Genomic DNA, 72,089 nt, shown 5'->3' with positions numbered 1-72,089 from the left:
CCTGAAGGGTTACAGGCTCTGTGACAAGCAAGATGGTCTCCGGAAGAAGCCTCTCATCCACGGATGCAACCGCCAACGGTTCAGCCAGACGTACGGTAGGAATCTGATACCGCTCCACAACAGCCTCTCGAATGAGATTCCCAGTGGCTCCGGAATCCAGATGGGCAGTCTCGAATAAGCGGGTCTCACAACTGGAAATAGAAACAGACAGAGTCAAGGACGGAGAGGATTTACTCTTGCCTAGGACGACCTCTCCGAGCGGTCCTAGACACTGGAGTTTCCCGACCTCACCGGCTCTACTGTGGCTCTTTACTGCCACAGTAGAAGCAACTCCCCTCGACTCGGCAAGTCTCCAGGCGAGTCTTGACCATCTTGGTTTGGTCAATTTGCATAGGCTCAGGTGAGCATGCCTGGGGAATTGCTGGTTGCGAGGCTGGCTTTTGGAATACAGGAACGAGACGCAGAAATCCTCTCTCCCGGGTAGTCTCCTTAGCACGTTCCAGAAAACAGATGTCAATGCGGGTAGCTAATGACACCAGGTCTTCCAGTGTGGAAGGGATGTCACGACCGGCTAGCTCATCCTTGATCCATCCGGAAAGACCCTCCCAGAAGGTGGACACCAGGGCCTCATTGTTCCAGGCAAGCTCAGATGCGAGGGTTCGGAAACATATGGCATACTGGCCCACGGTGAGACTCTCTTGGCGGAGACGGAGAAGTGAGGAGGCAGTAGAAGATTTTCGTCCGGGCTCATCGAAGACCTTCCAGAAGGCAGCGAGGAAAGCCAGAAGATCGGACACCAGGGGTTCCCCTCTTTGCCACAGAGGGTTTAGCCATGCCAATGCCTCCCCGGTGAGGTGAGACATGATAAACGCCACCTTGGCCTGGTCGGAGGAGAACTGATGTGCCAGGAGTTCAAAGTGCAGCGTGCACTGATTTAAGAAGCCCCGACATAAGAAGGGGTCACCACCAAAACATGGAGGTGCAGAGAGCCGGGGTCCAAAGCCGGGTGCCACAGCGTCAGTAGGTTGAGGTGCCGCCGGAGCGGGTGCCACTCGGCTAGAGACGGACACAGACGGGGTGGATAGCGTGTCCAGGCGGGAGTTGACAGTCCGCAGATAAGACAGGATAGTTTCCTGTTGGGATCTCTGACGTAAGACCTCCTGGTACAGGTCAGAGAGCGAAGTAGCCTGGGGGCCACCGGGTTCCATGGCCTGTGCAAACTGTTACGGGTACGGGTGGTGGAACCTCTGTGCTTCGGCTTCGGTGCAAGGAGGGACCAGAGGGGCGTGACTAAGTGCCAACTCGGCCTGACCGAGGTCACACGGCGGCTTAGTCGACTCCGTGAACCAGGGAGGGACCAGGCCAGGTGCCACTCTGGGACCGATCTTGTGTGAGAGCAGGTGACACCCATGGGTCAGATGGCAGGAACTGACCGGTTCAGCGGATGAGCACGGCAGGAAAGCTGACGGGTGGTCTGGGTAGATAAGCAGGCTGGTTTGGCAGATAGCCAGACCGGTGCTCCGGGTAGGCAAGCAGGCGGGCACGGCAGGTAACTGGCAGGTGCTCAGGGTAGGCTGGCTGGCAGGCACGACAGGTAGCAGGCAGGTGCTCCAGGTAAGCAGGTTGGCGGGCACGGCAGGTAACTGGCAGGTGCTCCAGGCAGGCTGGCTGGTGGGCATGACAGGAAACAGGCTGGTGCTCCAGGTAGGCAGGCTGGCGGGCACGGCAGGTTACAGGCAGGTGCTCCAGGTAGGCTGGCTGGCAGGCACAACAGGTAACAGACAGGTGCTCCAGGTAGGCAGGCTGGCGGGCACGACTGTAAACAGACTGGAGGACAGAACTGTTAGACAGGCTGGTGGGCTGGACTGACAGACAGACTGGAAGGCAGGACTGACAGGCAGCGGCACCTGAGGGCTGGAGCAAGTGTTAGCACACGGAACAACAACCTTGCACAGGCACCTCCATTTTGGAGGTGGTGCCTTATATAGGAGAAGTCCTCCGGTCATTGGCCGGGGACTCTATAGGACGGTGCGTGGCCCCTTTAAGAAGGAGGGAGCTCGCGCATGCCCTAAGCACAGTGCCCGGGAAGCTGCGCGCGGTGCGTGCCACATCAACAGGGAAGCAGGAAGATGCCGAACCTGGACCGCGGCGGTGAGGGGAACGGCGTCTCTGCCCGGCAGGAGGCAGAGACGCCGATGCTACACTTGACATGTACTGTGTTGATGAAAATGGAACCGGAGGGTGCTGTGCCCAATACTGCGTTTTAAAGACTGATGTACTTGAACTGTCCAGTAAAGTTGAATTTGTTATAATGAACCAGGTGTCCCCAGATGTGTGTGGCTGATCCTGGACCTAAGGGCCTGGATGCAGCGGAGGCCTCCAGCCTGCAAGTGAGTATGATGCACTGTAAACATGATACTAATGGACTGGGACACTGTTTATGGGGTGTCAGGGTGTGGAGAAGCAGCAGCTCTCCCACATCTACCACCGTTGGCACCTTACAACTTTGCACTTGATTTTTCTCAAATTTTTGGAAGTTAATGTGCATCTTTTCTTCTCAACATATTTTTTGCGACCCTGTTGACCATTTGAAATAAAATTTTTGATGGTTTTGTGATCACGCCCCAATATCTTAGCAATTTCAAGTATGTTGCATGCCTCTGTAAGACTTTTAACATTTTTTGACTCCGTCAAAGACAGTCAGTCACAGTCAGAGTCAGTTATATCTCTTTTTGGCCCAATTTGCCTGAGAAAAACAAGATGCTAATAAATAAATTCAAGTTTTCACAACTTGAAGTTGGAAAATATGAATAAAAATGAGAATATGGTCAAAATACTCACTTGTCTAATAATTGTGCAAACAGTGTGTATTAGGGACTACAGAATAGGATAAGGACTTGGGTATTCTGGTCAGGCAGAAGCTGTGAAAGCAAACAAGATTTTAGGGTGTATAAAAAAAAGAGAAAATCCTGTAATCCAACTGTATTATTACCCCTCTATAAATCACTTATAAGGCCACATCTTGAATATGAAATCCAGTTTTGGGCTCCACATTTTAAAATGGTAATTGTGAAGATGGAATCAGTTCAAAGGTGGGCAATTGGATTACCTGGGATAGCAGGCCTCTCATATAATCAGAGTTTAGAAAAGTTGGACTAGAAAAAAGACAACTCAAAGGCAATCTATTTAATATTTATAAATTCATGCGTGTATATTCATAATGTGAGGTAGTAATGGCAGACACTACAACAAGATTTATAAAAAGGGTTAGGTGCTTTTCTCACAAGCAATGGCATTGTGCCTTGAAAAAGTATTCATACCTTATGAAATTTTCCACGTACCGTATTTACACAAGAAAATCGCATGACTGAAAACATGATTAGTGATGACAAAAATTCTCCATTAAATGTCACTTGCTTAACCCAGCAGGAAGTACGGCAGTGTCTGAAAAAAAATCACTAAAGTTGACTAATCCCCAGATGGGATACACCCGCGATTACTGCAGGAATTAAGTAACGTCATAGATAGACCATTATTTTTAATCTTTAAAGATTCCATAATAACAGGGTCTGTACCACAGGACTGGCGTATAGCAAATGTGGTGCCAATATTCAAAAAGGGGACAAAAACTGAACTTGGAAATTATAGGCCGGTAAGCTTAACCTCTACTGTGGGTAAAATCCTGGAGGGTTTCCTAAGAGATGCTATAATAGAGTATCTGAAGAAGAATAACCTCATGACCCAATATCAACATGGGTTTACGAGGGACCGTTCCTGTCAAACTAATCTGATCAGTTTTTATAAGGAGGCAAGTTCCGGACTGGACCAAGGAAATGCAGTGGATCTTGTGTATATGGACTTTTCAAAAGCTTTTGATACAGTTCCACACAAAAGGTTGATACCTAAAATGAGAACAATGGGGATAGGGGAAAATATATGTAAGTGGGTTAAGAACTGACTCAGTGATAGGAAACAAAGGGTGGTTATTAATGGAACACACTCAGACTGGGTCTCAGTTAACAGTGGTGTACCACAGGGGTCAGTATTGGACCCCCTTCTTTTTAACATATTTATTAATGACCTTGTAGGGGGCATGCAGAGTAGTATTTCAATATTTGCAGATGACACTAAACTCTGCAGGGTAATCAATACAGAGGAGGACAATTTTATATTACAGGAGGATCTATGTAAACTAGAAGCTTGGGCTGATAAATGGCAAATGAGCTTTAATGGGGATAAATGTAAGGTAATGCACTTGGGCAGAGGAAATAAAATGTATAATTATATGCTTAATTGTAAAACACTGGGCAAAGCTGTAACTGAAAAAGACCTGGGTGTATTGGTGGACGACAAGCTCACGTTTGGTGGCCAGTGTCAGGCAGCTGCTACAAAGGCAAATAAAATAATGGGATGCATTAAAAGAGGCATAGATGCTCATGAGGAAAACATAATTTTACCTCTATACAAGTCGCTAGTGCGACCACACTTAGAATACTGTGTACAGTTCTGGTCTCCGGTGTATAAGAAAGACATAGCTGAACTAGAGAGGGTGCAGAGAAGAGCGACCAAGGTTATTAGAGGACTGGGGGGTCTGCAATACCAAGACAGGTTATTACACTTGGGGTTATTTACTTTGAAAAAACGAAGGCTTAGGGGTGATCTTATTACTATGTACAAGTATATGAGGGGACAGTACAAAGACCTTTCTACTGATCTTTTTACTCTGAGCCCTGAGACGGGGACAAGGGGGCATCTTCTACATCTGGAGGAAAGAAGGTTTAATCATAATCACAGACGGGGATTCTTTACTGTAAGAGCAGTGAGACTATGGAACTCTCTGCCGCATGTTGTTGTAATGAGTGATTCACTATTAAAATTTAAGAAGGGCATGGATGCCTTTCTTGAAAAGTATAATATTACAGGTTATATATACTAGATTTCTTGATAGGGCGTTGATCCAGGGAACTAGTCTGATTGTCGTATGGAGTCAGGAAGGAATTTTTTTCCCCAATGTGAAGCTTAGTGTTTGCCACATGTTTTTTTTTGCCTTCCTCTGGATCAACATGTTAAGCTATGGGTTGAACTAGATGGACTTAGTCTTCCTTCAACCTTAAAAACTATGTTACTATGTTACTATGTTACGTTACAGCCACAAACGTAAATGTATTTTATTGGGATTTATGTGATATACCAACACTAAGTAGCAAGTATTTGTGAAGTGCATAGCAAATGATACATGATTTTCTAATTATTTTAAAAATACAAATCTGAAAAGTATGACGTGTATTTCTATTCAGTTCCCTGTGGTCTTACACCCATAAATAAAATCTTGAGTAAGCAATTTCCTCCAGAAGACACATAATTATTGAACTGAGTCCACCTGTGTGTAATTCTTTCTCAGTAAAACTACAGTTGCTCTCTGAAACCTTTAGAGGTTTGTTTGAGAACATTAGGGATCAACAGCATCATGAAAACCAAGGAACACACCAAACAGGAAAATGATAAAGTTATGGAGAAGAGTAAAGCAGCGTTAGGTTATAAAAAAATAGCCCAAGCTCTGGACATCTCACGGAGCACTGTTCAATCTGTCATCCAAAAATGGAAGGAGAAAGTTACAACTGCAAACCTACCAAGACATGACTGTCTATCTAAGCGGACATTCAAAGCAAGAAGAGCACTAATTAGATAAGCAATTAAGAGGACTGCAAATAATATTTTGTGTGTTTCTTACTACCTCCCAAAATAAAAATTGATTTACGGATTATTACTACCATATAGTTTGCCATGCGATTTTATTAATTAACACTGCATAAAATCTATAAAATCTAGTCTAAGTTTGCTGCAATGTACAGTATAGTACAAGTGGCTATAGACTATTTCACAAGACATAAGTTATAGTGCTTAAGACCTGTATTCTGGAGATGAGCAGATTGATCTGACGCACCCCTGGGCCTGTGTCGCGCAGCGTTGCGCACGCGGGAGCTTACCCGGAGCCGGATCTGTTGAGGGTTGTAGTCTCGTGGCGGTGACCCGGTCCGTGCCCAGGGAGTCAGACTAAGTGGCGCTGTATTAGCGGTAGATGTTGTACGACTACGCCACCCGTTGAATGCAGCTATGGAGCTGCCGCTGCAGGGCAGACCGCTGAGGCCGGTGGTAGGATTGTGCAGCGTGATAGTATCACCCCCAACGGGAGGGGTATGGCCTCAGGGCAGCCGACGTGGATGATGGGGGTAGCAGGAACCACTCGGAGACGGTACGGTGTAGTTCAGGGTCTTTACTGGTGACAAAGATAGACCCTCCCGGAGTACTGCTAGCGATTGGGGCCTGGTCAGTCCTTGAGCAGATGGGATCTCCCCTGGCCAGGCGGAGTTGTAGGCCTCCCAAACTAACTGTACTCTTCTGGCTACCTTGCTAGAGGCGGGTATAAGTAGCCCACGTCCCTGAGTGTACCGTGTGGTGCTCACCCGTATGGCCGGTGACTCGGGGCCTTCTAGTTGCGTCCGCTCCACGACGGCGGTGCTGGTCCCACGTGTGTGACCGTGCCTTCGGGTTTCTTGGCCAGAGGACCTGAAATCCCCTGCCGGTCGGTTTCTGCTGCTGGATAGGAGTTAGTCCCCACAGCCTCGGACTCCGGGTCCGGTGATAGCTTCTCAGTCAGGGCGAGCTCTGCAGCTGCCAGCCCCTGACTCCTTGTAGCACTGCGCCCACAGAGCTCCTGATGTTCTTTTCCTATATCTGCTTCTCTTCTCTGTCTCTACTTCTTCTCTACTCACTAACCCTGCCTCAGCCCTAGGTTTATATAGGGGAAGTTCTTCCCCTCCCAGGACTGGGCAGGTGGTGTGGCATGCACAGGATCCCTGACCAAGAGACCTCCCACCTGCTCTCAGACATAACATTGCTGTTACTGTGGAAACCAGACCCCTGGGGTGCCACATTCCCCCCTAGTGAAATTTAGTACTCCGGGACTAAACATATTTTTAGAAAAACATAACAAGGTATAAACAATAATAATACAATAAGAAAAACACATAAAGATGGTCACGGCGTGTCCGCAACCGGGTGCAGTTTTTGAAGAAAAGCAAGGTGTCCATTTCACCAAAACAGGGAGACGTAACCAGGTAGGGGTCTGTCCTGCCCCGAGTCCTTAACAGTCTTTAGTCCATTCCTAGGTTACGCTCCAACCATGTACAAGGATTCCCGGTAAATCCACCAAGGACTCCTATAAATAACTAGAAACACATAATTATACACAAGCAACAAGAAAAACAGGTAACCACAAATAAAACAATTTATACACTTCAAATCCTCCAACGTGCGGGTAACTGGCCTCTAGTGGCCCTAGTGGACCTACGGAGCTGACTGTCTAGCCCTGAACTACAGGGTGTAGGAGCTGTCAAGGGTAAACTGGGCAGCTGTCTACCGGCTCTTTGGCTCACTAGGGGTACGGCAGGCTCACTATAAGCAGAGGGTTGATCCTCCTGTTCTGCTTGTGTGGAGTCTTCTGCCTCCTGGACCGGCTGCTCTTCCAGCTCTACCTGTTGCTCCATAGGCACTTGGGATGCTGGTTGGAGGAACGTGAGGATGGGTACCACAACTGCACCATTGACTTGAGTCCAGGACCGAGGGAAGTCTCCGAGCACAGTACTAACCATATCTTCCCTTTCCTCTACGGGTCGATGGTCTTCTTGTTCCTCTTCAGGGTTCCGTAGCTGTTCAGGACACTTCTTCAGGTGATCCCGGGATACAATGGCTATGGTCTCCCCTCCGTCTTTACTGATGGTACAGACTTTCGGGTTCTCGTGGCTTGAGGGCAGTACGGTGTACGGGTCCTTCTCCCACTGGTCGTCTAACTTGTGGAGCCGTCTTTTCCTCTTCAAGACCTGCTCTCCGGGTACCAGGGGAACAGCGGGAGCATACTGGTTGTAAGTTTTCTCTTGTCTTTCCCTAGCCTGACAGAGACTTCGCTCCACGCTCTCCTGTACTTTCCGGTACTGCTGCTGCCTCTCTGTGTCCCAGTCTGCTTCTGGTGAAGTGTCCTCGGGTGTCAGGACTCCCATTTCCAGGTCAACAGGTAACTTACCAGGTCTCGGCTTCATTAGGTAAGCCGGGGTACAGTTGGTGGAACCTACCGGGATGTGGTTGTATAGGTCCACTAGATCGGGCAGCTTCTCAGGCCACAGACTGCGTTCTTCCAGGGGCAACGTTTTCAGGAGATCCATTACCACCTGGTTCATTTTCTCACAAAGTCCATTAGTTTGCGGATGATAGGGTGTCGTCCTTATCTTCCGGCAGCCATACAGATTGCAGAATTCCTGGAAGACCTCCGCTTCAAAGGCAGCTCCCTGGTCCGTCAGCACTTGGTCCGGGTACCCGTGTGGACGGCAGAAGTGCTGCTGGAAGGCTCTAGCTGCTGTTTGAGCCGTTAAGTCCTTAACGGGGACGACAACCAAGAACCGGGAGTAATGATCCACAATGGTTAACGCGTAGACGTAGCCACTTCTGCTTGGGGTCAGTTTTACATGATCCAAGGCTACCAGTTCCAACGGCTGCCGGGTGACGATGGACTGCAGGGGAGTCTTCTGGCTGGCACGGTCCTTCCTTCTTAGGTTGCACGGGCCACAGTCTCTGCACCACCTCTCGATGGTTCCCCTCATGCCTACCCAGTGGAACCGCCCACGCAGCAGGAACTCCAGCTTCTTCCATCCGAAGTGTCCAGCCCCGTCGTGGTATGCCTCCATCACCATGGCTGCGTCTCTCCGTGGCACCACTACTTGCCAGATTAGTTCATGCGTCCGGGAGTTAACCATTCTGCGGCACAACTTCCCCTTGTAAAGGAACAGTCGACTCTTCTCAGCCCACAGTTGCTTGGCTTCCTCCGGAGCGTCTGGGTCAAGGCGAGCCTCTGGCCGAGTCAGCATCTCCTTTACCAGCCGGACGGCAGGGTCACTGTCTTGCGTTTCCTCCCAGTTGTAGTGAGGCAAGGGGTTAAACGTAGCGGCTTGCTTACTCCTTACCCGATGGGAATACTGGATAGTCCCATGACGGTGGAACGCGGGGAGTTCGACTTCTTCCAGTCCCTCTGGATCTTCTCCTACGTCCGGTAGGTTTGGCATCCTGGACAGGGCGTCCGCGTTGGTATTGGAGCGTCCTGCCCGGTATTTGATTGTGAACTCCTAGTTGGACAGACGGGCCATCCATCTCTGCTCTAGGGCACCGAGTCTTGCCGTGTCCAGGTGTGTCAACGGGTTGTTATCCGTGTACACGGTGAACCGGGAAGAAGCGAGGTAGTGCTTAAAGCGTTCGGTGACTGCCCACACCACTGCCAGGAACTCTAGCTTAAATGAGCTGTAATTCTCAGGGTTTCTTTCGGTGGGTCGCAGTTTTCGGCTAGCGTAAGCGATTGCTCGTTCTTTCCCCTGCTGGATCTGGGACAGTACGGCTCCTAGCCCGATGTTACTTGCGTCGGTGTAGAGGATAAAGGGCTGGCTGTAATCAGGGTACGCCAGGATTTCATCCCCCGTGAGGGCCATCTTCAGCTGGCGGAAGGACTCTTCTTCTAACTTCTCCCATTTGAAGGGCGGCTTCTGGTTCTTGGCCTTCCGGGACTGGCCTATCAGGAGGTCCTGCATAGGAGCTGCCTTTTTGGTGAAACCGGGGATGAATCTGCGGTAATAGCCTACCAACCCGAGGAACTGACGCACTTCCTTTACACTGGAGGGACTTGGCCATTCCTTAATTGCGGTGATCTTATCAGGGTCGGCAGCCACTCCGTCAGCGCTCACCACGTGTCCCAGGTACTGCACCTTTGGTTTTAGGAGGTGACACTTGGAGGGTTTTACCTTTAGGCCGTAGTTTGCCAGAGCTTCGAACACTTCCGCCAGGTGTTTCAGGTGGTCCTCATAAGTCTTGGAATATACGATGACATCGTCCAGGTACAACAGGACCGTCTCGAAGTTTCTGTGGCCCAGACAGCACTCCATTAATCGTTGAAAGGTTCCCGGTGCGTTGCAGAGTCCGAACGGCATGCAGGTAAACTCGCTAAGTCCCATCGGGGTGGTGAATGCGGTCTTCTCCCGGTCCGCCTCTGCTACAGGAACCTGCCAGTACCCGCTAGTGAGATCCAAGGTAGAGAAGAAGTTAGCAGATCTTAAAGCAGCCAAAGACTCCTCTATCCTTGGTAAGGGGTACGCATCCTTGTGTGTGATACGGTTAATTTTCCGGTAATCTACACACATCCTCATGGTGTTGTCTTTCTTTTTGACTAAGACTAGTGGAGCTGCCTAGGGGCTACAGCTATCCCTGATCACCCCAGCCTCCTTCATGTCCCTAAGCATCCCCTTGGCATGTTGGTAGTGTGCAGGGGGTACGGGTCGATACCTCTCTTTTATGGGAAGATGGTCTCCCGTGGGGATGTGGTGTTCTACCCCTTTGACTCGCCCGAAGTCTAACGGGTGTTTACTAAACACTCTCTCGTACTCTTGAACCACCCGATAGACTCCCTGTTTCTGGTGTGAGGGAGTGGAGTCAGTACCCAAATGTAGTTGCTGACACCAGTCCTCCATTGTTTCCTTAGAGCCGTTACCTTCCTCCGGGGAAGATGGAGGCAAGGGTTCTACGGACTGTATGGAATTTTGATTGATGGTATACAATTTGGCTAGCGTGGCATACCGGGGCAGGTACACTTCCCTCTTCCCGATATTTATTATGCGAACGGGCATCCTCCCATGGCGTACATTGACCACCCCCCGTGCTGTCAAAATGGTGGGCCTACTGTCTGAGTAAACTGGTTCTACCATTGCCTGGTAATCTCTACCTCTCAGACCAATAGCTGCCCGGCACCAAATCATCATTTCACTTTTTGGGGGCATGGCAATAGGGAAAGGGTCACACATTCTTACGCTACCAATCTCACCACCGGAGAGTTCTATCTGTTGCCGTCGCATCAGTGCCCGGATCTCTTTCTGGAGCACTCGCTGCTGGCCGGAGCTGGCGTTCTTGGCAACCTGTTGTAAAAGGAAAATCACCTCTGCAAGACAATTTTCAATTACATTAGTTCCTAGAGTTATCTTTGGGTGACTCTCGTGTTTGTCAATGTCTACAATGATCAGTCCCTGTGCTGCCAGTTCGACTCTACCGATTTTAATGGTCACCTCTTTAAATCCAATCTGTGGCACGGGCTGACCATTGCTGGCGATGATACTCAAGTCGTCGTCAGGGTAGCGGGTGATATCCGAGTCATTCCAGTACTGCTTGAAGAGCACGTACGGGATAGTGGTGACCTGTGACCCGGTGTCCAATAGGGCACTCATAGGGATGCCATCCAGTACCACAGGCAAGGCTGGACGTCCTCCCACATATCTGTCGCGCCAGTTCGATGGGCCTGATGATCTTTTTCCTGGGGGTTGGCCCTCTACCCCAGGTTGTGCCAGTTTAAAGGACAGTACCTTGCCATATGTCCGGGTTGATTGCAGCGGCGGCAGATGGGTTGTCCGTCCTCGTTGTATCGGTCGCTGGGTCTTCCTCTGGCCGGTGGGGTCCTCCTTGGTCGACGCCACGGGATGTCCTCCGGTCCGGATGCCAGCTGGATCTTCCCTGGAGTGGAAACCTGTAAAGACTGCACAGTTCGGGTTAGCGCAGCAACGCTTTTAGCTAGCTCTTGGACCTGATGGTGCAGGTCTGGAGCCGGGTCATTGTTCAAAGCCTGCGCATCAGCTCCCACAGGCCCTGCCGACAAGGGCGCCGCCTCCTGGTGGTAAGTGGTAGTGGGGCGTCTGTGGGTCACAACGCCACCTGGTGCTGGTTCTCGGAGCACCCGGATGGCTCTGTCCTTGAACTGTGCAAATCCCAGATGAGGGTCCTGTAAGGCCATTGCCCGCAACTGGGTTCGGTGGGCATTGCAATATAAACCCTCTATAAATTGTTCAGTCAACAGCCTGTCCTCGTCTCCCACGCCGTCAGGGTCGGTCTGCTTAATGGCTCTCAGGGCCTCTTGTAGGTTCAGGGCATAGTCCCTTATACTCTCATGTGCCCGCTGTTTGCACCCGTAGAATCTAAGCTTGATCTCGGCTGAGGTGCGGGTATCAAAGGTGTCCCTCAGCCGGGTTAGTATCTCTGCGACAGTCCTCCTCCCAGGTGGCCAGGACTTTACCTCCCTTTGGGCTGCCCCGGTTAATTGGGCCACCAGGATGCTCACTTTTTGCTCCTCTGTGAGGGGATACACCTGGAAGAGGCTATCCAGCTTTTCTCTAAAGTCATGCAGGGTATGTGACTCCCCTGAGTACTGGGGTAGCCAGGCTGCCCCCAGGATATAGGGCATGGTGAAAGGCATGACCGCAACAGCGGTGGCGCTGGCGGGGGTTGAAGCGGTGAAGCTCTCCTCCGTATCCGACATCCTTCTCCCCCCTAGTGGACCGTGGCCTACCTTGCGATGATCCTCTTCCGTAGGCCGCGGCTCCGCAGTGGATCGTCAGGGTTGAGGACCTTCCGTCGCGCTCCTGTGACGTCGGCGTCTGCTGGGCTCCTTCCAGGACCTTACGCAACGTCCGGACGTGAGGCGGGGCTTCAGTTCTCGCGCGCTTTCGGAGTCCACGCCCCTCTTCTTCCCGCGCGGCGTCCTCAAGATGGCGTCCAATGGAGGGAAAACTCCACGGCTGGCGGGAAGAAGGCCGAAGATGGCACCGAATGGCGGGAAAACTCCACCGATGGCGGGAAGGAAGCGGAAGATGGCGCCGGATGGCGGGAATCTTCACCACAGGTAAGTTTGAACAGTCTTTTTCAGGCACGCAGTACCCGGTGGTTGCGGGCACGAGATCCTGCCGACTACGCCAAAAGTTGACGCACCCCTGGGCCTGTGTCGCGCAGCGTTGCGCACGCGGGAGCTTACCCGGAGCCGGATCTGTTGAGGGTTGTAGTCTCGTGGCGGTGACCCGGTCCGTGCCCAGGGAGTCAGACTAAGTGGCGCTGTATTAGCGGTAGATGTTGTACGACTACGCCACCCGTTGAATGCAGCGAAGGAGCTGCCACTGCAGGGCAGGCCGCTGAGGCCGGTGGTAGGATTGTGCAGCGTGATAGTATCACCCCCAACGGGAGGGGTATGGCCTCAGGGCAGCCGACGTGGATGATGGGGGTAGCAGGAACCACTCGGAGACGGTACGGTGTAGTTCAGGGTCTTTACTGGTGACAAAGATAGACCCTCCCGGAGTACTGCTAGCGATTGGGGCCTGGTCAGTCCTTGAGCAGATGGGATCTCCCCTGGCCAGGCGGAGTTGTAGGCCTCCCAAACTAACTGTACTCTTCTGGCTACCTTGCTAGAGGCGGGTATAAGTAGCCCACGTCCCTGAGTGTACCGTGTGGTGCTCACCCGTATGGCCGGTGACTCGGGGCCTTCTAGTTGCGTCCGCTCCACGACGGCGGTGCTGGTCCCACGCGTGTGACCGTGCCTTCGGGTTTCTTGGCCAGAGGACCTGAAATCCCCTGCCGGTCGGTTTCTGCTGCTGGATACGAGTTAGTCCCCACAGCCTCGGACTCCGGGTCCGGTGATAGCTTCTCAGTCAGGGCGAGCTCTGCAGCTGCCAGCCCCTGACTCCTTGTAGCACTGCGCCCACAGAGCTCCTGATGTTCTTTTCCTATATCTGCTTCTCTTCTCTGTCTCTACTTCTTCTCTACTCACTAACCCTGCCTCAGCCCTAGGTTTATATAGGGGAAGTTCTTCCCCTCCCAGGACTGGGCAGGAGGTGTGGCATGCACAGGATCCCTGACCAAGAGACCTCCCACCTGCTCTCAGACATAACATTGCTGTTACTGTGGAAACCAGACCCCTGGGGTGCCACAGATCCATGGGAGATCAAGTTCAAGTTGAATTTCCTGAAATTTGCAGTTTTCACTTTGAAATTCGATTGGCGGAAAAAAAACAAATTGCCTGCCACTGTTTCAAACACTGTTGAAGCATCAGAGAGATGCTAATGTCTTTTTGCATTGCTGCATATGCCTCCCCATAATGCCTTGAAACTATGACATGCAGCAAAGTAAGCGCTTATGCTCAGTGGGGTCATCTCTTTCTCTCTCTCTTATAGAGTGTTACCTCTTATGGTCAGCAGGTTCCTCTCTCTCCTGTAGAGTGTAAGCTCTTTGGGTTAGCAGGGTCCTCTCTCTCCTGTAGAGTGTAAGCTCTTTGGGTTAGCAGGGTCCTCTCTCTCCTGTAGAGTGTAAGCTCTTTGGGTTAGCAGGTTCCTCTCTCTCCTGTAGAGTGTAAGCTCTTATGGTCAGCAGGGTCCTCTTTCTCTCTCTCTCTCCTATAGATTTTAAGCTTTTGTGGTCAGCAGGTTCCCCTCTCTCCTGTAGAGTGTAAGCTCTATGGGTCAGCAGGGTTCTCTCTATCGTAGAGTGCAAGCTCTTATGGTCAGCAGGGTCCTCTCTCTCCTGTAGAGTGTAAGCTCTTATGGTCAGCAGGGTCCTCTCTCTCTCTCTCCTATAGATTTTAAGCTTTTGTGGTCAGCAGGGACCTCTCTCTTTCCTGTAAAGTGTAAGCTCTTATGATAAGCGTCGTCCTATTTCTCTTGTAGAGGGTGAGCTCTAGTGGTAGGCAGGGTCCTCTCTCTCTCTCTCCTGTAGAGTTTAAGCTCTTACAGTAAGCAGAGTCCTCTCTTTCTCCTCTCCCCATGTGTATTTTCAAAGGAATTACAAGTTTTTCAGTTATGAGCTTAATGCAAATTTATTTGATGCAAATCAACTTGAGGGGGGGGGGGGATTCAACAAATTTGACTTTCCAAAGATCTACTCATCTCTGCAATATCTCCAAGCGGGACTGCATCAAAGGAATTGAATCTGCATTTTGCATGTACAACACATGCCCATTGGTAGTTAGTCGGTTAAAATCTATTTCTGATTGCTGTGAATACTATGTAATTTTTAGTTAAAAAAGGAAGAACTCAGCTTGAATCACAGATTTGAACTGAAAGGGAAAAGTCATCAAAAGAGCAATATCCACCACTGCTGTGCTTTGTTATTTTTGAAGTTCTCAAAAAAAATGTCCAAAAGCTCAGACGTAGTTTAATGCTTTCAGAATTTTAATGTGATCATCACAAGCTATTCATGGAATATGTTTGTCTCAAAATGACAGCAGTGTTCTAGGACTGATATTTTTATTGGCTAACCAGAGAAATTTTATTGGTAAGCTTACTGAGCACATATACCCCTTCGTCAGGTACGTTAACAAGTGCCGGATGACGGGGGTCTATGCATTCCGAAAGATTGCAAATATAGGTTTTCTGGGAAGACACTAAAAGTATCAATCATGTAATACTTTGTCTTTTTTGACAAAAAAAAAAGACATCAACATGTCTTTTCTGTCAAAATATCACGTGTTTTCTAACTAATACTGACTAATATGCTGTCACACTGTTTTTTTCTGTAGATCTTACACACACATTTTTTTACACTATACACTTACAGTAATTATTAAAAGTTTGTGAACTCTTCAGAATTTTTCATTTTTCTGCATCAATTTGATCTAAAAGTCCTAAAAGTAAATAAAAGGAACTACGTCATCAGTCAAAAATATTAGACTTTATAATTTTTTTAAATGAAGGAAATGATCCAATATAGCAAGTCTAAGAGTGGCAATACTATGTGAACTTTTACTTTCACTATTTTTTAAAATTCTTTTTATTGAAAATTTTATTTTAAACAAATATTGGGAGAAACAAGTAAATGATATCAAATTTTACCTAAAAATGAAAAGCTAAGAAACAGCCTCAAATTCTAAAGAAATCTACTTTCACTATCTATTGTGACCTCCACGTGCAACAATAACTGCATCTAAACAATAATTGCTCTTTACTAGTGTTGAGCAAACATGCTCAACACTGCTCGGTACTCGCCCGAGCAACTCACTACTCGGGATGTTCGGCGAGCACCGAGCATTTCCGGGTTACTCGGGCGGGAGCTTGGGTCTCCGCCCTGCATGTTTGGTGCTTTTACAGAGCCAATGAACATGCAGTGATTGCCAGCCAGCCATTGTAATGCCGCAGCCATGTTGGTTGTGGGCATTACAGTGATTGGCTGGCCGCACAGCGTCACCTCGAGTATTTAAAACCGGGCACCGCCATCTTGGACACAGTCGCTCCGGATCAGACAGTGTAGGGAGAGTGCTGCTGAGCTAGGGAAAGATTTATACTGCGAAATAGGTAGTGTATGGTCTCTAAAGCCTGCAAAATCAAACAAACAGTCCTTCTCAGGACTAATATCCATCCCAGATATCAGGCAGGCAGGCTGTATAGGAGACGCAGTGGTTATACCAACAAACACTGCATTACAGTCCTGTGTGCTGCTTTTCAAATTGCTAGACTTAGCCCCAGGTCTCAGGGGCCAGGAAAAATCCTTTTTTTTTCATCTAAATCCTCTTTTTTTTTCTCCTCAGTCAGACTGTACAAATTCCCGTCTTATTAACCTTTTGGTATTTCCCCCCCCCCAAAAAAAAAATTGAGTGTGTCTGTGAGTGTTCAGACACAAATATATTGTTGAGACACAAATATATCTGTTTAAAAGATTCTGGTGTAGGCCAGAGAACTAGAACTGTGGTTTTCCTCTTCCACGGTTCAAATCTGGGTGTAATCCACCTTTTTGCATAAAAAAAACAGTTTCAATATCTTGCTGACTGTTGAGACACAAATATATTGTTGAGACACAAATATATCTGTTGGGTGTAATCCACATTTTTGCCTTTTTTACATAAAAGAAACAGTTTGAGTGTCTCGCTGACTGTTCAGACACAAATATATCTGTTTAAAAGATTCTGGTGTAGGCCAGAGAAATAGAACTGCGGTTTTCCTCTTCCACGGTTCAAATCTCCTTTATATTAGCCTTTTGCCATTGATAGTGTGAGTGTTAGCTCTTTTACTTCATTTACAATGGGCAAGGTGCGTGGCAAGGGACGTGGAACTGGACGTTCTGGTGATGGTGAGTGCAGAGGACGGGGCCGTGGCCAAGGTGAAAATGTGCCACAACCAACAGCCACCTCTTCTCGCTCCCAGTTCTTGACCAAATTACTAGGGAAGCACACAACAGCACCACTATTGCTAACTGATCAGTGTGAACAGGTTATTAATTGGATAGCAGATAATACTTCCAGTTACCTGGGCACCACCACCTCCGGTCTGTCTTCCACACGGTCAAGTGTTAGTAGCCGTGAGTTTCAACTGCATACTCCTCCTCACCCTGATGCTCCTTACTCCCACCATGCCGAGTGACAGCAACTGATCCCATAGTTGGACACTCTGAAGAGCTGTTCACTGGTCCATTTCCATATTTGGGCCCTTTGCCTGCTCCACTTGAAGTGGTGGAAGAGGAGATCCCATGTAGTGATGGCCAAATATTTGAACAGCCACGGCCACAGGAAGGCGACACTGGCAATTTGTCACAGGAGGTGGACGATGACGAGACACAATTGCCACAAAGTGAGGAGGAGGACCGTGGTGCGGAAGTGGAAGAGGAGGAGATGGTGGATGATCTAGTAACTGACCCAACGTGGCAGGAGGACACGCAGAGCGAGGCCAGCAGCACACAGGGGGAGGGAGGCAGAGTACCCCAACAGGCAGGAAGAAGCAGTGTGGTGGCCGCAGACAGAAGGCGGGCAACCGTTTCCCGTAACACCAACACGAGGGACATTGCCAGTACAACCGGTAGGTCTTCCAGAGTCTGGAATTTTTTTAAAGACTCTGCTGATAACCCCAAAAAGGCCATTTGTACCACCTGCCAGGCCAGCATCAGCAGGGGTGACAAAACTACCAGCCTGACCACCACCATCATGATCAAGCACATGTCAGCAAAGCACCCGACTTTGTGGGGCGAACCCCAGGGTCCACGACCAGTGTCAGCGGGTGTCACCACTGCTTCTTACGCTGTTGTGCGTGTAAGAGAACCCCCTGTTGTACGTGCAAGGTGATCCCCTGACAACACTGCATGCAAAGATGCCCCCTCCTCTCAGTCTTCACTTGATATGGCAGTTTATCAAGAAATGCATGAACGTCCACGTCCAAGTCCCACTCCAGCGTTCAATTGTCCATATCCCAGACCTTTGAATGAAAGTGCAATTTCGCAGCCAACGCCCCACAGGCCACAGTCCTAAATTTGCACATTTCACGACTGCTTGCGTTGGAAATGCTGCCTTTTAGGCTGGTGGAGACGGAATCCTTCCGCAACCTTATGGCGGTGGCCATCCCTCGGTACTCGGTCTCCAGCTGACGCTATTTTGCCCGGTGTGCCATCCCCGCACTACACAAGCACGTGTCCCAAAACATCTGCCGTGCCCTCAACAACGCAGTTACTGGGAGAGTCCACCTGACAACGGACACGTGGACAAGTGCTTGTGGCCAGGGACGGTACATCTCCCTGACGGCACACTGGGTGAACATAGTGGAAGCCGGGACCCAGTCGGACCTTGGGACGGAACACATCCTCCCCACACCGAGGATTTCGGGCCCTCTGTCAGTCAGAGTTGCCCCCACAGTGTACAGCTCCTGCGCATCATCCTCCTCCTCCTCATGTTCAACCTCCATCTCAGATATCACCACATCAGTTACAAGCTGGAAGCACTGCAGTACTGCCTCAACCAAGCGGCAACAGGCTGTGCTGAAACTCATAAGCTTAGGTGATAAACCTCACACTGCTTGTGAGTTGTGGACAGCTGTGAAAGAGCAGGCAGATCTGTGGCTGAGACCGCTGAACCTACATCCAGGCATGGTCGTGTGTGACAATGGCCGTAACCTGGTGGCGGCTCTGAGGCGAGGCGAGGTCATACACGTACCATGCCTGGCTCATGTGCTTAGCCTCGTGGTTCAGTGGTTTCTTAAATCGTACCCAGAGTTGCCAGATCTGCTCGTCAAAGTACGCCGCCTGTCTGCTCATTTTCGGAAGTCGGCTACAGCTTCCGCTGCCCTTGCTGTGTTGCAGCAGCGTTTGCAGCTTCTTGCACACCGACTGGTGTGTGATGTCCCCACATGTTGGAACTCTACCCTCCACATGTTGCATAGGATTTGTGAGCAGAAGAGAGCAGTTGTGGAGTACCAGCTGCAACAAGGCCATCGATATTCAGGTCAGACTCCACACATAAGACCTCAGGAGTGGAGCTGGATGTCTGAGATATGTACCATCCTGACAAACATTGAGGAATCCACCAAGCATCCCACTTGTCTGTGTTTTGCAACGCTCTCTGCAGAGAATTAAAGAGGAGGCATTGCAGCCAGAGTATGATGAGATGGATCAAGAAGCCGTAGCGGGCGATTACACACAGCCCAACCTCATCTCATCCCAACGTGCATTGGGGGACAATGAGGGAGAGGAGGAGGAGGAGGAAGAACAGGAGCTGGTATCATGCGCTGTAGACGGTAGTACCTGTACAACTGTCATACCGTTGGTTCAGCGTGGGTGGCCTGAAGACAGGGGGGAGGAGGAGGAGGAGAGCATGGTCAGTCGTCATCTTGGTGAGGACACGGAAGTCTTGCCCGTTACCAGTCTGGCACGCATGGCTGACTTTATGTTACGGTGCCTTAACCGTGACCCTCGCGTTGTCAAAATGTTGGGTGACAGTCATTATGGATTGGTGACACTTTTAGACCCCCGCTACAAAGAGGTCTACAAAAATGGGGCAGTACCAGAAGGCCCTTGATGCATAACTGTTAAAAAAATTCCCATCTGAACACGCTAGCGGCAGAGGTCACAGTTCGTTGCCCAACCAAGGAGTACAGGCGAGAGAGACGCAACTCCAATCCAGCAGAGGCAGGGGAACACTGTCAACGTTCTGGGACAGTTTTCTGAGACCTGCCCAGTTTACAGGCCCTGAGGCAAGGGGTACTCTCACAAGGAGTGGAAAGTTTCAAAAGATGGTGAGGGAGTACCTTGCCGACCGTACCAGCATCCTCCGTGATTCCTCTGTGCCTTTTAATTATTGGGTATCCAAGCTGGACACTTGGAATGAACTCGCTCTGTACGCCTTGGAGGTCCTGGCATACCCTGCCGCTATCGTGTTATCGGAGCGTGATTTTAGTGCTGCTGGGGGAATTATAACTGATAAGCGCACTCGCCTGTCAGCTGACAATGCTGACAAGCTGACCCTTATAAAAATGAGCAAGGGCTGGATTGGGCCAGACTTCTCATCACCACCAAATGACAGCAGAGTAACATAAAGTCAAATACACTTTGTTATTTCGGGAGGTATATTCCCATGCACTGCTTCACACCCACACATGGGTATACGCTTCCTCATTTCGGATGTTTTTTGCTCTTCTCCTTTTCCTCAGCCTTCACCACCACTCTACCACCAGGGTGACCGTGGTCCATGTTGCCAGCATTTCAAGTTCCTCCGTCCTAATTTTTGGCAGCTTTTTCTTGGAAGGCATAGGTAAAGACTATGGGAGACCCACTCCCCAATAATGGGAATAATGTTTTTAATATGCTGTACTGCATGGCTCTTGTAAGGGGCATTGCAAGTAGTGTTGAGCCACCCCCGTAGTGTTCGAGTTCGGTTCGGTTCGTCGAACACCCGTGTGTTCGCCGAACTGTTCGTCGAACTGTTCGTCGAACACCTTCGAACACCGTTAAAACCAATGGCAGGCAAACAAAAACACATAGAAACACATAGAAAACACCTTCAAAGGTGTCCAAAAGCTGACAAACTGCTCAGAAGACATAACTAACACATGGAAAAGTGACAAGTACATATAGTCATGCGAAAATATAAGAGGTGGAGGAGTAAAAGGAGGGGGAGACACAGATATAGGCATGTCATGCCCTTCTAAAATCCAAAAAGTGAGAAGCCGACACGGCCAGTCCGCTCCTGCCCGTGCCACCTCCGTGTCGCCGGGTTTGTGCCAGAGCCGCGGTGAACCCTGACGGCCAGCCCCCCTCTCCCAATACTGGTGCCTGTCCGCTGGTGGGTCGAGCGAGCCCCCTTGTGGTGGAGGCAGCTCTAAGCTTTTTAATTTAAATTGTCTCTCTAATTTGAATGAATACACTTTAAATCCATTTACAAGGATCTATTGGAGGGCAAGTCTCATGCCAGCAGCCGCGGTAATTCCAGCTCCAGTAGCGTCCACTAAAGCTGCTGCAGTTAAAAAGCTTTTATAAGGATCGAGCTCGGCTGTCCACCGCAAGGCATCCTAGTGCCAGTCCCAGCCCCTATGCCTTGGGGTGCCTCCTGATGCTCTTCACTAAGTATCCCATGGTCCCGAAGCATTTCCTTTGAAAAAATTAAGTGTCTAAACTACAGGTGGTGCAGCTTGCTTAACAGCCGGGATAATCCGCTTACTAGCAGACACTGCTACTAGGCACAAAGTATTTCCTGGGCTAGATGCAGTTAAAAATTTGTAATTAGATACTCTCGTTGGATGCTGAGAAAGCATTCCATAGAGTCTCCTGGCACGCCATATATGATTCTCTTAAAAAGCTTGGGGTAGGGGTCTAGGGGACCCTTTTATAGCCAAAATCACGGCCCTGTATCGCAATACGTCACCTAGGCTGAAGATAAATGGAACTGTAGCACCCTGACGGCTCGGTTGCTAAAGACGTATTGCACCTCACCCAGAGGTGTGATATCTCACTCTCAGGTAAGGATGGAGTGTGGATCAGGACCCGACACCTGCATGCATTACACCACATTGCCGTGGGGCAGGGCGACCAATATGCCCCTGAGATGGGCACGACAGTCCCTATCCCTGGCTGGAGTGGGGGGAGGGAACACTGAGGAAGGGGAACCCTGTAGTGCAGGAGCAGGGAGGAAGCAGTTCCTGGGTGCATTGAGAAGGGAGTATAAAAGGTGGGCACCATCTTAGTTCAGTGCAGAGAAGTCTGAGCAGAAGTGGCAGGGAGCAGGGGCTCTGCATGAGCTCTGCTCCGGAGGCGGGCCTAGTAACAGAGGCCCAGGCCTGGAAGAGGGAGAAGGAAGGAAGAGGAGCGGAGAAGGCTCCAGGAACGAGGAATGAAGGGATCCCAGGGGTGCGGACGGGCGAGTCGCCACCGCACGCCCGAATCCACCTGCGTGGAGGGGTCAGGCCAAAGGGGGAGACCGGTCCCCGAACTAGTGGAGGCAGGAAACGACCCTCAGCTAGAAACCGGAGGCTCTGACATTTTATGTGGCGCAGCCCCTCGCTACACCCGCTAGGAAGGCACCACATAGGGTCAGGGAAACTGGCGCCAAGTTTACCAAGAGGAGGCCCGAGGCAGCCGGACAGAAGTGTTGGTAAGAAAGGCCAGACAAAGGACACACAAAGGGGGTCCTGTGAAGTGCTCCAAAGTTATCTGGGAGTTGTCTGAGCCCCTCACCTGGTGAGCACAGTACGACGTGGGCAGCCGTTACCTGCAGACGTGGTCTGGATAATAAGAACTGTGAGTAAAGGCCCTGAACTGCATCACTGACTCCGTGTCGTTACTGCTGCTGCCCTGCACCATCACCCCCATCCTCCGCATACACTGCCCTGAGGCTATACTCCTCCCGTGGGGAGTTATGCTACGCTCTGCTGCACCCACAACACCAGCCTCAGTGGTCTGCCCTGTAGCGGCGGTTCACTCTGACCGCAATCCACGGGTGGCGTAGTCGGACATTTAAACATCAAAACCACATAAATAGTTCCGCCACTGGTTTGACCGCCCTGAGCCACGGAACTGGGTCGCCGCCACGAAGACTACAACCACCAGCATCCACCAAAAAGGGTCCGGCTCCGGGTGTCCCAAGGCCCAGGGGGTGCGTCAGAACATTTTCATCACCTTTCACAATCACCAATGGGACAAGGCAGTGATGTCCTCTGTCCCCTCTCTTATACATCCTAGTGACGGAGCACCTGCTCTCATCAATTCGCCATAACCCCAATATTAGGTGGATTGAGGTGGGAGGCACCGAGTACAAGTGCTCTCTATTTGCTGATGATGTCCTAGTATATATCACTCAGTCACATATATCCATCCATGCTGTTATGGCTGAAATAGATCACTTTGTTACATGGTAAAATTTTAAAATCAATGCAGCGAAGTGTGAGGCCCTCGATGTCTCCCTCCCCAAATCCATATAGGATTCCATACAGTCCAACTTTCCCTTTGCCTGGCCCTCACAGGGTATCAAATACTTAGGAATTCCTATTCATAGAGACCTCTCCCATCTATGTTATCTTAATTTTGGGCCCTTTATTGAACAACTCCATACAGACCACGGTTGGCAAGTTAGAACTGTAAGATTCACTACGTGAACCACTGGTGTTTTGTGGAAAAGCACATGTACACTGCGTTCCAAATTATTATACAAAAAGTGTTTAGGAGTGATAAGGGAAGAATTTGTTTGTTTGTCAGTTAAACTCATTGATGGTGATGTGTGTCAGGGCTCTTTATATCACTGTAAGCAATTGCAGACACCTGTGCTAATTAGTTTGGCAGGTGTGTCCAATGAAAGGCAAGACTACTTAAGAAGGCTCTCTCACATTATTAAGCAGCCTACATTTTCTGCCAAAATGGGAAAGAAAAAGGATGTGTCGGCTGCTGAGAAGCAACAAATTGTGGAGTGTTTAGGTCAAGGCATGACTACAATCAACATTGTGCGATGATCAGGATGAAGTGTCTTGGCAATCAAGAAGTATGTAGCTGATTCACAGTACACACGTGTGCGTGCTGATAAGGGCAAATTGAGGACTCTTTCCTACAGGCAATTACGTCAGGTTGAAAGAGCAGCGGCAAAAAAGCCTTGTCATAGCAGCAGACAAGTTTTTGAAGCTGCTTGTGCCTCCAACGTCCCCCGAACAACAAGATGCAGGGTCCTTCAGAGGTTTGCAGCTGTGCATGCGCCATCCTGTCGACCTCCTCTATCCACTTCACACAAGCAGAAACGGCTCCAGTGGGCCAAACATTACATGAAGACTGATTTCAAAACTGTTTTGTTCACGGATGAGTGCCGTGCAGCGCTCGATGGTCCAGATGGATGGAGTGGAGGATGGCTGGTTGATGGACACCCCACGCAAACACGGCTACAGCGCCAACAAGGAGGAGGTGGAGTAATGTTTTGGGCTGGAATCATGGGGAGAGAGATTGTCGGCCCCTTTAGGATCCCTGAAGGCGCTAAAGATGAACTCCATAATGTATGTGGATTTTCTCAAACAGCACTTCCTGCCATGGTTCAAGAAGAAGAACCGTGTATTTCACAGCAAGATCATTTTTCTGCATGATAATGCACCATCTCATGCTGCACATAAAACATCTGCATCTCTGGCTGATATGGGCATAAAAGGGGACAAACTTATGGTGTGACCCCCATGCTCCCCTGACCTCTACCCCATTCAGAACCTTTGGAGCATCATTAAAAGGAGTGTCTATGATGGCGGGAGGCAGTTCACATCTAAGCAACAGCTCTGGGAGGGTATTCTGTCCTCATGCAAAACAATTGAAGCAGAAACCATCCAAAACCTGACAAATTCAATGGACGAGAGAGTTCAGAAGCTCCTTTCGAACAAGGGGTCCTATGTGAAAATGTAACATCACCTAGAATAAAGTTTTGAGTTGAAAACTGTTTGATTTCAGTTTCTAACAACCTGCTAATGCTTATAATTTCAAAAATGACCATTTTTTTGGTCTTTATTAAAATGAAAAGGTTGATCGAAAAGTTTGGGGGATCTAAGAGTGTGGCAACCCAGTAGTCATGATTACTTCGAATTCTGACAATATGAGGGTCATGCTGCAGGTAGTGCAGCAAGAAGGCACTTATGTGCCTTGCGCATCTCGGAGCCCCAAAATTATTTTCCGGGCTAGATGCAGCTAAAAATTATTTTTAATTTTAAATCTGGTGAAGCTTTAGTATAGATGGCCTAATAGGATCAGTGCTGCACACTGCTACAAAGCCCAAATTATTTTCCAGTCAAGATACAGATAAACATGATTAGTAATTTGAAAGCTTAAAACGGTTGGTAGGGTGATTTTAACCAATCATCAAGCTTTTACTCTCCCCAGGATGACACAGGGGTAGAAAAGTCGTTTCGGATCCATGATTTGTTCATCTTTATGAACGTGAGTCTGTCTACATTATCAGTGGAGAGCCGCGTGCGCTTATCTGTCAGCACACCACCAGCAGCGCTGAACACATGTTCAGACAGAACGCTGGCTGCGGGGCATGACAAGATCTCCAAGGCGTAAGTGGCTAGCTCCGGCCATTTATCCAGATTGGAAGCCCAAAAAGAGCAAGGGTCCAGTGACACAGTCGTGGCTTCAATGTTTACTTGGAGATACTCCTGTACCATCGTCTCTAGGCGTTGACTATGTGTCAGACTTCTTGTCTCCTGTGGCCTTGCAAAGGATGGGCTAAAAAAGTGGTGAAATGATTCCGCAAAATTGATGTTACCAGCAGATACTGTGGTTCTGTCACGGTTTGAGTGCTGAACACTTGACGGTCCCACGGTTGGCAAGTTGGAACTGTGAGATTCACTACGTGCACCACTGGTATTTTGTGGAAAAGCACATGTAAGATTCTGCAACAGTCTCTGCTGATACTCCTGCATGCGTGCATCCCTTTCTATGGCAGGAATAATTTCTGCAAATTTACTTTTGTACCGGGGATCTAACAGTGTGGCAACCCAGTAGTCAGGATTATTTCTAATTCTCACAATTCGAGGGTCATGTTGCAGGTAGTGCAGCAAGAAGGCACTCATGTGTGTTGCGCATCCAGGAGCACCAAGTCCCTGTTGTGTTGGTGGCGAGGTAACAATCATGCTTCCTTCCTCTGTCCTCTCCCCCCAACCTCGCACAACAGAAATGTGATCAAGGTCTCCCTCATCTGATGAGTCTTCCATCAGTTCGTCCTCCACTTCTTCCTGGGCTCCTGCACCTTCCTCACTAGTTTGGCTGCTACCATGCGCCCTGGTAAAACCATCTCCCCCACCCTCACATGCCTGCCGCCTTGGTGCTGCCGACCGTCTGGACCTTGCAGATGTTAGCCCTTCCGCATACAACTCCTCCTCCTCTACTTCCTCCACCTCCTCTTGTGCCACCACCTGACTCCGAATTCTGTTTAACATGTGCTCCAGCATGTAAATCACCGGAATAGTCATGCTGATAATGGCATCGTCAGCACTAAACATATTCGTCGCCATTTCAAAACTGTGCAGAAGGGTGCATAGGTCCCTGATCTGAGACCACTCCTCCAGCGTGATTTGCCCCACCTCTGAATCTCGTTGGCCCAGGCTATACGTCAGAACGTATTGCACCAGGGCTTGTCGGTGCTGCCACAGTCGCTGCAACATGTGCAGAGTTGAATTCCACCGGGTAGGCACATCGCATTTTAGCCGGTGAAGTGGCAGGCCCAACGACTTCTGTAGAGATGTAAGTCGCTGAGCTGCGGGATGCGAACGGCGGAAGTGAGCACACAGCGACCGTGCCCTCTGCAGAAGGCCATCTAGTCTGGGATAGTGGGCTAAAAATTGCTGGACAACCAGGTTCAACACGTGAGCCATACAAGGCACGTGTGTGACATTGCCCCGGCGAAGGGCCGCACCCAGGTTTGCAGCATTGTCGCACACGGCCTTCCCTGGTTTCAGGTCCAGTGGAGACAACCATTCATGAAATTGGTTCTCCAGAGCTGACCACAACTCCTCAGCTGTGTGACTCACATTTCCCAGACATTTCAATGTAAAAACCGCCTGATGACGTTGAGCCCTACTGCCAGCATAGTAAGGAGGTGTGCAGGATCCCTTCTGCGCAGTTAGAAAGCTTGTGGCATGACCAGACAGGCTTTGGGTGCAGGTGGAAGACCGAGAGGAGGTTGAGGAGGCAGAAGCAGTGGTGGAAAAATGACATAAAGAGGATTGACGCACAACTCGTGGGGACGGCAAGACTTGGACAGCAGCCCCTTGTCCTGCTGTCACCATAGTTACCCAGTGCCCAGTCAGCGACATGTAACGCCCCTGTCCATGCCTACTCGTCCAAGTGTCTGTGGTGAAATGCACCCTGTCACACACAGAGTTTCTCAAAGAAGCGGTGATGTTGTGTGCGACATGCTGGTGGAGCGCAGGCACACCTTTCTTTGAGAAGTAGTGCCGACTGGGCATCTGGTACTGGGGCACTGCGACGGACATAAGGTCTCGAAAATCCTCTGTGTCCACCAGGCGGAAAGGCAGCATTTCTGTAGCCAAGAGCTTGCAGATGGTGAAATTCAACCTCTTAGCTTTCTCATGGCTAGGAGGAAATTGTCTTTTACTTGTCCACATCTGAGGGACCGAGGGCTGGCTATTGTGCTTAGACGGGGTTGATAAGGGTGTCCCCGGCAAACTGCCGGTCTGTGAGGAAGATGCAGGCGGAAATGTTAGGTTGCCTTGATCCAAAGGTGGTGCTATCGATGTCGGACAGCGCTCAAGACCAGCCGGTGTTACCACCTCCAAAGAAAATGATGACCTGCCAATCACGCTGGCTGTTGCGGGTAAAGAGGTGGCAGGTCTGCGCCCCAAAACAGGTGTGACTGCTGTCCCCCCAGTCACAGAGGATGAAGAGGCCGCGGATGCACAAGATATGGCAGACGGTGGTTGGCCCGGCCGGCTAGACCGCATTGTAGCACACTGAGCTTCCCACTGCAACTTATGCTTCATGTCCATGTGCCGGTTCATGCATGAAGTACTCAAACTATGTATTTTTTGGCCTCTACTTAGCTTTTGCTGACAAATGTTACAGATAACACGAGTTGGGTCATCTTTATCGATCTGAAAAAATGCCCAGGCTATGCAAGGCTTAGCACCCATGCGACCTGAAGAGCCACCACGACTTGTGGTGAGAGGCAGAGTTGTGTTTGAGGATGCAGTTGTTGACGTGCTTCCAGTACTACGTCTCTGTCCAGGAAGGCGCAACCTGACCTCGTCGTCACTAGCATCTTCCTCCACCTCCTCTGCTGACCTCATCTCTTGGCTGACTGTGGGTTGACAGTAAGTGGGATCTCCGACCTCATCATCATCACCCTGTGCGTTATCACACCCGTCGTCCTCAGAGCCAACCTGTTCCTGCCCTGACAAAAAACTAAAGTTGTCGCTCCAATCAGGTATTTGAGTCTTATCATCGTCTTCCTCATTGTCTCCACCAACAGGAGTTACAGTTTGGGAATGAGGGTCTACATTATGGTCAGAACCTTCTGCGTCTGGTCCTGGATCCGACTCATAAAGATTCTGGGCATCAGTGGAGATCATTTCCTCGTCTGGATTCACAGAAGCGCTGGAGTCGACCTCTGATTCCCAGGCTATAGTATGAGTAAACAGCTCTGCAGACTCAACCATCTGTTCTACCTCATACTCAGACGGGCAGCTGGAGATTTGGGAGCTGTGAGGAAGCAAGTGCGATTTGGGTGACACCTTTGAGGACTGGAGTATTTGTGATGTTGAAGTTGATGTGGAGGAGAGCCCACTTAAAGGAGCACTTGATATCCGTTGAAGCACCTGCTGTTTTTGTGCCTCATCTGGAATTTGTAGCGATTGGCGTGGCCGTAAGAAAGGGATCTTATCACATTGTCCGCTAAAAGAAGTAGACATTTTAGTTTGGCTGGAAGATGGTCTTTCTTCTGCACCTACCCCACAGACACAACCTTTTTTCCCCTTCCCAACACGCCTATTCCCCTTTCCACCAGCAGCAGGCCTTTTTCCACTCATTTTGGTGGTTAACTAATTCACAACTCTGGAGTTGTTTGCACAAAAAAACAATGGATGGTAACCGAGCAGAGCTGAGTGGCCAAACTGTGGTATTAGGCCAAAACTATTGGCTGGGTTAGATGCAGAAAAAAAATATTTTTAATTTGCAACCTGATGGAGGTCAGTATAGATGGACTAATAGACCAAGTCCCACACACCGCTAGAAGCCCAAATATTTTTTCAGAGCTAGATGCAGAAAAAAATTATTTTTAATTTGCAACCTGATGGAGGTCAGTATAGATGGACTAATAGACCAAGTCCCACACACCGCTAGAAGCCCAAATATTTTTTCAGAGCTAGATGCAGAAAAAAATTATATTCAATTTGCAACCTGCTGGAGGTCAGTATAGAAGGACTAATAGAACAAGTCCCACACACTGCTAGAAGCCCAAATATTTTTTCAGAGCTAAATGAAGAAAAAAATTATTTTTAATTTGCAACCTGATGGAGGTCAGTATAGATGGACTAATAGACCAAGTCCCACACACCGCTAGAAGCCCAAATATTTTTTCAGAGCTAGATGCAGAAAATTTTTTTATTCAATTTGCAACCTGATGGAGGTCAGTATAGATGGACTAATAGACCAAGTCCCACACACTGCTAGAAGCCCAAATATTTTTTCAGAGCTAGATGCAGAAAAAAATTATTTTTAATTTGCAACCTGATGGAGGTCAGTATAGATGGACTAATAGAACAAGTCCCACACGCTGCTAGAAGCCCAAATATTTTTTCAGAGATAAATGAAGAAAAAAATTATTTTTAATTTGCAACCTGATGGAGGTCAGTATAGATGGACTAATAGACCAAGTCCCACACACCGCTAGAAGCCCAAATATTTTTTCAGAGCTAGATGCAGAAAAAAAATTATTTTTAATTTGCAACCTGATGTAGGTCAGTATAGATGGACTAATAGACCAAGTCCCACACACTGCTAGAAGCCCAAATATTTTTTTAGAGCTAGATGCAGAAAAAAAATATTTTTAATTTGCAACCTGATGGAGGTCAGTATAGATGGACTAATAGACCAAGTCCCACACACCGCTAGAAGCCCAAATATTTTTTCAGAGCTAGATGCAGAAAAAAATTATTTTTAATTTGCAACCTGATGGAGGTCAGTATAGATGGACTAATAGACCAAGTCCCACACACTGCTAGAAGCCCAAATATTTTTTCAGAGCTAGATGCAGAAAAAAATTATATTCAGTTTGCAACCTGATGGAGGTCAGTATAGATGGACTAATAGAATGATGCTATGCCCAAAAGATTTTACTTCACTAGGTGCAGTAAAAAAATTGGTATTCTATACACAGGTGTTATATCTTGCAACACAGATAGGCTACTCCACTGACTAACACACTCTGCAATAGGCCAAAAAGGATTAGCTTTGCTAGATTCAGCCAAATGCTGTGAAAAAAACTTGCACAGCACTGGCACAGACCTGCCTGGCAAAAACTGATAGGAACTCATGTAACCTAGTCCTGAAAAGGACTCCAATTACAATTAGTCTTTACTCCCACAACCTATCTATTTAAGAGCACAGATCTCCCTGATAAAAGTCGTAGGAAATGCTGTAACCTAGTCCTTAAAAGGACTGCAATCACAACTATTCCCTACTCCCAAGCTATCTGTAGATTTCAGAGAAAATTGGCTTGAAATTAACAAGGTATAGCACACACAGCAACAGCGGTGCCGTCTAACACGCAGCTGCAGCAGTGAGAAAATGGTGGCGACGGGGAAAATGGCTTGGTCTTATAGGGCAAGGACATGTGACATACACTGCCAATCACACATGCCCTTGCTTGTGTGAAAAAAAGCACTTCGCTCCGTGTGTGCGCTGCTGATAGGCTGACAGATTGCACCTCCCCACTGCAAATGCGGGAAAGAGAAAAAAAAATGGAGATCTTCATTGTTCCTGCAGAGATCCATCCCCTGCCCCTCCCCCCGCCCCGCTGTACACTCAAACTGCGTATTAACATTAATTTTCATCATTACTGAGAAAAAATCCAGTTATGATTTTGGTGCACGAACAGTTATCGAACATAACCTCGAACAGCCGAATTTTTCTCAAATTGTTCGTGTTCGCCGACCGGCTCGAACACCGCCCAAAACAGCTCGAATTTGAGATTGGCGAACAGTTCGAGTAGAACAACGCTCATCTCTAATTGCAAGTTCCTCTGTCCTAATTTTTGGCAGCTTTTCCTTGGAAGGCATTTGCAAAGACTATGGGAGACCCACTCCCCAATAATGGGAATAATGTTTTTAATATGCTGTACTGCATGGCTCTTGTAAGGGGCATTGCAAGTTCCTCCATCTTAATTTTTGGCAGCTTTTGCTTGGAAGGCATAGGCAAAAGACTATGGGAGACCCACTCCCCAATAATGGGAATAATGTTTTTAATATGCTGTACTGCATGGCTCTTTTAAGGGGCATTGCAAGTTCCTCCGTCCTAATTTTTGGCAGCTTTTGCTTGGAAGGCATAGGCAAAGATTATGGGAGACCCACTCCCCAATAATGGGAATAATGTTTTTAATATGCTGTACTGCATGGCTCTTGCAAGGGGCATTGCAAGTTCCTCCATGCTAATTTTTGGCAGCTTTTGCTTGGAAGGCATAGGCAAAAACTATGGGAGACCCACTCCCCAATAATGGGAATAATGTTTTTATATTCTGTACTGCATGGCTCTTGTAAGGGGCATTGCAAGTTCCTCCATCCTAATTTTTGTCAGCTTTTGCTTGGAAGGCATAGGCAAAGACTATGGGAGACCCACTCCCCAATAATGGGAATAATGTTTTTAATATGCTGTACTGCATGGCTCTTGTAAGGGGCATTGCAAGTTCCTCTGTCCTAATTTTTGGCAGCTTTTGCTTGGAATGAATAGGCAAAGACTATGGGAGACCCACTCCCCAGTAATGGGAATAATGTTTTTAATATGCTGTACTGCATGGCTCTTGTAAGGGGCATTGCAAGTTCCTCTGTCCTAATTTTTGGCAGCTTTTGCTTGGAAGGCATAGGCAAAGACTAAGAGAGACCCACTCCCCAATGATGGGAATAATGTTTTTAATATGCTGTACTGCATGGCTCTTGTAAGGGGCATTGTAAGATCCTCCGTCTTAATTTTTGGCAGCTTTTGCTTGGAAGGCATAGGCAAAGAATATGGGAGACCCACCCCCCAATAATGGGAATAATGTTTTTAATATGCTGTATTGCATGGCTCTTGTAAGGGGCATTGCAAGTTCCTCCCTCCTAATTTTTGGCAGCTTTTGCTTGGAAGGCATAGGCAAAGACTATGAGAGACCCACTCCCCAATAATGGGAGTAAGGTTTTTAATATGCTGTACTGCTTGGCTCTTGTAAGGGGCATTGCAAGTTCCTTCATTCTAATTTTTGGCAGCTTTTGCTTGGAAGGCATAGGCAAAGACTATGAGAGACCCACTCCCCAATAATGGGAATAAGGTTTTTAATATGCTGTACTGCATGGCTCTTGTAAGGGGCATTGCAAGTTCCTCCGACTTAATTATTGGCAGCTTTTGCTTGGAATGCATAGGCAAAGACTATGGGAGACCCACTCCCCAATGATGGGAATAATGTTTTTAATATGCTGTACTGAATGGCTCTTGTAAGGGGCATTGCAAGTTCCTCCATCTTAATTTTTGGCAACTTTTGCTTGGAAGGCATAGGTAAAGACTATGGGAGACCCACTCCCCAATAATGGGAATAATGTTTTTAATATGCTGTACTGCATGGCTCTTGTAAGGGGCATTGCAAGTTCCTTTGTCCTAATTTTTGGCAGCTTTTGCTTGGAAGGCATAGGCAAAAACTATGGGAGACCCACTCCCCAATAATGGGAATAATGTTTTTAATATGCTGTACTGCATGACTCTTGTTTGCCAGCATTGCAAGTTCCTCCGTCCTAATTTTTGGAAGCTTTTGCTTGGAAGGCATAGGCAAAGACTATGGGAGACCCACTCCCCAATAATGGGAATAATATTTGTAATATGCTGTACTGCACGGCTCTTGTAAGGGGCATTGCAAATTCCTCCGTCCTAATTTTTGGCAGCTTTTGCTTGGAAGGCATAGGCAAAGACTATGGGAGACCCACTCCCCAATAATGGGAATAATGTTTTTAATACGCTGAACTGCATGGATCTTGTAAGGGGCATTGCAAGGTCCTCCGTCCTAATTTTTGGCAGCTTTTGCTTGGAAAGCATAGGCAAAGACTATGGGAAACCCACTCCCCAATAATGGGAATAATGTTTTTAATATGCTGTACTGCATGGTTCTTGTAAGGGGCATTGCAAGTTCCTCCGTGCAAATTTTTGGCAGCTTTTGCTTGGAAGGCATAGGCAAAGACTATGGGAGACCCACTCCCCAATAATGGGAATAATGTTTTTAATATGCTGTACTGCATGGCTCTTGTAAGGGTCATTAAAACCATCTTGTTAAGCTACTGTGACCTCCACGTTTCTTTGAAGGGGCATTGATATTGTCTTTTTATTCCACTGCGACCTCCATCACTCTTCCAAGGGGCATTGATATTGTCTCTTTATTCCACTGGGACCTCCACCACTCTTCCAAGGGGCATTGATATTGTCTTTTTATTCCACTGGGACCTCCACGTCTCTTCCAAGGATCATTAAAACCGTCTTGTTAAGCTACTGGGACCTCCACGTCTCTTCCAAGGGGCATTAAAACCGTCTTGTTAAACCACTCTGAACTCCACGTCTCTTCCAAGGGGCATTAAAATCTTCTTAAGCTACTGTGACCTTCACGTCTCTTCTAAGGGGCATTAAAACCATCTTGTTAAACCACTCTGAACTCCACTTCTCTTCCAAGGGGCATTAAAATCGTCTTGTTAAGCTACTGTGACCTCCACGTCTCTTCCAAGGGGCATTAAAACTGTCTTGTTAAGCTGCTGTGACCTCCACGTCTCTTCAAAGGGGCATTTAAACCGTCTTGCTAAACCACTCTGAACTCCACATCTCTTCCAAAGGGCATTAAAATCGTCTTGTTAAGCGACTGTGACCTCCACGTCTCTTCCAAGGGGCATTAAAACTGTCTTGTTAAGCTACTGTGACCTCTATGTCTCTTCCAAGGGGCATTGATATTGTCTTTTTATTCCACTGCGACCTCCACCACTCTTCCAAGGGGCATTGATATTGTCTTTTTATTTCACTGGGACCTCCACGTTTCTTCCAAGGGGCATTAAAACGGTCTTGTTAAACCACTCTGAACTCCACGTCTCTTTTAAGGGGCATTAAAATGGTCTTGTTTAGCTACTGTGACCTCCATGTTTCTTCCAAGGGGCATTAAAACCGTCTTGTTAAACCACTCTGAACTCCACAGCTCTTCCAAGGGGCATTGAAATGTTGTTTTTAATTACCTCTAACCTCTACGACTCTTCCAACGGGCATTGCATTTCCTCCTAATTTTAGTCAGCTTTTGCTTTTCAATGCATAGGCGAACACTAAGGGAGACCCACTCCCCAATAATGGGTAGAAGGTTTTTAGTACGCTGTAATCCACGTCTGTTTCAAGGGGCATTGCAGTTCCTCATAATTTTTGGAAAGCCTTCCATTCACTGCTTAGGCCAACAGTGTACAGGAGACCCATTTGCTATAAATGGAAAAAAAGGTTTAGTTAAGGCCCTCTGACCTCCATGTCACTTCCAAGGGGTATTGGAGTGCCTCGAAATTTTTGGCAGGCATTGCACTCACTTTATGCCCTATAACTGTGTAGCCAAACCCTTCCTTTTGTTATAGAAACATATCCTACAAGACATGTGTGGTTGACTGGCCTGATATTGATGTGAATGGTCCCTGTTCCTCCAGCTCTTTCTCCTTTGCCACCACCTCATCCATCATTCATCACCTGAAGCTTTGTTTTAACGGGAGTCATAGAACTGGGATAGTATCAGGAAAACATCCAGCAATCCTCGGAGGAGGTAGGATATGCGCCAAAACGCTGACCACCTCAGTCCTTGCCGCTACTACATACATGCGCTTGCATTCCAAGGAACAGAAAGCTAAGGAGATGGATGGCCTCATGATCATGAATAATTTACTCGTTGTGTAGGAGGCCGACCACTGCTGCTGTCTACCTTCTGAACTTTGTGTTGAAGCCTGATTGACCCAGGACCCGCAATCCTCTATGTCTGGAGGACGTGTTGCATCCCAGTGTCCAACTGTGTCCCGGCTTCCACAATATTAACCCAGTGTGAAGGCCTCAGTGAGATGGACCATCCCTGGCCACATTCACTTGTCCACGTGTTTGTGGCTAGGCTGTCCTTCCCACTAAATGCACGGTAGAGGGCACAGGTAATATTTTGCTATGCGCGCTTGTGTATAAGGCGCACTGGGACAAATATGGGTGGCTGGGGACCGTTTATGGACACCCGGCCGCCCCCAGGCGGCTGGGGACCGTGTGTGGGCACCCGGCCGCGGGGCGGCTGGGGACCGAGTATGGACAACCGGCCGCCCCCTGGCGGCTGGGGACCAAGCGTGGGCACCCGGCCGCCGGGTGGCTGGGGACTGAGTATGGATACCAGGCCGCCAACGCAGCCATGACGTGGTGGCTAGATTCCACCTCCACATGCCTAAAAGACCCAATTTAAAGTGCAAGCTAGCAAGCAGTATGGTATTGCAGCCTGGGGGTGGGTAAGTGGCAGGCTGCATACTTGCGCTTGCATTGCAAGGAATGGGGGAGGTACAATTGAACACTGCCCTGGGACAAGGACTTGATCGGGGATAGTTGCAAGTCTGCATCTTCTGATGAGGCAAGGATCACTTCTGATGGGCACACTTTTAAGCAGTGACATGGGTGTCAGAGATGCTTCCAGGGGTCTTCCCCATGCTGTTCCCATGTCTTTTCAGCACTGTATGCATGTGTCACACAGCACATGGCCAGATAAGGTTGTAAAATGTTAAAATGACATTTCCCAGTGAATGCATTAGTCACGGTTGAAAGCAATACCAAAGTGCTACTTGTGAACATAGCCCAAGGTGTGGAGGAGTGTTTTTGTTTATTTATTTTACCTTATACACAAGTCTTTACCCTGGAAATGATGTTCCTTAACATATTTCACAGGAAAACAGTTTCAGTTTCGTTTTTGTATGTTTTATTGTGAGCCCGTAAAAGTGGCTTAATACCTCTGACCACGTTGTTGACAGCAGTGACCTGGGGGTCAGAAATGCTTCTAGGGGCGATCCCCATGCTGTCCCCATGTCATTTGAGCACTGTCACTATCGTTTCGGGCACTTTTTAGGCTTTCTACAGACTGCTGGGGGTGCCGCCGCAAAAATGCTTGGGTCTCCCATAGACTAACATTGGGCTCGTTGCTCGAGTCGAGCACCCGAGTATCACGGTGAGCTCGGCCCGAGCTTCGAGCACCCAAGCATTTTAGTGTTCGCTCAACACTATTCTTTACTCCGGTATATCAGCTTGGAGCAATTGTAGTCCATTCCTCCTTACAACACACCTTCAGCTATGCTATATTGGTGGGTATTCTTCCATGAACTGCTTGCTTCAGGTTCTTTCACAACATTTTTATAGAATTAAAAGGGTTGTCCAGTACTTTTAAAAATACGCTAATGTGTTTCAATGATAAATAGAAGCTTCTTTCTAATTACCTCCTGGTGCTGTTTCTGCCTGTGAGCGGCGCTATCGGTGGCCGCTCACAGGCATCACGTGACCCCTCATGTCAAGTGAGGCGTGACTCAGCTCTGGGGTCCCCACGGTGGCTGATGGGTTGTGGGCGGGGTTATTCCCAGCGTCACACCTAGCATCCACCGCGCACTTTCCCAATGAATGGGGAGAGGGAGATCACGGTGGATGCCGGGTGTGACGCAGGGGAAAAACCCCGCCCACAACCCAGCTGCCACCGGTGAAATGCGGAATAGGGACCCTCGGCTGCAGCCTGGACTTGTCGTGACGTCAGCGGATGTCAGAGCCGACTGCAGCCAGGGGTCACGTGCTGCTTGTTAGCGGCCACCGATAACGCCGCTCACAGGCAGAAACAGCACCAGCAGATAATTAGAAAGAAGCTTCTATTTATCATTAAAACACATTGGCATATTTTTAAAAGTACTGGACAACCCATTTAAGGTCAGGATTTTGACTTGGCCATTCCAAAACTTTAACTTTATTCTTCTTTAACAGTTGTTATGTAGAATAACTTTTGTGCTTTTGGTTATTGTCTTGTTTAACCCTTGTTCTCTTGAGCTTCAGCTCTTAGACAGATGTCCTGACAGTGTCCTTTAGAATTTGCAAGCCGTCCTGGCCCAGATGCAGCAAGTAAAGCCCAAATCATGATACTACCACCACTATAATTCACAAATGGCATGAGTCTTTTATGCTGTAATGCAATGTTTTTGTTTCTCCAAAAATAACGCTTCTCATTTAGACCAAAAATCTCTATATTGATCTCAGCTGTATACAGAACATTATTCCAATAGCCTTCTGATTGTCCAGGTGATCTTTATTAAACTGGAAATGGATAGCAGTGTTTATGTTGGAGTGCAGTGGCTTTCTCTTTGCTATCATGCCATGCATACTATTGTTCTTTAGTGTCCTCTTGATGGTAGACTAATGAATATTAACATTTGCTAATGTGTTCCTTTGTGACCTAGCTGACGATTATATACTTTACAGTTGAAATGATCTTTGATGACTGAGGGTTGAGGTTGGAGGGTAAAATGGTCTTGAATTTCCCTCATTTGTACACAATCTGTTTGACTGTGGATTGATGGAGTCTAAACTCTTTGGAGATGGTTTCATAACCGTTTCCAACTTGATGAGCATCAAAAGCTTCAGAAAAAGAGGTCTTCAGAAATCTCCTTTGTTAACCCGTAGTACACTACCACAATCATGTGTTGTGAACATCCGACTTTAATAGATTTCTGTTATTTAAGTAAAACAGGTTGTCCACATCTAATTGACTGAAAACACCAGACTCTCATTTCATCTTCAAATTATTTACAAATCCTAAAGGTTCTCATACTTTTTGCCACTTATAGAAGTGTGATATTGGATCATTTTCCTCATTTAAAAATGACAAAGTCTAATATTTTTGACTCATTTTCTTTACTTGGTTCTTTCTTCCTGGTTGAATACTACCTATTACACTACATACTGTCGAGACGTATCACCCTAACCATGTCATAAATTACATTTTCAGCACTGTCATACAGTGCATACCACGATCTTGTAAAATATTGTATGCATCTTTCACAAATAATATCCCAAATCTTTTCTTCACCAATTTGTGCAAGTATTCCTACCAATTTTGCAAATGTTTCAAATCTTACAGGTGGGCAAACCATCAAAAAAATCAGTGCAATATTTGCAAAATATAATCTTGTCATGAAAGTGCTAAATCCACTTAAAGGGAACCTGACAATTTGTCTATGTCCCCCCAAACCTCCACCTTGTAGTAATTGCTATTTTAATAATTTTTCTAACAATTTGTTTTTATTGTCTAATTAATTTCTACATATGGAAAAAAAAAACTATTATATAACTGTGTTGTCAATTCATGGGGCTTTGTTTCCCCAGAATAGAGGTCCCACTAACCATCAGGATGCATATATATATATATATATATATATATATATATATATATATATATATACACACAGTTATGGCCAAAAGTATTGAGAATGAGACAAATAGTAATTTTTCCAAAGTTTACTGCTTCATTTTTTGTAATGGCAATTTGCATATACTCCTGAATGTCAAAGAGTGATCAGCTTAACAGCAATTACCGTACTTGCAAAGTCAATATTTGCCCAGAAAACACATTTCAACATCATTGCAGTCCTGCCTTAAAAGGAACAGCTAACATCGTTTTAGTGATTGATCCATTAACACAGGTGTGGGTGTTGATGAGGACAGGGCTGGCGATCAATCAGTCATGATTAAGTAAGAATGACATCACTGGACACTTTAAAAGGAGGCTGGTTCTTGGTATCATTGTTTCTCTTCAGTTAACCATGGTTATCTCTAAAGAAACACGTGCAGCCATCATTGCACTGCACAAAAATGGGCTAACAGGGAAGAGTATCGCAGCTACAAAGATTGCACCTCAGTCAACAATCTATCGCATCATCAAGAACTTCAAGGAGAGAGCTTCCATTGTTGTCAAAAAGGCTCCAGGGCGCCCAAGAAAGACCAGCAAGCGCCAGGACCGTATCTTAAAACTGTTTCAGCTGCGGGATCGGACTACCAGCAGTGCCGAGCTTGCTCAGGAATGGCAGCAGGCTGGTGTGAGTGCTTCTGCACGCACTGTGAGGCGGAGACTCTTTGAGAAAGGGCTGGTTTCAAGGAGGGCAGCAAAGAAGCCACTTCTCTCCAGAAAAAACATCAGGGACCGACTGATATTCTGCAAAAGGTACAGGGAGTGGACTGCTGAGGACTGGGGCAAAGTCATTTTCTCTGATGAATCCCCTTTTCGATTGTTTGGGACATCTGGAAAACAGCTTATTCGGAGAAGAAGAGGTGAGCGCTACCACCAGTCTTGTCTCATGCCAACTGTAAAGCATCCTGAAACCATTCATGTGTGGGGTTGCTTCTCAGCCAAGGGAATCGGCTCACTCACAGTCTTGCCTAAAAACACAGCCATGAATAAAGAATGGTACCAGAATGTCCTCCAAGAGCAACTTCACCCAACCGTCCAAGAGCAGTTTGGCGCCCAACAATGCCTTTTCCAGCATGATGGAGCACCTTGCCATAAAGCAAAGGTGATAACTAAATGGCTCATGGAACAAAACATAGAGATTTTGGGTCCATGGCCTGGAAACTCCCCAGATCTTAATCCCATTGAGAACTTGTGGTCAATCATCAAGAGACGGGTGGACAAAAAAAAACCAACAAATTCTGGCAAAAATGCAAGCATTGATTATGCAAGAATGGACTGCTATCAGTCAGGATTTGGTCCAAAAGTTGATTGAGAGCATGCCAGGGAGAATTACAGAGGTCTTGAAGAAGAAGGGGCAACACTGCAAATATTGACTTGCTGCATTAACTCATTCTAACGGTCAATATAACCTATTGGTACTCATAATATGATTGCAATTATATTTCTGTATGTGATATAAACATCAGACAATCACTAATAAAAACCAGAGGCCAGCAGATCATGTGAAAATATAATTTTGGTGTCATTCTCAAAACTTTTGGCCATGACTGTGTGTGTATATATATATATATATACAGTACAGACCAAAAGTTTGGACACACCTTCTCATTTAAAGATTTTTCTGTATTTTCATGACTATGAAAATTGTACATTCACACTGAAGGCATCAAAACTATGAATTAACACATGTGGAATTATATACTTAACAAAAAAGTGTGAAACAACTGAAAATATGTCTTATATTCTAGGTTTTTCAAAGTAGCCACCTTTTGCTTTGATGACTGCTTTGCACACTCTTGGCATTCTCTTGATGAGCTTCAAGAGGTAGTCACCAGAAATGGTCTTCCAACAATCTTGAAGGACTTCACAGAGATGCTTAGCACTTGTTGGCCCTTTTGCCTTCACTCTGCGGTCCAGCTCACCCCAAACCATCTCGATTGGGTTCAGGTCTGGTGACTGTGGAGGCCAGGTCATCTGGCGTAGCACCCCATCACTCTCATTCTTGGTCAAATAGCCCTTACACAGCCTGGAGGTGTGTTTGGGGTCATTGTCCTGTTGAAAAATAAGTGATGGTGCAACTAAACGAAAACCGGATGGAATAGCATGCTGTTGCACGATGCTGTGGTAGCCATGCTGGTTCAGTATGCCTTCAATTTTGAATAAATCCCCAACAGTATCACCAGCAAAACACCCCTACACCATTACACCTCCTCCTTCATGCTTCATGGTGGGAACCAGGCATGTAGAGTCCATCCGTTCACTTTTTCTGCGTCGCACAAAGACACGGTGGTTGGAACCAAAGATCTCAAATTTGGACTCTTCTGACCAAAGCACAGATTTCCACTGGTCTAATGTCCATTCCTTGTGTTCTTTAGCCCAAACAAGTCTCTTCTGCTTGTTGCCTGTCCTTAGCAGTAATTTCCTAGCAGCTATTTTACCATGAAAGCCTGCTGCACAAAGTCTCCTCTTAACAGTTGATGTAGAGAGGTGTGTGCTGCTAGAACTCTGTGTGGCATTGACCTGGTCTCTAATCTGAGCTGCTGTTAACCTGCGATTTCTGAGGCTGGTGACTCGGATAAACTTATCCTCAGAAGCAGAGGTGACTCTTGGTCTTCCTTTCCTCATGTGAGCCAGTTTCTTTGTAGCGCTTGATGGTTTTTGCAACTGCACTTGGGGACGATTTCAAAGTTTGCCCAATTTTTCGGACTGACTGACCTTCATTTCTTAAAGTAATGATGGCCACTCGTTTTTCTTAACTTAGAATTTGTATTATGGCAAGAAAAAAGCAGCTAACAGTCTGTTCAGTAGGACTATCAGCTGTGTATCCACCTGACTTCTGCACAACACAACTGATGGTCCCAACCCCATTTATAAGGCAAGAAATCCCACTTATTAAACCTGACAGGGCACACCTGTGAAGTGAAAACCATTTCCGTTGACTACCTCTTGAAGCTCATCAAGAGAATGCCAAGAGTTTGCAAAGCAGTCATCAAAGCAAAAGGTGGCTACTTTGAAGAACCTAGAATATAAGACATATTTTCAGTTGTTTCACACTTTTTTGTTAAGTATTTAATTCCACATGTGTTAATTCATAGTTTTGATGCCTTCAGTGTGAATGTACTATTTTCAAAGTCATGAAAATACAGAAAAATCTTTAAATGAAAAGGTGTGTCCAAACTTTTGGTCTGTACTGTATATATATATATATATATATATATATACACATATATATAGATACAGGAGTGCGCAGCAAATATGGAGTCCAATAATATTAAAGAAGGTGCTAACCCATGTGGTATAACCAAGAATGCAAGTAAAAGCGAAAATAACCACATGCACGGAGCAGCACACTTCTGTAAAAGGTATAATTTTATTCCAGAAACCTCATAGACAAAACATTTAAAAACATTAAAAAGGATATAGACACAAAGAGGTCTGGCCCTCATGACTGCTCAAGTTAATAGATGGTCACCAATACAGACAGTGCAATAAATAGACAATACTTTGTATATCATGCAATAAATACATTTGTATATAACATATCAAAATACACAGACAGAATTTACAGAAGAGAGTCCATGAACACTGTAAAGGATAAACCAAAAAAAGCAATAGCCACAACGTGATTTTTTTTTTGTCACCTAATCATTGACACCCTGAAGGACATGGCTATTAAGGGTCTGCAGCCCCTGGAACCATCAGATACTGCTATCCAGCGTTACCAGGGTGGGGCCACCCCAGTGCCCGCAGCACCCACTGCTCCTTCATTAATGGCTGAAACAAAGGTGCAAACAGTGCCCCCTAGTGAGCTGGACAGCCTGCGCTCTGAAGTGCGTCAGCTAAGTAAAACCTTGGCCACTGTCTTGAGCACCCTGCAGCAACAGACGGAGCCTGAGCCGGAAGGAAGGATCCTACTCGCCAACAGTCCTGAGGATGTCCCCTGGATGAGGAGAAGAAGGAGGACAATGCCACCCCATAGGAGGACAACGCCACCCCGTGGGAGGACCAACCACCAACGTCACCTTCAAAGAGAATTCGTCTGCTACCGTTGCCACAAGGCAGGCCATACCACCCAGACCTGTCCTTTAAACGGGCAAACCCTGGGGCCGAGGGCCGACACCCAGGAGTAGACCAAACAGGCCCATAAAGCTGGTACCACCGGTTTGCAGGAGGAAGGCCTTTCCTGTCCATCGTGCTGGATGGAATAGCAACACCTGCACTACTGGACACCGGGTCACAGGTAACCATCATACCTGACCTCCTCTACAAAAGGTACTGGTCCCTAGATGAACTCCATCCGCCAGCCCCAAATTTCTCTGTGTATGCATCCAATGGCCTTCCTCTTAACCTAGTAGGGGTTAAGGACGTGACAGTGAAGGTGGGGAGAGCGGAACTAAAGGACCAAGGGCTGATTGTAGTGGAGTCTAACCCTGGTGATACAGACTTGTATATGATACTTGGTACAAATGTAGTTGGTAACTGTTTGGGAGAAGTGTTGTTGTTACTCCAACAGATGGCTGACACTGCCAAACCGGGGCAGAGGAAGGTGCTCCAGAAGGAAATTTGAGCCCTCTTGTACCAGCAGCAGGTAAAACTAACAGGTGGTGAGATTGGTAATGTACGGGTGACAGACCCAATACCCATTGTGATTCCCCCAATGAGTGAAATGCTGATTTGGTGTAGGGCAGCAATAGGTCTCAAGGGACAGAATTACCAGGCAGTAGTGGAGCCCATTAGCTCAGAACACAGACCTACACTCCTAACTGCTAGAGGGGTAGTTGATGTATGCAATGGGAGGGTACCCGTACGTCTCCTAAATTGTGGGAGGAGGAAGTCAAATTGCCACCATACGCCACTGTTGCCAGACTGTATACTGTAAATAATGATGCCATACACACAGTGGAATCCTTGACCCCACCAGATACAGTGGAGGACAATGACTCCAAAGCTCAGCTGGAGGAATGGTGTCAACAGCTCCATGTTGGGACTGACGCCACTCCTGTCAATCAAAAACACGGTGTCTACAGAGTGGTTCAGGAATATGAACAAGTGTTTAGTAAACACCCACTTGATTTTGGAAGGGTTAAAGGGGTACAACACCACATACCCACCGGTAACCATCCACCCATTAAGGCGCGTTACAGACCCATACCACCAGCACATTACCAAAAAGCCAAGGAAATGTTGCATTACATGAAAAAGGCAGGGGTAGTAAGGAATAGCTGTAGCCCCTGGGCAGCTCCCCTGGTCCTGGTCAGAAAGAACGACGGTAGCATGAGGATATGTGTAGATTATAGACAAATTAATCGAATAACACATAAAGATGCATACCTTTTGCCCCGTATAGAGGAATCCCTGGCTGCACTAAAATCTGCCAATTACTTCTCCACATTGGATCTCACTAGTGGGTACTGGCAAGTCTCTGTTGCTGAGGAAGACCGGGAGAAGACCGCCTTCACCACCCCGATGGGATTATGAGAGTTCAACAGTATGCCGTTTGGGCTCTGCAACGCCCCCGGGACGTTCCAGAGGCTGATGGAGTGTTGCTTAGGACACCGGAACTTTGAGACAGTGCTGCTGCACCTGGATGACGTTATTGTGTACTCGAGGACGTATGAAGACCATCTGAAGCACCTGGCGGAGGTATTTGAAGCATTGTCCCGGTATGGGATGAAACTAAAACCTTCCAAGTGCCACCTGCTCAAACAGAAGGTTCAGTACCTGGGACACGTAGTCAGCTCAGAGGGAGTAGCACCAGACCCGGAGAATGTCACTGCCATCCAGAAGTGGCCTGAACCGAGAAACATCAAGGAAGTACGTCAGTTTCTGGGACTGGTCGGGTACTACAGGAGGTTCATTAAGGACTATACCAAAAAGGCAGCACCTCTACAAGATCTCCTGGTAGGACAGTCCAAAAGAGGAAAAAGTCCCCCATTCCAGTGGGGCAAAGAGCAGACTGAGTCCTTTGCATCAATGAAGGAAGTCCTAACTGGTGAGGTAATCCTGGCTTACCCTGACTACAGCCAGCCTTTCCTGTTGTACACCAACGCCAGCAACGAGGGACTGGGAGCTGTGTTGTCCCAGAAGCAAAACGGCAGAGAAAAGGTAATTGCCTATGCCAGTAGGAAGCTTCGCCCTACTGAGAGGAACCCGGAGAATTACAGTTCCTTCAAGCTGCAGTTCCTGGCCTTGGTCTGGGCTATCACTGAAAGATTCAAGCATTACCTAGCCTCAACTAAATTCACAGCCTTTACTGACAATAACCCCTTGACACACCTGGAGACAGCCAGGTTGGGAGCCATGGAACAGCATTGGGTGGCCAGACTGTCAAATTATCAGTTCACAATCAAGTACCGGGCAGGTCACAAGAATACCAATGCTGATGCTCTGTCAAGAATGCCCCACCAGTCAGACACCGAGGATGAAGTGGATGACCTAGAAGAAGTTGAATTACCTGCTTTCCACAGAAGCGGAGTGGTCCACGAGCAACACGCCTCCAGAAGATGTCATGGTAGGACGCTGAATCCTTTACCTCATCACAGCTGGAAGGAGACCCAGGACAGTGACCCGGTTGTCAGCCTCATCAAAGGACTGATAACCCAAGAAGGTTCTCATCTGGAGAAGAATGCTCCTCCACAAGCCAAACACCTGTGGAATGAGAGAAGCCAGCTGTTCATCTACAGAGAGAAGCTGTGCAGAAGGTATGTCAACCCCAAGACCCATGAAATGGTGTGGCAGATTGTTGTACCTAGGACAGATATCCAGATGGTGTTAGAGGCCTACCACGACCAAGCAGGTCACTTTGGCTGGAAGAAGCAGGAAACCCTGCTGAAGGACCGGTTCTATTGGGTTGGAATGCGGAGTTCTATAGAAAGGTGGTGCCGGAATTGTGGACCCTGTAGCCTCAGAAGGAAAGACTACGCCAGCCAGAAAGCATCCTTGCAGTCCATCAAAACAACCCAACCCCTGGAGATTGTCACTCTGGATCACGTCAAACTGTCATCCAGCAGATCAGGCTACTCCTGTGCCCTGACCATGGTGGATCACTATTCCCAGTTCCTGGTGGTAGCCCCTGTCAAGGTTCTGACAGCAGAAACTGCAGCAAGAACATTCCAAGCCTACTTCTGCAGACCCCATGGGTATCTGGACAAGGTGCTAACAGATCAAGGCCCTGCTTTTGAAGCTGAGCTATTCAAGGAATTCTGTCACCTGTATGGATGCAAGAAGATCCGGACTACGCCATATCATCCGCAAACCAACGGTATGTGCGAGAAAATGAATAACATCGTCGTAGATCTGTTAAAAACTCTGCCTTTGGAAGAGAGGAATCAGTGGCCAGAAAATCTACCTGACCTAGTGGACCTGTATAACCATATACCCGTGAGTTCTACTAATTGTACCCCAGCGTACCTCATGAGAGCAAGACCTGGAAAATTGCCCATGGACCTGGAACTCGGAGTGGTAGAACCTACTGCAGATATGTCCACTGAAGATTGGGACACGAGTCGGCAAGAGCAGTACAGGAAAGTACAGGCCTGCGTCGAAGACAGTTTAAACAGAGTAAGGGAAAGGCAAGAAGAACAGTACAATAAGCATGCACCAGCAGAACCCTTGGCACCTGGAGAAATAGTGCTAAAGCGGAAAAGAAGAGGTCACAAGCTTGATGACCAGTGGGAAAGAGAGCCCTACACCGTGTTAAACTCCAGATTTGACAATAGTAAAACCTGCCTGATCAGTAAGGATGGAGGTAAGACGACTGCAACAGTCTCAAGAGACCACTTGAAATTGTGCCCAGGTCTACTGAAGACACAGGAGGAAGAAGTACCTCTTATAGCATCGGAAGAGCCCAAGGAAGATGTAATTCATACAGTTCTAGGAGACTTCCCTGCGGACCGGCCTCAACTTGATGGAGCAGTTATCATACCAGTGATACACTTCTATCAGCAACCAGAAGAACCTCCACCACCAGTAGAACCTGTAAGCGCCCTAGAAGAACCTGCTCAGGAACAGGAAGAGTCCCCAGTAAGAGGAGGATCACCCATTGAAGCAGAGCCTGAAGGACCAGTAATCAGTGTACGTGCCAGTCCCATAGAGAGATTGAGGCAGTTCTATGACTTACCTACACGTAGACCTGAAAGGTTAGCGGATAGTGCATGCACAAACACCAGTACCACCCCAGTGCTACAAAGGTCCACATGCAGCACACAAGGTCAAATTCCTGCCAGGTTTAGGGATTAAAATACAAAATGCCTAAAGTATAAATAGTTACCCAGTTGGGTATTACCTACTGTTATTTATGTGTATGAACTGCAAATAATATGTGTGCATTAAGTTACCCGTGAGGGTATAAAGACTTGTAGGCTGAGGACTGTGAGCAGCCAAAAACTTTCCATTGTAAATAGTTGCACTTATCAAAGTGCCCCTTATTTGTTGCATATAAAAAGACATCAGAACAAAAACCCGTTTGGCGTGGCCGAAGACAAGGTCCAGGATCCGGATCGTCTATGCCCTGTAGCCACACCCAGAGCCTACGTTGAGGGTTTTCAGTCGGGTCCCTCATGCTCCTGTTGTTACACCTTCATCAGTGGAATGAACACCTGGTGACGGGATTTACTGTAACATGGTTATTTTTATTGTTGTTACCTGTTTTAAAATGCTTCAGTCCAGGAGTACTGAATTGTACTAGGGGGGAATGTGGCACCCTGCTACAACAGGTACCACAGGACCCAAAAGGGTGCATGGACAGACTTCTCCAGAAGAGGCCCTCATTACAAACAAACACCTCCACCCTTCCAACTCATACCACCAGAGGGAGCCCTTTTAGGGATATATATATATATATATATGGAGGGTGGAGTTAGGCAGTCAGCCTTAGTCAGAAAGTCATAGAGCGTGTTGGCGCTGAGACCAGTGAAGGAGCAGCATGTCTGCTGCTGTGTTTTGAGGACCCCGAGTGTGGCCGGAGGCAAAGAGGAGAGGATAAAGGAGTTAAGGGGGCAGAAGAGCATCACAGGCTCACCCCAAAATACAAACCGGACACCGGGTCCGCGCCTACAGGGTCCTCTACACCCAGTAGGGATTACCGGCATACCAGGAGGATTAAAGATCCCTGGTCGACCTGAAGCTAAACCCCTTTACAGGACTAGGAACCACGAAGGCCCCAGCGTCCAGGGATAGTGGTTGCCAGAGAAAGGTCCTACTACCAAGCGACAGGTGGGAGAACAACACAACACAGAAGCTAGGCCCAGTTGCAGGCTGGCCAGGAGCTTAGAGAGAGGGAGAAACGGACCAGGAGGCCTTATACCCGCTCACTGGGGAGAGTCCAGAAGTGCACCCTTCCTACCGAGTACCCTGGACCGTACCTGACATCTGCACCAGTAAAGGTACTGAAGTTAATCTCCCGTCTCTGTCAGTTACTCCTGCTGCGCCATCTCTTCTGCACTACAACGCCCAGCATCACCATCTGCACCTACACTGCCCTGGGGCTGTGCTCTGCCTGTGGAGAGCCGCACCAACCCAGCTGCCCTAACACCTGCCCCAGAGGTCTGCAGCAGTGCTGGTACCCGTTACCAGAAACAACAGGTGGCGTCTTGAGACAAAAACTGTTACCAACCAAAAACCCCTTTTTCCAGAGAGACCCCAGAGTTCGGGCCCCGGAGCCGACTCCTGTGACATTCTAAACAAGGTAAAAGGCCCGGGTACCAAGTCCGCTATATCCCCCTGGGCAAGACAACAGCACCCCTGCCGATCAGCTGTTTCTGGGGTTGGCGACGGCTTGAACTGCTCAGTTAGAGATTTACAGCACAGCTCTATTGACTGTTTAGTGGCTGGGGCCGGGTACTGCACATCCTCCCTTATTCAAATCAATAGTGCAGTACTCGACTGCAGCCAATATTCCATTAACGGATCTGTGCTGTGCAGCTTCGTAACTGAGCAGGGAGAGAAACTGAGAACTTGCTCACGCAACAGCGGTGCCATGAGTTCACTGGGGCTCATCAGCTGATAAGCTCCTGTAAACTTTCTCATGTAAGCTCAGCACTACACACTGCCTGTGTCAGTGTGTAGCAGGAGAACAGTTATATCAGCTGATGTGACTGCTCTACAAGTGATCTGGTTTGTCATGGGACAGTATGGAATACGGCGGATAGGTGAGAATTATGGTGGTTTATTATTTTTTCTCTTTTACAGGTGACAAGTGCATTGGAGATTAGGCATTAAGGTGAGTATACCTGTTTATTTTTATTTCAATATTTATTTATTAATTGTAACTTTTTTTTTTCTTTACTTTGAGCACAGGGGCCAGCTGATGACTAATCCCATCAGTGGCGCCTGCACTCATTATCAGTGACAACAGGTGTAGGCTGATTGGAGTAGTACTCTCATCAGCCAACGCCTGTGACCAGCAGTAAGCTTTTTACCACCGATCACAGTCACAGCAGGGGCTCACGTAGACATCTGACAGCGTGATTCCGCAGCGCTCTGACTATCTGACCGCCGATCAGAGCCCCTGTTTACTGCATTGTCATGCAGAGGACAGTGTGGGAAACCATGGATGTTCTGGCCCCCCATTCATATGAATATGGTCTGGGTGGTCGGGTTCAAGTTCGGGTACCGTTCTGTTACCCGAACCAAACTTTTTGTAGATGTTCGGCCAAGCCCACCGGACACGATTATCTTGGGGTTTGCCCATTACTAATAATGACCCTAAACACACTTCAAAATACATAATAGCCTCAAAAGGCGCATGCTGAAGGTTTTACAATGGCCCTCACCGTCCCTTGATCATCATTGAAAATCTGTGGCTAAACCTCAAAATACCAGTGCATGCAAGATGATTGAAGAATCTCACAGAACTGTCCAAATTTACCAAGGCAGAATGGATGAAAATCCCTCAAACAAGAATTGAAAGACTCTTGGCAGGTTACAAAAAGCATTTACAAGCTGTGATACTTTCAAAAGAGGGTGCTACTAGGTACTAACCATGCAGGGTATCCAAACTTTTGCATCGGTTCATTTTCCTTTTTGTAATTTTTAAAATGTAAAAGAAGAAAATATTTTTTTTTCTTAAAATACAACGTAAATGTGCCATCTTTAAAGGGGTTGTCCGGAAAAAAGTGACTGCAGACTTATGAATCCTCCAGCGCAGGCACTGTGCGCTATGGAGATTCGTTGGTATGAGACCCGGGACCGGAGGCTATCTATACATTATACATATCCCAGGCCATTCAGCGCCTACTCGCTCCATACACTTATATGGAGCGAAGCCACACCCCATCTAGTGACGTGGACTGCTAGCGGGTGCGTCCGACGAGAAGGCGCGGCCTCGCTCAATACAAGTGTATGGAGAGTAAGGCCGCGCCCACTGGCTGGGGCGTGTATAACACATACATACCCTCCGTTACCTGATCTCATACCGGAGAATCCCCACAGCGCATAGTGCCTGCATTGGGGAAATTCATAAATCTGCAGTCACACAGAGAGACTGCAGACTTAACACTTTTGACCAGACAACCCCTTTAACTTTAGGCCTTTTAGAGATGATTTCATCTTTGACTTGCTTAACTGATCACTATAACAGTAATTTTGACCAGGGGTGCCCAAACTTTTACATGCCACTGTACATCCTCTTTATATTACCTTTGCATTGAGTTCCACATTCACTTATGATTATTTATTATGTGCCTGGCTTCTGAATTTTTGTACATTTTTAACGTTTTTAAGTGCTTGTCAGTGTCTTTTCTGCCTTAATAAAATTTGACATTTATTTTTTCATTTGATGTGCACTACTCGATTTTCTGTGCAAGTTTTCTCTTTTTTTGATTTTGGGTTACAAATACTGAGGTAAAATACTCACCAAATACTCAAGGTGTGCACGTGGCTTATACTATTTTTTTTTTGTATATTATTAGTAGCACCCAGTTTGTTAACCTATGGTGCCCGCTGTCCCTTGTTTTTCTTCAAGTCTAGATAAACCTTGTCACATCATCCAGATAAAAGTGTCATCGCAAATGTAGCATCGGCGTCTCTGCCCCCTGCCAGGCAGAGACACCGTCCCACTCACCTCCTCGCTCCCCGTTCACCAGCGCTCCTCTTCCTGCTGCCGGCGCGCGCAGCTCCCCGGGCACTGTGCTTAGGGCGCGCGCGCGCTCCCTCCCTCCCTCTTAAAAGGGGCCGCGCGCATTCCTAAGGAGTCCCCGGCCAATTGTCGAGGGTCCTCCCATATATGAGGCACCACCTCCAAAATGGAGGTGCCCGAGCAATGTTGTTGCACAGTGTTTCTGACCTCTGCTTCAGCCCACAGGTCCCGCTGCTAGCCTGACTTCCAGTCTTGCACGCCAGCCTGTTACCTCCCTGTTACCTACCTGTTACCTGCCGTGCCTGCCAGCCTGCTCACCTTGGAGCACTTGCCTGTTGCCTGCCTGTTACCTGCCGTGCTTGCCAGTCCGCTCACCTGGAAGCACTTGCCTGTTACCTGCCGTGCCTGCCAGCCTGCACACCTGGGAGCACTTGCCTGTGACCTGCCTGTTACCTGCTTGTCACTTGCCGTGACCACCTAGAGACTCCTGCCGTCACTTGCCTTGACCACCTGCCAGCCCACCTAGAGACTCCTGCCGTCACTTGCCATGTCTACCTGATAGCCTACCTGGAGGCTTCTGCTCGCCAGCCTGCCTGCTGTGCCTACCTGCTATTCCGGTCAGTCCCTGCCATCTGTACCGTGGGAGTCACCTGCTCCCTTACAAGGTCGTCCCCAGAGTAGCACCTGGTCCCTCGGCTCGGTCCCTCCCTGGTCACGGAGTCGTTAGCCGCCGTACGACCAGGGTCGGTCCGGGTTGATACTTAGTTACGCCCCTCTGGGTCCCTCCTTGCACCGTAGGACAGAGGTTCCACCTCCCGGATCCGTAACAACAAAATGTAGAAAAATAATGTATAAAGCAGAAAAATAAATTGTGTAAACTATTTACCAATGGTCACTAAAGGTCAAGTGCATAAGGCAGCACCATTTGTGGAGTGGCACCTTCTTACATTAGAAAAGATTAAATTTGTTTTATTTTTTTACTCCCTTCTCCTCTGCCGTACACAAGCCTTAATACTGAGATGTAAGTGATTTCTGATCAGTGTACATGGAGCACTACGGGTAGCTGCACTATTGACAATTAATTAAGAGCCGTACCCTGGTCTAGCTGAATCAATCTACAGAGAAAGAGAAAGCTAAAATGTTTCATCTGGTTACCCCTTTCTATTATAATCTACAGCTCTCCTTTATTTAGGTAAGAATTGTCCAAAAGTTGGTAAGCAAAGATGTTCAGAACATTCTGCACTCTTAAAAAGAACTGCTGTGGGACACATTCAGGTGAGTGTCCCTTGACTTATGTTCACACAGGCAGTACTGGATCAAGACAAAAATGTTAAGAGCCAAATAATTTAAGCTCTGGTTGGCTGGATACATTGAGAATGATTCTATAAGGAAACACTTGTAATCTCATCCAGTGTAGGTGTTAGAACTTCAGCAATCACATTGGCAATGTTACTTTTTAGTCCCATGCAGTCCTTGAATGGTAACCTGCCAACACAAATGGAAGGTTGTATTGAAAATAAATTGGTTGGTCGTCAACTAAATTTCTCTCTGGAAGAAACATATTTTCTTGTCCAGTATCCTGCTTCTGTCACAGTGAGGAACCAATAAACTCTGGCTGCGTGCCCACGTTGCGTATTACAAGAATATATGCTGCGGAAATGTAAAACGCATGTATATCCGCACCCCATGGTCCCCAATGGCATTCCGCAATGTCAATGCCCATGCTGCGGATTTTTCCGCAGCGTTTATGCTGCGGTCAAAAATCGGCAGCATGTTCATTAATTTTGCGTTTCCGCATGCGGATGGTACCCAAGTCTGGAAGAGAGGAGACTCTCCTCCAGACCTGGGTACCAAAGAACCTGTAAAAAAAAAGAATAAAATAAAGTTTATACTTATCTTCTGATGTCTTCCCGGTGTTTTCCCGCCGTCGCGAGGTGTTTGAAGGACCTGCCACGTCATTGAGTCATGTGACCCATCACATGACTCAATGACGTCACCGAAGGTCCTGCACACAACAGCGTGAGCCGCTCAAGACTCCGGACGGGGCACAGAATGCATCGGTAGGCGAGTATAAACTTTGTTTTTTTATTTTTTACCATTCTGATTCTTTTATTTTTAACTATTACTTGGTCACACTATATAAATCCATGCCGGTTGCATGGATTTATATAGTGTGACCAAGCTGTCAAGCACTTTTCCAAGTGATGCTTAAATCACTTGGAGAAGTGCTTGATAACCCGCATGCGGAAATGCATGCAAAGACGCCTCACATACGCTTCTACCTGGCGGGAAAACTGCATGTAAAATCCGCATGCGATTTTCCCGCCAGGGAGAAGCGTAAAAAATATACTTCATTTCCGCAACGTGGGCACATAGCCTTAGGGGTCAATTCATGAAGACTGGCGTTGTACATGCTTGTCTTAAGGAAGGGGCATGCAGTAGTAAAATGTGCCTAATTCATTTAGAGACGCATGCTACCTAATTAATTGGGTACATTTTATAAGTGCTGTGCGTCTCAGCCGGAGATATATTCCAGTCAGGAAGTAGTGACATAAATTTTCAAAAATTAGGTGGGCATCCTGCTAATGCTTCTAAAGGTCACTTGGAAAACGTCAAAAGTCACCAAATTTTTGTCCAACATCCGAGTTGCACAACATTTTTGTTACTTTTTAAGGTGTTTTACGCCATAATGAATCAACCATTTAAACGCTCTGTAGAATAATGTCATTGCACACATGCTTATAATTAGAGATGAGCAAATCGATTGGACGCTAATCATATTTTATCTCATTTTTAAGAGTTCACTGAACACGGAAAATTTGAAAAATTTGCCATTCACTTTGTGTGAATCACCTAAAATGACCACCGCCTTTTAAAACATTACAGAAGTCTCCAACTACCAGAGAAGGTTCATGTGACCTTAAGAACATCCAAGCTTTCCCATAATGCATTGCGCCTATCACATCACATGGAATAGCAATACCAATACAGAGGGATTATCACAGCCTATCTTAAAAACAGAAGCAGGGAATGCAGCTGCCATTTTTTAATTAATCTGGATGATGAGAGGATGTCACAGCTCACAATTTAACCCTCCGTCACATACAATATCGGTTCTAACGAGTTCACATACAATGTGACTGTCAGGCGCAGGCTAGAAAAATACCTATAATATCTAATGTTTGCAATTTCAGTGCTCTAAAAGTGATCAGTGACCTTCATAGGGATGTAATAAAAGAGACTACACATAATCAGGTGCAAAAAAAAACATTTACTTAACATAAAACTAATAACTCTGAAACACAAACATTTCAAAACTCCCGCCAAATAGTTCCCAGTTCGACTCCGTCCAAAAACTCTACAAAGAAAATTTATGGAAACAAACTTAATTTTAAGGTACCTTAAGTACTATTAAACACATATTCAATCAGAATTAGTTCCTGAAGTTTCCCCAGAAAAATTACACTTGCAGAGCAAAGAGCAAGAATTACACATCATTTTTGCATGTGTCAGGCAGATTGCATTATGACATTTGTGACATTCATAATTAGAAAGCCTTCTGATTCCGCTTTCCATGGTGCAGGTGGTGCATCTCCTTTTGGGAGGTGGTGCAGGTGGTGAATTTTCACTATCATCTTCTGGGCGGAATCTTTTGAGCTGAACTTGAAGGCGAGAGGGGATACCGATTGTTTTCATACTTCTCCTGCGTAGCTCTCCAAGCACTAGTTCATGGGCCAATTTTTTCAGATAGAATCGTCTACGGGGTGGTTCAAGCTTGTTTTCAAGGTAAATGACTTGTGAATTTATACCACCCAAATTCAACATAGCAAAAAATATGACCATTGGCCAGCGTTTGGTGTTTCTGCTGATGTTGAAAGTTGAGCACATCTGATCAGCTGTATCAACACCCCCTTTGGTTGCATTATAAAATGTAATTATCTCCGGGTTTTTATGTGCCTTAGTCCCAGGATCGATGGCATCATCATCATCATGAAGTGTTGATAGAAGAAGTACAATTTTTTTTGCATGTGGTACATAGGAAACCAAAACCTTTTGTAATGCACACGCCCGGGCTGAGCGGCGTGTGCGTGTGATTCCACTGGACCGTGCCGGAGAGTGAATGCCTGGAGGGGCGTAACTAGGTATTCACCCGATCCGACCAGGGTCGCACGACGGCATAAGACGCCAGTGCACCAAGGAGGAACCGAGCAGAGGGACCAGGTGCTACTCCAGGACAGATCCCGGACACGGCTGTTGACCCACACAGGGGAATACAGGAACAGACTGGTTAGGCTGGCACACAGACTGGTGGGTATAGGCAGGCGGGTATGCAGGCAGGGGGGTACAGGCAAGCACGGCTAGAGTGCAGTCAGGGAGGCACTAGCAGGTAGGAACACAGGCGGGATAGGACCCAGTACATACTGGGACTCAGGAACAGAACCACAGATGTGGGGGACAAACACAGCAGAGTAAGGCCGCCCAGAGTGGTGAGCGAGAGCAGGGCTAGACGAGACCACCTGGAGCGGTTTGCGAGAGTAGAGCAGGACGAGGCCACCTGGAGCGGTGAGCAAGAGGTCAGAGCAAAGCGAGATCACGGAGCAGTGAGCAAAGGAGTCAGAGTGGAGCGAGACTGCCGGAGCAGTGAGCAAAGGAGTCAGAGCGGAGCGAGACTGCCGGAGCAGTGAGCAAAGGGTCAGAGCGGAGCGAGACTGCCGGAGCAGTGAGCAAAGGGTCAGAGCGGAGCGAGACTGCCGGAGCAGTGAGCAAAGGGTCAGAGCGGAGCGAGACTGCCGGAGCAGTGAGCAAAGGGTCATAGCGGAGCGAGACTGCCGGAGCAGTGAGCAAAGGGTCAGAGCGGAGCAAGACTGCCGGAGCAGTGAGCAAAGGGTCAGAGCGGAGCAAGACTGCCGGAGCAGTGAGCAAAGGGTCAGAGCGGAGCAAGACTGCCGGAGCAGTGAGCAAAGGGTCAGAGCGGAGCAAGACTGCCGGAGCAGTGAGCAAAGGGTCAGAGTGGAGCAAGACTGCCGGAGCAGTGAGCAAAGGGTCAGAGCGGAGCAAGACTGCCGGAGCAGTGAGCAAAGGCAGAGCAGGCTAGAACCGCCGGAGCGGTGAGCAAGGCAGAGCAGGCTAGAACCGCCGGAGCGGTGAGCAAGGCAGAGCAGAGGGGACAAGGCTCTGTTCACACGGAACAGACAGGAAGGGAAAGGCAGAACCAGATACCCACAGGGTACTTGCAGTGAAGTAGCGAGTGGACCACAAACTCACAAACGGAAGTACAGTGACAACGAGCAGGAGTTAGGTACGAGTTCAGACTCTGCAGAAAAAGGAAAGGTACGGACATAGAGAAACTCAGGAAACAGGCTAGAAGAGTATACAGACAAGAACAGACACAGTAGCAAGATACAGGAGCGGGTCTAGGTATGCATCCCCTAGAAGGCGGGAGGAACAGGCTAGGAGCGTGTTCAGACAGGACAGACAAGATACGGGAGTGGGTCTAGGTATGCGGCCCCTAGAAGGCGGAACGAACAGGCAAGGAGCGTGTTCAGACAGGACTGGAAATACAGCCTACAAGAAAGGCAAGCAAGCAAACACAGAAAGGGACCTGGCACATTCAGAGTGAGAGAGCACACTGAATGAAACACAATGCTCAGGCAGGGATTCATTGGAGCAGCTGGTTTAAATACCAGGTGACAGACAGCAATAGGCTGAGGACTCACAAGGGGTGTGCCTGCAGCAGGTACAAAAAGCAGGAAGTGATCGGGCGCCGCCCTTAAGCAGCAGACACAGAGGCAAGCAGACAGCATGGAGGGAAGCCAGGCTAGCAGACTGGACTGGAGATCAAGTGCACACTCTTGCACAGTGGGAGATGGACCACTATGCAAGGATGCCGCCAGGTATGTTACACCTTTCCATTATGGAATGCAAACATACTGCTGTACTGTTGTCTCCCTTTCACACTTACAAACTGTGTAGGCAATTCTTTTTTATTTTTTCTTACAGTTCCGACATATGAAAGCTTCTGCATTTGCAGATAATCAATCAGATCACAATTTGAAAACCAATTGTCAGCTGTTATACTGTGACCCGATCCAAATAAGGGCTCAGCCAGTCTTTTTACAACATCACTGGGTTTGTTGCTGACACAGTAAGGACCTTCTGGTTGTTTTCCTGCATAAACTTCCAGGTTGTAAGTGTAGGTCTTACTGGCATCAACAAGGGCATACATTTTTATTCCATATTTGTTAGGCTTTGATGGAATATATTGACGAAAGGCACATCTACCACGAAAACCAGGGAGCATTTCGTCAATAGTGAGATTCTCCCCAGGGCAATAGCTTTTTTTACAGTTTTCAACAAATTTTTGGAATATATCACAAATTGGAGCAAGTCGGTCATGTGTTTTACGTTCGGTTCGGGTAATTCTGTCGTCAAACCGAAGGCAACGAATTAGAAGCTTGAATCTGTTTATGGACATAACAAGGCCAAATTTTTCAACTCCATCCCCATCTTTACTCCAAAGTTCCTCCAAACTTTGTCTATTTGCCCTATAAGCTCCTGCAAGGTATAATAATCCAAAAAAAGCACGCAGTTCTATTTAATCTGTGGCCTTGATGGTTCTGTTGCAGATGAACTTGTCCTTTATAATGTCTATATATTGGTTGGTATATGTGACAATAGAGTCCAGAATGTCATCTGTGAATAAACTATTCCAGCATTCAACTGCAGTTTTTGCATTACTTGCAGTTCCTATAACTGCAGGAAGGTGAGTAATAATGTTTTGAGATTCCCTACGTTTTTTCTGGAGTGGCTTCTTGTTCCATTGTTTTTTTTTTATCTTTTCCCATATAAGATTCTACATCTTCATCCTCATCACTGTCACCATCTTGCTCTGTTTCAGAATCCACTTCACATACTTCCACCTCATCATGAGAATCAATCTCACTTTCCTCTCCTAAATCCTCATTCAGTGTGGGGTCTGCATCATCTAACAGCATGTTTGTTACTTCCTCAACATCAAGGTTTTTTGATAAATTGTACATTTTCCTCTCCATTTCAGCAGATAATCTGAAGCAAGAGAAGGAATATGTGTTAGGGAACTACTGTATATGCATGAGCAGCACACTTTCTTTTTTAATCTGCCTTATTTCTATGAAATATCCTCACACGTTGTGCTATACATTCATAAAACAAGCTAAATAAACAATTGTGATGAATAAAAACATAAAATACCAACCTTATTGAGTGTGACGTGTTCACATACAATGAGCCTGAGAGATTAGCGCAGTTATATCTGTCCTCCTGAAGCTCTGCAATCCAACTGTGGTATGAGGTTTCACAGAGCTGCTAGAGACAGGAGACTACCTGGAGGGAGGGGATTTCCTCACAATCTGGTGAGGAAGGAGAAATGAAAGTAAAAGATGTGCCTGTCAGGCCTATTGTATGTGACGGAGGGTTAACCATAGTGATTGGGAGAGAAAGCCATAAAGCAGTGAGCAATTTCTACAGATAGTGAGTATTGTGTATATAGTGTATGAAGAAAAGAAAATAACACAGAAACTCAATTGATAAGTAGAGAAATATAGGAAAGCTGAAGGTGATTGATCACATTGGTGACAGTGCTGCTGCTACATTTAAAATAGATTTTTTTTCTTTCTATATGAAGAATGAAAAAATCTAATAACTCTGTGGCTGACTTAGAAGGTGCGCATGTCACAAAAGATTATTTGCACACCTGTTATATTACTTTAATTTGATGTACATACAAAGGAGTCCTATAGGCCACAGTACAAATTTGGACCTGAGCCTTCACCAGCATGTTGGTCAGATGTATGTGCCCCTGTAGCATTCTAAATCCTATAAAAACATGTGTTCACTCAAACCAATAAAAAAAGAAGAATGCAGCTAAAATATATAAATCTCATGGAAAACGGATTAAGTTTTCAAATAACAAATATCACCATATTGTTGCTGAATGAGACTACTATACCAAAATTAATATACCAATTGTAAACCACATGAAGGGAATAAATACTACCACACAATGACCAAATATTATCACCACATAGTGTCTGAATATAACCACCATACTAATACTGAACAAAATCCATTATACCAAGACTAATATACCAATAATAACACATACGAGGAATAAATACCACCACACCATAACCGGACCACATATTACCATCACATTGTATCTGAATAATATCACTATATTGATCATTATCAAAAACCACTACTACAGTGCTGGCCAAAAGTATTGGCACCCCTGCAATTCTGTCAGATAATACTCAGTTTCTTCCTGAAAATAATTACAATCACAAATTCTTTGGTATTATTATCTTCATTTAATTTGCTTGCAAGGAAAAAACACAAAAGAGAATGAAGCAAAAATCAAATCATTGATCATTTCACACAAAACTCCAAAAAGGGGCCGGACAAAAGTATTGGCACCCTCAGCCTAATACTTGGTTGCACAACCTTTAGCCAAAATAACTGCGAACAACCGCTTCCGGTAACCATCAATGAGTTTCTTACAATGCTCTGCTGGAATTGTACACCATTCTTCTTTGGCAAACTGCTCCAGGTCCCTGATATTTGAAGGGTGCCTTCTCTAAACTGCCATTTTGAGAACTCTCCACAGGTGTTCTATGGGATTCAGGTCAGGACTTATTGCTGGCCACCTTAGAAGTCTCCAGTGCTTTCTCTAAAACCAGTTTATAGTGCTTTTGGAAGTGTGTTTTGGGTCATTGTCCTGCTGGAAGACCCATGACCTCTGAGGGAGACCCAGCTTTCTCACACTGGGCCCTACATTATGCTGCAAAATTTGTTGGTAGTCTTCAGATTTCATAATGCCATGCACACGGTCAAGCAGTCGAGTGCCAGAGGCAGCAAAGCACCCCCAAAACATCAGGGAACCTCCGCCATGTTTGACTGTAGGGACCGTGTTCTTTTCTTTGAATGCCTCTTTTTTTTTTCCTGTACACTCTATGTTGATGCTTTTTCCCAAAAAGCTCTACTTTTGTCTCATCTGACCAGAGAACATTTTTCCAAAACGTTTTAGGCTCTCAGGTAAGTTTTGGCAAACTCCAGCCTGGCTTTTTTATGTCTCGGGGTAAGAAGTGGGGTCTTCCTGGGTATCCTACCATACAGTCCCTTTTCATTCAGACGCTGACGGATAGTACGGGTTGACACTGTTGTACCCTCGGACAGCAGGGCAGCTTGAACTTGTTTGGATGTTAGTCGAGGTTCTTTATCCACCATCCGCACAATCTTGCGTTGAAATCTCTCGTCAATTTTTCTTTTCCATCCACATCTAGGGAGGTTAGCCACAGTGCCATGGGCTTTAAACTTCTTGATGACACTGCGCACGGAAGACACAGGAACATTCAGGTCTTTGGAGATGGACTTGTAGCCTTGAGATTGCTCATGCTTCCTCACAATTTGGTTTCTCAAGTCCTCAGACAGTTCTTTGGTCTTCTTTCTTTTCTCCATGCTCAATGTGGTACACACAAGGACACAGGACAGAGGTTGAGTCAACTTTAATCCATGTTAACTGGCTGCAAGTGTGATTTAGTTATTGCCAACACCTGTTAGGTGCCACAGGTAAGTTACAGGTGCTGTTAATTACATGAATTAGGGAAGCATCACATGATTTTTCAAACAGTGCCAATACTTTTGTCCACCCCCTTTTTTAGGTTTGGTGTGGAATTATATCCAATTTGGCTTTAGGACAATTCTTTTTGTGTTTTTTTCATTGAAGACAAATTAAATGAAGAGAATAATACCAAAGAATTCGTGATTGCAATCATTTTCAGGAAGAAACGGAGTATTATCTGACAGAATTGCAGGGGTGCCAATACTTTTGGCCAGCACTGTAAGTACTAACACCAATATTACCATGAGTGACGGTTATACACAGGAGCTCTGTAGATCGTATAAGTGTCTACAGTACAGGTAAATCCTGTGACTTACCATTAACGCCTCCAATTAGAGTAATTCACTTTTTGCTTTTCTTCTTCATCTGGCGCAGACTGCTATAACTTCTTCCAGTCTGCTTAGTACTTCCATTTCGTTTTCCCCACTGTCACAGTATTTCAAAAAATAAAATGTTTTACAGTAGTGCTGTCTCCCTTTGTGCTCAAATACAACAGTAATGGCTCTTCTACTGTGGCAACGATACAGTCAAAATGTACACCATTACTGTCCCTATACAGTAATAGAGTCCACCTTTTATGCCTCAATACACTTGGGTCATCCCATATTGTTGCTCCATGAATTAATATTGTATGGGCCACAATGGGGAATCTTATTAATGTCTCTCACTTTGGATTAATGGTGTCCCCCATTCTGGCCACAATACATTAATATTGTCCCCAATTGGCACTGTACAGTAATAGTGTCCCCTAATTGTTCCCCTGTACTAATATATCTTCCACTTGCCCCCATAAATAAATAATGTATGTTCCCCACACTGGCCCCCTTACATTAATTATGACTTTCAAACTTCCCCCTATCATTTAATAATGTCCATCCCTATCCTGTAATAATGTCCTCTGTCCCGGCCCCCTTCCTGGCTCCTGTCTTGCAATAATATCCCACATTCTGTCCCCTATCCTGTAATAATGCTTCATGTGATATTTAATACAAATGCAGAAATAACACCAACAACTATGCTTTCTGGCTTAACCTTGACATGATGTCACCACTGCAGCTGCTAAATAATCCCCAGTGCATTGGGGGAAATGCACTGCTGGACATGGGAGGTGTGAATACAGGCTGATTTTATTAGTTTTAACACAAGCAAGCTAATGGTGTGCAAACAGGTGAAGCAGCAACCCCCCTTAACAATAGTAAGTACAGCAGGAAATACCTGTAAGGCAATTCTGTACAGAGGAAAAACAAAACAAATGCAAAGGTATTTTGTTGATGTGATACAATTTCAGACTGGTAGCAATTATCAGATTATACTTTATAATTGTGGTACAGATTATCTTCTTTTACGAAAAGAGTGAAGACTGCTTAATTGTTATTTAAAGTGAGATTAGGCAATCAAATAAATGTGTCTTTCTTTATCATCACTTATTACATCACTTATTAACGAGATGAGCGCTGTTTGGTGTATAACATATCTAGCTTCATAAAACTCAAGCAAATTGTTTGTAGGTCCTTGTGCAAATGTGAATCTTTCATCATTGTTATATTGTAGTCATCTTTTAGAGTTTTTTGAGAAAGCAACGGAAGTCCGGTATGTCTAGCTGGAGTAATCAGCTGCCTGCTTCAGTCAATTGGGTAGCACAACACCCTACTAAAGCTACCAGTTTGTTCTACTCTAGTTCAGTCCCTGTGAACTTTGCTTCTGCTTGCTTTTTTATCTTCCTGTTGTCTGGTCATGGCCCATTTCCTGACTGTACTACTGCACTCTAATTTTGTTTCTTGGCTAGCTTTCTTTTTTCTGACCTCACTATCTGACTACGGCCAGCGTGCTTCATCGGCTAGCAGTTTACTCAGTGCCCCAACTTAGGACCCCCTGTGTACATCCAGATACTGTATCTGTAAAAGAGTGAAGGTCAAGTCAACCACTGGATCTGGGAAACAGAATGGCTTGTGCTAAGCCTGCCTTTGGTAGCCATTTAAGGCTATGTCCACATTGGGTGTTTTTTCAGCGTTTTTTTATGCAAATATTCAGCTGCATTTTACAGGACCAGCAAAGTCTATCAGATTTCAGAAATCTCATGCACACACATTGGTTTGTGTGTCATCAGTATTTTGTGCTTTGCATGATTTTTTGCACAATAGAGCATGTCTCTTTCAGCGTTTTTTCAGCGTTTTTTACCCATTGAAAGTAATGGGTGGTGAAATAACGCTAAAAAAACACATAGTGTGAACATAGCTATCAGGTTTTGCTGCGTTTTTCATGAAAAAAGCAAATATAACAGTATGTGAAACCAATTTATTTTTGTGATTTTACCATCTTGTCTTGGTCACCTGAGATGGCAGTTTGGATTAGGGCAGTTTAATTAAATTAGCGATGTATGCAATTGAAAAAACAGACCCTCTTCACAGCTGTGCACATGTTTATTATATTATTACTACTTTTAACCGCTTCAGGGTTCAGAAATTTTGAACCGTTAAAAAGTAGCAAGTTCATTCTTCAATAGCTATAGTTTGAATTATATAAAAAAGATACTGCTTGTGGAATCGATGGCAACACTGCCAGCAAAGCCACTTCAAGAAAAAGACTTCCAGATTTTTCCTTAAACAGCTTCATCTAGGTCGGCCTAGATCTATCTGCTGTACTTCTCCTGCTATCAGAGCTTTTATCTTACTTATTGATTTCACCTCCACCCCCCCATTCAGCTCCTGGCTGAGCTGTTGCTGTTAGTAATGCAAACCCACCTGCCTCAAGCATCGGTATTTTCCAGAGCAGTTCTCCTAATCACTGCTCGCTTGAGCCATGTGCTTCTTCAAAGGTACCATTATCAGTATATGCAAATATAGTTATATCAATGTAGAACAAGCAGTTACACACTTGATTGTGTCACAGAAATAGTTGGATAAAGGCAGGGGCGTACATAGGAATCATGGGGCCCCATAGCAGAAGTTCTAATTGCCCCCCCCCCCCAAAAAAAAAGTAAATAATTGTCGTGGTCACACAAGAGCAGATCTCACAACTTTCCATCCATTACATAGTAATTTTCCCCCTGCTGTAGTCCTAGATCCCTTTTTCATTGCCCCATAAAGTGTTATGCCAACAAAAGTGTCCCCCAAACACAGTATGATACCCCCATGGTGAATTCCTCCACATGCGCAGTATAATGTCCCTACTGTACCCCACTTCAACTCCCAGGGCAAAGTATGGTGACCCCAACACAGTATGATCCCCCAACTGTGACCCCTTAGAGCTAGAGAGGATGATACGTAATAAGGGAGGGTGTTATACATAAAAAAAGGTGAAACTATATAACTAAGGACAGCGCTATACATAATAAGCGAGTACACTATATACTGAGTATGCTATACATAATACGGCTACATTCCTGCATCTGTGTGCAGTGTCGGTGTGCTGCCCACTGTTACAGACGCATTGAGCATGTCCTATTCTGAGCCTCAAAATCGGATCAGAACAGGACAGACTCTGACCCTCACACATCTCATTCTCAGATCCGTCATTTTCATGGATGTGTTATGTATCTATAAAACTCTACGAGTCCGTGGACCATGCGATAAAAAATTCTGGCAGCACACGGACATTTCACACAAATGTGAGAATGCAGCCTAAGGGATTTTACAGATAACATTATCACTCCAAGTCACACAGTGCAGATACAGAATAATATTTACATCCAGGAACTTACCGCTAACGTCTCATCTGATCAGAGTCAGTTTCTGCTGCTTCTTCTCCATCTGGTCAGACCTTCATGTCGACATCTCCCAGCCACGACTCATCTTGTCACGATGATCAGTACAGCCATAAAAATAACAAGGTCACATCTATTGTACATATACTTGTGTCTCCCCCACACTGCGCCCCTGAATACAGATATGTACCCCATTAATATACTATTAGCCACTTAGTAATCAAAATACAAAGTGATCAGCAGCACTGTGCCCCCCATTAACTATAATCTCTGCCGCCCAATAATATAAATTATTCAGTCTCTGTGACTCTCCCCAATTAACTGTAAGGCTATGTGCACACGGAAAATATACAAGGCTTTGCAGTACAAGCAAAGTGAAACCCCCATCATTGCTCTCTCCCTGCACCCCCATCACTGCTCTCTCCTAGCACCCCCATCATTGCTCTCTCCAGCCCCATCATTGCTCTCTCCAGTCCCACCATCCCCATCATTGCTTTCCCCAGCCCCACCATCCCCATCATTGCTCTCCCCAGCTCCATCAGCCCCATCATTGCTCTCCCCAGCCTCACCATCCCCATAATTGCTCTCCCCATTGCCACCATCCCCATCATTGCTCTCCCCAATCCCACCATCCCCATCATTGCTTTCCCCAGCCCCATCATTGCTCTCCCCAGCCCCACCATCCCCATAATTGCTCTCCCCAGCCCCACCATCCCCATCATTGCTCTCACCAGCCCCATCATTGCTTTCCCCAGCCCCATCATTGCTCTCCCCAGCCCCATCATCCCCATAATTGCTCTCCCCAGCTTCATCAGCCCCATCTTTGGTCTCCCCAGCCCCACCATCCCCATCATTGCTCTCCCCAGCCCCATCAGCCCCATCATTGCTCTCCCCAGCCCCACCATCTACATTATTGATCTCCTCAGCCCCATCATTTCTCTCCCCATCGCCACCATCCCCATAATTGCTCTCCCCAGTCCCACCATCCCCATCATTGCTCTCCCCAGCTCCATTAGCCCCATCATTGCTCTCCCCAGCCCCATCAGTCCCATCATTGCTCTCGCCAGCACCACCATCCCCATCATTGCTCTCTCCAGCTCCATCAGCCCCATCATTGCTCTCCCCAGACCCACCATCCCCATCATTGCTCACCCCATCGCCATCATCCCCATCATTGCTCTCCCCAGCCCCACCATCCCCATCATTGCTCTCCCCAGCCCCATCATTGCTCTCCCCAGCCCCATCATTTCTCTCCCCATCCCCCTCATTGCTCTCCCCAGCCCCACCATTGCTCTCCCCCACCTCCCCTCATTCCCCTGTTCCTCTCCCCAGCGTTTTAAGTAAAAAAAATAAAAATAAAAAAAATAAAAAAATAAAAATTTTCCTCTCAGCACACTCTCCTGCAGCATCCTCCTAGTTGCTGGCAACTTTCTTCCTGACCCAGGAGAGCGCTGCATGATGATGTCATCAAGCTGCGTGTGTCTGTGTCAAGGAGGAAGCAGAGAACGGATCCCTCCAGCTCCGCTGCCATTTTCCTCCTGTCAGCAGCAGATCTGCAGGGATCAATCCATGCCCGCCGCATGCAGGGAGCAGTTGCACCGGCGGCGGTATGTCCTCCCCTGGACTGCTATGGGGCCCCCTCGTGTCACAGGCCCCATAGCAGTCGCGTGGCCTGTCGCCATTGGCGGTACGCCACTGGATAAAGGTACTGAATTACAATTGTCACTCAAGGGGTAGTGCCCACTCCCAGCAACAAGGAAGTGAAAGAGACTGAAGAGAGCTGTGTGCTGCTCAAGACAAAACGTGAGAATAATCCTTTAAAGTTGGATATCTTACATCTAAATAAAAATGGCGAAATCCACAAGAAATAAGGATGTAAATGGAAAAATATTAAGTAAATAACTTTCCCTATAATCAAAAAGTATGTTTGTTAAAAAAAAAAAGTAATAAAATGCAGAAATCCACTTTACTTCTTTAAGGATAAATACAGAATGGAAACGACTGATTTTCCGTTTCCTATATATAATTAGTATACACTTAATATATATTGTGGATTAATATGAGCAAGTTGACTGTATAAAGCATAAGGTTTATTGTTAGCATTGTCAGATTTAAAATGTATGCAATTTTTGCTACTAAAAATATTTTCTGACAAATTAAACTAGCATTTTGGTTCCTGTCTGCAGATTTGTTTGTCTGCAACTTGTCAGCCCTTAGTCAAAACCAGCAACTAAACTAAATTATTTAAATCTGCTAATCTCCCTAAAAGGCTGACTATGTGCTACAATAAACTGTCAACTAATGCAAAAATATGTGAGCTGAAGAGAAACAGTACATAGGGGATTTGCTTCATTTGCTTGTGAGGTTTATTGTATAGTAAATGGAAGCCAGCCCAAGAATGAGATGCTACTTTTTAGCTGTAATAGTTTTAAAATTCCATCATCTCATGCATAGATATTAAACATATAAGTCTGTAGTGCATAGCAAATTCCACACTTCTGTTTTCTACCTTAGTGTATATTTGCATTTAAAATCTAGACGGATTACATCTTGCAATAAGCAATAAATACAACAGGGTGAGACTGTCAGTCTGATATTACTAACAAATATTATGGAACGGATTTGTTTGTCATTTTACCCTCTGGCAAACACAGACACTATGAGGTTGTTTGCACGGTGCACTTTAAAATCCACACAAGGTCCTCAGTATTCGGAAATTACTAGTGATGAGCGAGCACTAAAATGCTCGGGTGCTTGATGCTTGGGTCGAGCACATTGGAATACTTGGGTGCTCAACCCGAGCAATGAGCCCAATGTAAGTCTATGGGAAACTCGAGCATTTTTTCAGGCGGCTCCCCCCGGCGGTCTGCAGAGGGCCTAAAAATTGACCAAATCGATGGGAACAGTGCTCAAATGACATGGAGACAGCATGGGGAAGAGCCCTGGAAGCATTTCTGACTCCCAGGTCACTTCTGTCAACAACATTGTCAGAGGTATTACGCCACTTTTACGGACTCACAATAAAACATACCAAAACTAAACCAAAATTGATTTTCCTGGGAAATGTGTTAAGGAACATCCTTTCCAGGGTAATGACTTGTATATAAAGCAAAATAAATAACCAAAAACAAAAATACTCCTCCACACCTTGGGCTATGTTCACACATAGCGTTTTTGATGCGTTTTTTCACTTTTGCATTGCTTTCAACCATGACAAATGCATTCACCAGGAAATGTCATTTTAACATTTTACAACCTTATCTGGCCATGTGGTGTGTGAGATATCATCAGACACATTGTGTTTCATTTATGAAGGAGGGACTGCGAGAGTCACAAAGCCTATTTTTATAGGACCATCAGGCGGCCTTTAGTATTCTTAAAGGGCCAGCAGTTGGCCCTAACTATTCTTAGAGAGCCATCAGCCGGCTATGTTTTATTGTTCCCATTTCTAAAGAGTGGGTCTCCTATACTGTTATTGCATATGCAGTGAGTGCCAGGGCTGCCCAAAATTTGGATCCACCACAATACCCCTTTGAATAGACTTAGAGGAGGGCCTCCTGAAAACAATATTCCCATTATTAGGAAGTGGATCTCCCATAGTGTTGGCCTATGCAGTGAATGCAAGGGCTGCCAAAAATTGGGAGGCACTCCAATGCCCCTTGGAAGAGACGTGGAGGAGGGCCTCATAAAAATATGTTCCCATTAGAAAGGAGCGGGCTTCCTATACTTGTAATGCCCATGCACTAAGTGTATGGGCTAACAAACATTTACCCCTGGGGGGTATACATGAACATACTGTATAAAAAATTTTTTTTACAGGCATCATAAACACCCTTTAAAAAAATTATGTGGATGTTGCATCACGGACTACGGTCACCCTGGTGATATGGTGGTGGAGGATGAGGAGTAGGAGGAGGACAAGAGCAAATAGCCAAAATCAGGAAGCGTATACCCATGTCTGGGTGTGAAAAGGTGCATGGGAATACACCTCCCAAGAAAAGACACTGGATTTGAGTTTATGTTACGCTGCTATCATTCGGTGGTGTTGAGAAGTCTGGCCCAATCCAGCCCTTGTTCATTTTTATAAGAGTCAGCCTGTCAGCATTTTCAGTTGACAGGCGGATGCGCTTATCAGTTATAATTCCACCAGCGGCACTAAAAACCCGCTCTGAAAAAACGCTAGCGGCAGGGCTGGCCAGGACCTCCAAGGCATAGAAAGCCAGTTCATTCCATGCATCCAGCTTGGATACCCAATAATTATAAGGCACAGAGGAATCATGGAGGACGTTGGTACGGTCGGCAAGGTACTCCCTCAGCATCTTTCCAAACTTTGCACTCCTTGTGAGATTACCCCGCGCCTCAGGGCCTGTGCGATAGGAGGGGCTGAGAAAATTCTCCCAGAACTTTGACAGTGTTCCCCTGCCTCTTCTGGATTGGAGTTGTGTCTCTCTCACCTGTACTCCTTGGTTGTCCAACGAAGTGTGCCTTCTGCCACCAGCGTTTTCAGATGGGAATTTTTTTAATTGTTCCGCAACAAGGGCCTTCTGGTACAGCCCCATTTTTGTAGACCTGTCCGCCTCAGGAATAAGAGATATGAAGTTCTCCTTGTAGCGTGGGTCTAGAAGTGTCACCAACCAGTAATGACTGTCACCCAAAATTTTGAGAACGCGAGTCATGGGAAAGGCAGCGTAACAAACTCAGCTATGCGTGCCAGACTACTAACAGGCAAGGCTTCCGTGTCCTCACCAAGAGGATGACTGACCATGCTCTCCTCCTCTTCCTCCTCCTCTCTGTCCTCTGGCCATCCACGCTGAACAGACGGTATGACAGATGTGCAGGTAGTACCCTCTACAGCGCATGAAACTAGCTCTTGTCCTTCCTCCTCCTCCTCCTCTTCCTCATTGTCACCCAATCCACGTTGGGATGAGATGAGGCTGGGCTGTGTGTAATCACCCTGTATGGTTCCTTGTTCAATCTCATCGTGCTCCGCCTGCAATGCATCCTCTTTAATTGTGAGCAGAGAGTGTTTCAGAAGACAGAGAAGCTGGGTGGTGATGCTAATTATGGCATCATCGCCGCTCACCATCTTGGTGGAGTCCTCAGAGTTTTGAAGGATGGTACATATGTCTGACATCCATGTCCACTCCTGAGGTCTTATGTGTGGAGTCTGAACTGAATACTGATGGCCTTGTTGATGCTGGTACTCAACTGCCCTCTTTTGCTCACAAATCCTTCCCAACATCTGCAGTGTAGAGTTCCAACGCCTGGGGACATCACACACCAGTCTGTGAGCCGGAAGCTGCAAACGCTGCTGAAACACGGCAAGAGCAGCGGAAGCTGTAGTTGACTTTCTAAAATGGGTACACAGGCGGCGTACTTTAACAAGCAGATCCGGAAGCTCCGGGTAGGATTTGAAAAACCGCTGAACCACGAGGTTAAGCACATGGGCGAGGCATGGTATGTGTGTGAGCTCGACTTGCCTCAGAGCCGCCACCAGGTTCCGACCATTATCACACACGAACATGCCTGGCTGTAGGTTCAGCGGTGTGAGCCACAGATGTGCCTGCTCTTTCACAACTCTTCAGCATTGTGCGGTTTGTCACCTAAGCATATTAGCTTCAGCACAGCCTGTTGCCGCTTGGCCGAGGCAGTGCTGCAGTGCTTCCAGCTTGTGACTGATGTGGTCATTTCGGAGATGGAGGCTGAAGAGGAGGAGGAGGATGAGGTGCAGGAGCTGTAGAATGTGGGGGCAACCCTGATTGACCCAGGACCCGCAATCCTCGGCGTTGGGAGGACGGGTTCCATCCCAAGGTCCGACTGGGTCCCGGCTTCCACTATATTAACCCAGTGTGCCGTCAGCGAGATGTACCATCCCTGCCCACAAGCACTTGTCCATGTGTCCGTGGTTAGGTGGACTTTCCCTGTAACTGCGTTGTTGAGGGCACGTCTAATATTGTGAGACACGTGCTCGTGTAATGCGGGGACGGCACACCGGGAGAAATAGTGGCGGCTGGGGACCGAGTACCGAGGAACAGCCGCCGCCATCAGGTTACGGAATGCTTCCATCTCCACAAGCCTAAAAGGCAACATTTCGAGCGCAAGCAGTCGTGAAATATGAGAATTTAGTAGTGTGGCATGTGGGGCGTTGGCTGCATATTTGCGCTTGCGTTCCAAGGACTAGGGTATGGACAACTGAACGCTGCGCCGGGACAAGGACATGGACGTGCTTCCTGATGCTGCTACTTGAGAGTGTGCAACGACAGGTGCAGGGCAGGAGGCATCTTCGCATGCACCATGGAGAGGGGATTGGGTTGCATGCACAACAGCGGAAGAAGCAATGGTGCCACCCGCAGACACTGTTCCTGGACCCTGGGGTTCGGCCCACAAAGTCGGGTGCTTTGCTGCCTTGTGCCTGATCATGCTGGTGATGGCCAGGCTGGTCGTTTTGCCACCCCTGCTGATGCTGGCCTGGCAGGTGGTGCAAATGGCCTTTTTGGGGTTATTGGCAGAGTCTTTAAAAAACAACCAGACTCGAGAAGACCTAACAGTTGTACTGGCAACTTCCTTTGTGTTGGTGTTACGGGGAATGGTTGCCTGCCTTCTGTCTGCGGCAACCACACTGCTTCTTCCTGCCTATTGGGGTGCTCTGCCTCCCTGCCCCTGTGTGCTGCTGTCCTCGCTCTGCATGTCCTCCTGCCAGGTTGGGTCAGTTACTATATCATCCACCACCTCGTCTTCCACTTCCGCACTCAGGTCCTCCTCCTGACTTTCTGGCAATCGTGTCTCATCATCGTCCACCTCTTGTGATACTTTCCCACCGTCACCTTGGTGTGACCGTGGCTGCTCAAATATTTGGGCATCGCTACATGCGATCTCCTCTTGCCCCGCTTCAAGTGGACTGGGCGAGTGGCCCGAATCTATAAATGGAAAAGTGAACAGCTCTTCATAGTGTCCAAGTATGGGATCAGTTGTCTCCGGGCACTCGGCATATTGGGAGGAAGGAGGATCAGGGTGAGGAATATGCAGTCCAGACTCACGGCTACTAAGACTTGACCGTGTGGAAGACCGGGTGGTGGTGGTGGTGGTGGTGGTGGCTAATTGACTGGAAGCATTATCCGCTATCCAACCAACAACCTTTGACAATGCTCTGGGTTCAATAGTGGTATGCTGCGGTCCCCTAGGAATTGGGACAGGAAGGTCAGGCAAGAAGATGTGGGTGTTTGTTGTGGCACAATTTCAGCTTGCCCACCTTGTCCTCGGCCTCTGCATGCACCATCACCATCACGTCCAGTTCCCCGTCCCTTGCCCATTTTAAATGGAGGACAGTATCTTCCACGCTCACTACAAATGACTGAGTTTGGAGCGAACTTATATGTGATCCGTGTGACGGAGAAAACAGAGTTTTAAATACCTGGCCTGTAGGTAAGTAGTTTGAACAGCAAACTGGTGTGAATTGCTTCACTGACACACTGAAAGAAATTTTTTATGGAGGCCAGAAAAGGCAGTATTTTCTGACAACGTATATGTGATCCATGTGACGAAGAAAACAGAGTTTTAAATACCTGGCCTGTAGGTAACTAGTTTGAACAGCAAACCGGTGTCAAAAACTTCGCTGAGACAGTAAAAAAAAATTGGAATGGAGGCCAAAAATGGCAGTATTTTCTGAAAACGTATATGTGATCCGTGTGACGGAGAAAACACCAGTTTTAAATTGTTGGATTTCTAGCGCTGTAATATGCAAAGGACCTGGCTGTATTCTGCAGTGCCAACAAGCAAATCGCACAGAAAAATGGTGTTCTCTGGATTGCTTTTAAGCAAATAATGAGGATCAAGATCCAAAAAATTATTCCTGGCCCCTGAGACCTGGGCCGTTGTCTAGAAATATCTAACAGCAGCAGAAGGCAGAACTGGAATGGAGCCTCTTGTCCTATGTGCACTGCAGTCTGTTATATACCCTGCCTGCCTGCCTATATTCACTGCCTGCCTGATATCTCTGCAGATGGATTAGTTAGTCCTCAGAAGGACTGTTTGTTAAGATGGATATGTGTAATGTACGGTTTTTCTCCCTACACTACCTAATACACAAGCAAATCTCTCCCTGACGCAGCAGCACCTCTCCCTACTCTGCCTGATTCCGGATTGACTGACGAGCACAGCGGCGCCAGGTCTGATATAGATCTGATGACGCTGTGTGGCCAGCCAATCACTGTAATGCCACAACCACCATGGCTGCGGCATTACAATGAGTGGCAGGCATGTTGATTGAATGTTGATTGGCGCTCTAAAGAGCAACAAACATGCAGGAAGGGGACCCGAGCATCCACCCGAGCATCTCGCAAGT

This window comes from Phyllobates terribilis, unplaced genomic scaffold, assembly GCF_046119375.1.
Source record: "Phyllobates terribilis strain yellow unplaced genomic scaffold, ASM4611937v1 Scaffold_1__5_contigs__length_1240528914, whole genome shotgun sequence".
Classification (NCBI taxonomy): Eukaryota; Metazoa; Chordata; class Amphibia; order Anura; family Dendrobatidae; genus Phyllobates; species Phyllobates terribilis.
The sequence above is the reverse complement of the archived record's forward strand: the minus strand, read 5'-3'. Positions refer to the sequence as shown.